This window comes from Lissotriton vulgaris, chromosome 4_1, assembly GCF_964263255.1.
Source record: "Lissotriton vulgaris chromosome 4_1, aLisVul1.2, whole genome shotgun sequence".
NCBI lineage: Eukaryota > Metazoa > Chordata > Amphibia > Caudata > Salamandridae > Lissotriton > Lissotriton vulgaris.
The window spans coordinates 365,547,892-365,619,980 of record NC_141691.1 but is presented as its reverse complement, the minus strand read 5'-3'; positions in this window follow the sequence as shown (position 1 = coordinate 365,619,980).

The window sequence follows — 72,089 nt, the reverse complement described above, 5'->3', positions numbered from 1 at the left end:
ACTTCTTCTTATTGGACTTTTGTAGTTTTTGTCTTGTTTTACTCAGATAAATACTCTCTATTCTTTTAAACATGTGTGGAGTATTTTTGTGGTGGTTTTATTGTTTTTTTCACATTGCCTTTTAAGCCTGCCTGCTCTGTGCCAAGCTACCAGAGGGTGAGCACGGGTTTATTTAAATTGCATATCTAGCATATCCTGATTGTGGTCCCTACTTAGACAGGGTGTAAATGTCTGCCTACTTGAGGCCCAATTTTTAAGACTGCTCTTTTTGTATTTCTATTTCAAGCAAAGAATACATAAATGTAGTTAGACTTGTCAGCCTTAGGGTGGTCTTTCCCCAAATGTATAACCATACTCCTCTTGTTTTTGCTCACTTCTTTTTGGTAGTTTTAGGACTCTGCACATTTTACTACTGCCAACCAGTGCTAAAGTGCGGGCACTCCGTCCCTTAAATGATGAAACTGGCTTCCACCCAATTGGCACATTTAATTCACTTTTAGTCCAAAGTAAAGCGGTACTACATGTATTGAGGGCCTGTACATTAAATGCTGCTAGTGGGCCTGCAGCAGTCATGCCACCCACTTAAGTACCCTTTAAACATGTCTCAAGCTTGAAATTGCAAGTTGTGTAGGCTGTGTTTGCAATTTTTTACTGATATTTCGACCTAGCAAAATAAACCTTTTGCTATAAGGCAGAGTGCAGTGCACTTAAATAGTTGGACATGTAGTTTTACTTTTACATGTCCTGATAGTGCATTCATTTTTCACTACTGCAAGGCCTGCCTCTCCCATAGGACAAACCTGTGTTACATTATTACGTTTAATAAGTGATAGCTTTCATTTGGGAGCAGGTAGGAATGTCGAGTTTGGTCTCTAAATAATTGTTATTTAAAACCCTCTTTAATGGAAATGTGGGATTTTGACACTTCTAAGTTGGCCTTTTTTGTCCCAACCATTTGGTCCCTGCAGCCTCTACCCTGGGTCACATGACTGGTGTATGTCAGTCAGGCTTTTGGCAGTGCGCAGTCTAGGGCCTGCCCCACTCTACCCTGTGGTGGGGGCCAGCAAAACACTAGTCCACAGATACCTACCCCATGTGCCAAGCTTTCTGTAGGTGCAGGTGTGCCGTGTGGGTAAGCCCATGCGGCAGCTCCATTGGTGTGCTGGTGTTCACGCTGCTCATATCAGTCCCTCTTAGGGCCTTGTTTCATATGCATGCTGTGTATGGTGCTTGCCCTTCCTGTTAATGCCTGTGATACTTTTTTCTTCTTCCTCTGAGTCACTTGGGACTACATATCTTAGCATTTCCTGTGGGCGGTCATCTTGGGTGTGGTACACTGTATAAACCGGGGCTCACCCGAGAGACACACTTACTATTCCTTTACCGCCACAGTACTCAGAGCTCCTGATCTGACTCTGGTCTGTAAGAACAGTTTGGGCATCATCCTTTCTTTTTTAGCAGTCCTCTCTACTGCAGTCCACAGTCCTGCTGTGCAGAAAGGCCAGCCGTGCTTTGTCGGTAAGGTGAGCACTTAGCGGCTGAGCACCTGATCAGTTTCTGGCACTGCCTGTCATTCCGCTCCTTCTTTCCTTGATGTGCATGTCACAATAACTCACGCTTTTCACTACAGCTCTAGTGTACTATTGGGGAGTGCACGTGTATATCACAAAGGTGCTCTGTGCTCCTTTGGTGTGAACTACATGACATGAAGCTCTTTGATGTGAATTACATGACGTGAAGCGCTACATACTCGGAATGGAGGGGACAAGTGAAGTTCGACAGGATCATAATACAGTTATCGCAGTGTGAGCATTTATATGTTTTGAACTCTGTGTGCAAACACTGAGAGTGCTTCATTTTCCTGGTTATTGCGTAGTGCTCAGGATTGTTTGCAGTTGATTGTCAATCCCATTGAAGAATTTGTGAGTGAGAATGAATCATTAATACAATCAACTATGCTCTGGAAATACTAATTAAGGTAGCATGCAGTTGGCCTATGGAGATATTACGATATGCTGAGCGCTGATCAGTATATGAACCAGTGTATGAATGAGAGTGAATATTAATTCATCATTAGATACACAACTGTATTTGTTGCTAATCTTTTTCCTTATAGGTCCCCTTCCCCGTGTTCCCTTCCCAAAACCTTCCCCCCCACCTAGCCACTCTAATCCTCATCAATATAATAGCATTCTAAGTTGGAGACGCCTGGAGGTGGGCAAACAAATTTGTCATGCGGAACCTAAGAAAGAGGCCACATCTGACAGAATAGTGATCCCACAAATTATGTTTCCTCCTTGTCTGCACAAGGTCTTTTGCAGTGGCCACCTTGGATGATCTTATGAAGGTCCTTACTCAAATTCAGAGGTATATAGTTGAATCCAAGTGCACTACAGCAGCGCTCACGGATAAGGTGGTTCACCTTCAACTTAAAGTAGTTGTGATAGGTAGTCCTAGTCCAATGGGAACCACTCAGCCCCAACACTCTGGCCCGTCACTTCCTCCAACCAACATCACAGTAGATGTGCCTGCCGACTCAAATCCCCTTAGTGGCTCCTAAGAGGATTTTGGGTGATCCCAGCAAAGTACCAGGTTTTCCTTACTCAGGATGATATAGTATTTACGTGTAGGACTAGTGCCTTTCCTGAAGCATAATCTAGATTTTAATATAAATGTTATACTTTTCCGGAGATGCCACTACCTAGGCGGTGCCCTTGGTTCAGCAAGTAGCACAATACTGTATGACTGGCGACAGTTTGTACCAGAATTCGAGGATGTGTTAGACAGATACAAAGTTACTTTGTCGGCTGAAAGAGAATTGTTATAGCTAAAGCAGGTATTTAAAGACTTTATAACCTACCTGTCTCATTTCAACAAGCTTGGCACTGAAACCTCTTTGTACAAACAAGGGTTGAAGGACAATTTAAAAGATTTCCTAGTGCAAATAGACCCACAACCCACCTACTGTTTGGATTTTATCAATCTCACCCTGCGACTAGACCATAGATTATAAGAAAGGAAATGCGATAGAAAGCAAACAGAATGGTTGAGTTGGTGTCCAAAAGGCCTAGAACTCAGACACCATCCTCTAACACAAACACAGAAGTCATGGAAATAGGAATGATTTGTCAAACATTATCGAAGGACGAAAAGGAAACACATGGATGGTGCTAATATTGCAGTTGTAAGGGCAATTTTGTTAAGGAATGTCCAATCAAGCCAAAAGGAAAGGCATTGATTGGCCTGCCACCCAAGAAAAGCATCAGCCATCTAGAGTCTGTGGCAGAAAACTTGAATGCCCAAGATGCAAAGAAAGGGACCTCTTGGATGCACTCTCAAACCCTTAAATAAATTACTGCACCACCAACCACATGGCACATTTTCAGTTATCAGTGCAGTACTCTCTGGTCAACAAAACTCACTTGACTGAAGTCCTTGTAAATTCAGGAGTTTCAGGTAATTTTGTGGACTTGTAAACCATCCAGAATTTACAAATACCCTGTTTGAAAAAGGGATTCCAGAGGTTGTGCAAGAAGTTGATGGCAGTGTGCTGTCAGAAGGTGCTGTAACTATGCAGGCAATTGAGATCCAAATGTAATGTTAGGACCTGGTAAAGACAAAAGAAGTAGAGCAAATCCAATTTTATGTCATCAAGGCTCCTCAAAATGGGTTCATTCTAGGGATGCCATGGTTACTTCTCCATAATCAGTACATTGATTGGCATGCACAAAAACTCCAATTTCTGTCATCACACTATCTGACTCACTGTGTACATCAGGACCCCGGAGACACCATGCCTCAGTTGCAGGTTGCAACGGTAGAAGAAAAAGAAACTGAGTTACCCCTGCAATACAGTCAGTTCACTTATATATTCGGTGAGAAGGAAGTCGAAACTCTACCCTATGACTGTCCAATTGATTTAATGGCTGGCACCAGTGTACCCAGTTGTCGGATCAATGCACTATCAGACAAAGAGAATCAGCATGTTTGTAAATACCTTGAAAAGTATCTAGCCAACAGCTTCATCCTGTCCTCATGACTCCCAGCTGTGTCTCCTCTCTTTTTCATGCTGAAGGCCAACGGGGACCTATGAATGTGTATAGATGATTGGGCACTGAACAAAATTACTCTCAAATACACTTGCCCCTTGACACTCATTCCGGTTTTGTTACATCAGGTAAAATTAGTAGTAATCTATACGAAGTTTGACCTACGAGAGGCCTACCAATTGGCCTACTTGAGAGAGGGTGACAAGTGGAAGACAGCTTTTAAGGCATGCTATGACCTGTTGTAATATCTGGTAATACCGTTTGGCCTTTGCGGTTAATCAGCAGAGTGTCCAGTCTTTTTTAACAAAGTTTTACGAAACTATTTGGACTTATTTGCCATCATTTACGTAGACAACATCCTTATCTACTCAGAAAACGTAACCCTCCAAGAAGAACATGTGAGTAAAGTACTAATGGCCTTAGGGAAACATCAGTTGTATTGCAAACTAAGCAAATGTGACACAGATATAATTCTTTATGGTGATACTAGCACCCACAGCCATGCTGAGGGCCAACATCAAAGTGCAAACAGTAGCGGATTGGCCGACACCAAAATCTTATTTATATATACAATGTTTACTCTGCTTTGCTTTTTTTTGGTCATTTCATTGTTCACTTCTCACAAACTGGAGCACCCATCACCAAGTTATTGCAAAATAAGGTCAAATTTGAATCGTCCACTTCGGCAAATATAGCTTTTGAAAAGTCAAGGCAGCTTTAATTTCCGCCCCAACCCTGGGACATCCCAATACATAAAAAATTTTTTTTAGTAGAGTTTGACATTTTTGATGCAGCCATAGGAGCTATCCTTTGACAAAGACATGACGAAACAGGACAGCTTCACCCTGTGGCCAATATGTTTCAAAAACTGAATGAAGCTGAGCAGAAATATACAATCACTGAAAAAAATTGTCCGCCATTTGCGACGCCTTCAAGGAATGGAGGCATTATCTCTTGGGTGCAAAGCATTGAGTGACGGTATACATAGATCACAGAAATCTGCAATTCATGAGCTCTGCATGTGTACTAGCTCCCCAGCAACTAAGATGGATGCTGTTCTTTGCAGAGTTTGACTTCCATGTAATTTGTAGACCTGTAACATAAAATTAGAAAGCAGATGCTCTATCAAGCCAAGATACTTTGTCCACTCACACTGTAGGAAATGAACAATCTATCATAGGTCCTTTCAGGAACCTCTGTCTCATAATTGCCGAAGACTTCTTTGACAATATTCAAGATCATTTCCAGGTAACCAAATAGTCAGAACGGCTTATAAAGTACACAAAAACTGTTCTTCAGGCCTTACCATTGCATAGGTCTTGAGTAATCCTACCCACTCCAGAGTTAAAACAAACAGCCTTCCATTGGGTACATGTTAGCCCTCTTATTGGACACCCCAGGCCCCAAAAGACTATGGAGCTACTGCAAAGATATTTTTGGTGGCCTACTTTGAAAGTTGATGTAACACACCTGATCCAAGATTGTGAGGTTTGTGCAAGATGCAAAACCAATCACTCTAAACCAAAAGGGTTGTTGCAGCCTTTACCAACCCCATCCACTCCATAGGAACAAATCACTATGGGAGGATTGCCATTGGTTGGTGGAATTGGCGTACAACAACTCGTATCATTTCTCCACAGGTATCACCCTGTTCTTTGGTCTGTAAGTGTTCCACCCAAAAACCTTACCTGTGACATTCCCAATATCCATACACACTATACCTGCAGTAAAAGACACTATCACTCATGTGCATCAAGTACAAACATGTTTACATGATCACCTAGAATCAGAAAATACAAGTCCCAATATGACAAACATCACAGCCAGGTTACTGTGTACGACCCTAGGGACAAGGTGTGGATTTCCATGAAACATGTTACGTTTAAACTCCGGAAAATCTTCCACCCCAAGTTCATAGGCCTCTCTGAGGTTATACATCAAGTGAATCCTGTTACATACAAGTTCAAGCTCTCTGACACTTTGTGCATTCATCTGTGTTTCACACATCCCTTCTCAAGTCGGCCGTAGCCCACTGTCTACAACGTCCTGCTCCCCTAATAGTGCGGGCATATGGAAATATGAAGTATGTGCATTTCTGGACAAACGTCACGGGGGCTCCTCACTGTGGTATCTAGTTTCTTGGAGGGCTATGGTCCTGAGAACGATTCCTGGGATCCAGCAAGGAAATTCTACACTCTAAGGTGGCTCTGACGCTTCCACCTACACCACACGTGGGAGGGGGGAGTACTTTCAGGATTTTCCAGTGGCAGTCTAGGATGTGCCCCAGGGGTAAGTGGAACACTGGTCAGCATATACCAGCCCCCATGTGCCAAACCTTAGGTAGGTGCAGATGTGCCAATTGGGAAAGACCATTAACTGCTCCATGGGTGCACTGATGGTCACGCTGCTCATACAGGTTCCACTGAGGGCCTTGTTTTCTATGTATGCTATGCATGCTATGCATGGTGCTTTTCTGTCCTGTTAATGCCCCTGTGATGCATTTTTCTCCTTCCTATCCCAGGGTAGTTACTTGGGGCTACATATCCCAGCATTCCTGGCAGGCAGCCATCTTGGGTGTGGCACAATGCATAAAACCGTCCTGCCCCTGGAAGACGCGCTCACTATTCCTCTGCCGCCGCAGCGCTCGGAGCTCTTCATTTGAATTTGGTCAAAAAGAAGACATTTGGGCAGCATTCTATCTTTGTTAGCTTCTGTACTGCAGTCTGCAGATATTCCTGTGCAGTAAGGTCAGCCAGGCCTTGACAGTAAGGTGAGCACCTAGAGGAAGAGCACCTACTGGAGTTCCAACTTTACTACTACTAAATGCCTTCTGTGAATACCAAAAGTAGTTAAGTTGAACCAAAAGTAGTAAGTTAAACTAAAAGTAGTAAGTGCATTCTGTGGATACCAAAAGTAGTAAGTGCCTTCTGTGAATACCAAAAGTAGTCAGTTTAGGATTTTCTCTCAGATTAGTTCTGTGAATCGGGCCCATAGTGATTTGCCCAGAATCACAGGATCCCTGAGCCTCTCTGTCAGACTCGAACCTCATTCCCCAGCTTCACACTAGGCCACTCTACCCCTTAAGCCACATCCTCTCAACAACGTTGTGGTTACTCTTTGTGTAGGGCTTCACTTTCCTCAACCAGTAACCCGATTTACCATATATGTGGACTAAATTACCTGGTAATTTTTTGAAATGTTAATCTTTAAAAATATATGTCTGCGTTTGACAGAACAGTGTGGAAGTATTTAAATACCACTTTTGGAGGTTCTAAATTGCATTAAATGTAAGAATTGTACGTGTATTGTGATCATTTCTGTCTGCTGATGAATCGAGATGCATTTTCCCTTACTTTTGATAAAACAGTTTTCTTCAACATGAAAAAAATGACTGCCTGAGAAAGACCTTCATCTGTTTCAACTGATTGCTGCTATTCCGATATTCAATTTGTTGGAAAATGAAATCTGCCGTCCATAATGGTATTTCCTCGTATTGCTGCAATGAAATCACTGCCATAAAGCCAAGCATATTTAACCTCCTGCAGACTCGAGCAGTTATTCCGGCAAAATGAAGGTCACTGTAAACCTGTACTTTCTTTCTGCTGCAGTGACTGCTAATTGATAAAGTCTTAAGTATTGCTGTAGACATTTTTATAAACAAGAAAAAGAGTCACACTTTGTAAAATCCTGTTTAAAAAACAGATGGGTCGAATGAAAACCATAGGCCTTCGCTGAGGCCCTTGATGCTTTCTTCCAGATAGTAAAACTGCAGATTTACAGTAAACAGCTTGCGAGAAATGTGCAATTCTGAGATATGTATTTATTAGTAAGCCGAAAGGGCATGTGGAGGGATGTGAAGTGGGAAATGCGTTGCAACGTAAAGTATTCATTGCCACAGATTAAAAGTAAATGATCCTTGAAGCTTCTCCTGTGTAAATCTAAAGGGCGTCATAGGTGGGGAATAATATGATTGCAGTAATTGAAGGTAGACTAATATAGAATGCATTACTCAGGTTGTTTTCTCTGAAAATAACAGATTAATATATGTCATCATGATGCTGAAGAGGTAATTACTTGTATTTTATGCGATACTGCTATGAGTATGCGAACCGTAGGAAGAGCTACGAATACTACAAATGCAGCTCCAGCTGATTCTATTTGGAGCATCTATTTATCCACCTACTCCTGCCTCTTCCTTCCAGTCCTTACTTCACGGAGCTTTATTCACGTAGTTACATTTACACCCAACTGACAAATTTCCAAAATGTAAAAAACAAATCTCGCTTGTTTGGCAATAGGCCATGAAAAAGAGAGACCACCACTAACTGTCCCTGCCTTTTGTGTATTTCAAACGAGGTAGATCCTTGTGGCCCTGTGGCCATGGCAGCTGGTGCTTGTGGGGGAAAGGGGCGGAGCCTCACCACCTATGCGAGAAAGAGGAGTAGGAGGGAGTATGTGAGCAGTTCAGCATAAGGACTGGCTGCTCCTTCAGGGTTGAGATTGTGTGTTTTTTTTATTTTTCTGCAGGGCATGCAACTGCTCCTGTGCAGGTCGATGTCCTCATTCACTCCTAAGGCACAATCTTGCATCATGAAAGGGACACGAAGTGTTATCAGTGCCATGGCTATGCTCAGCCGTAGGGGATTACAGTGTGGTCCTGGGCAATGCCAACAAAGCACCATGAGTTTTAATGATAGGAGTCAAGACAGCGAAAGTGTGAATGGGCAGTGTAGGCTGGATCCCTGGGATCCCCCCACTTTAAAAATGCTGCAAATTTTTTGTTGATTGGGTACTGTGAGGGGCTGGGAAAAATCCATCAGGCAGATGGACTCAATAACTCCACCTAAGCCCCTCATAACATCCAACCAGAAGTCAATAGAACCTCAGCAGTAAAACAGATCATAAGTATTTCCTGCTTAAGGGAGTATGTCGCAAATGCAGTGCTTTTGGAGAGTGATTTGCTCATGCAGCCAGTACCCCCATCCAGGTCTCCAGACTGTAGCATATAGATTTATATGGACAGGACACTCCACTTGTGGTTTATGAGGAATAAAGAAGTATTTAACTGCAGCTTCCATGTGGCATATTTCATTCACATGCTCCAGGGCTGGGAAACACATTACATCGGGCGACGAGGCGGGGATATATGCCCCGAAGAAAATATAGCTGCTCTCCCTGGGAACGATACTGCAAACTGCTTGTGCATCCCACGTGTGCCTAAAGTCGAAGACCTACCAAAGGCTTGTCACCCATTTTTACTGGCTCCAGATGAAGATGCACGTCGGTACACATTGCAGAACTTGCTAGACTTGCCAGGCAAGTGGCAAGATTGGAGGGAAGAGTAAGGCTCCCCTCCAACCCTTTCCGGTGGTGAGCACCCATTTTGAGCGGGTGGACATCGACATTGTGGGGCCTTTGGAACCTAAGACAGCTTTAGGCAACAAGTTTATCTTGGTCTTGGTGGACCATGCCACCAGGTACCCGGAAGCTGTCTCTCTCCGGACAAATACAGCCCCTGTGGTGGGCCGTGCATTGATGGGGATATTTTCCTGTGTGGGGTTCCCCAGAAAGGTGGTCTCCGACTGGGGTACCAACTTCAACTCAAAGTACATGAAGTCTTTGTGGGAGGAGTATGGGATAACTTACAAGTTTACCACTCCTACCATCCTCAGGGGAATGGGTTGGTTGAGAGATTACACCGAACCCTGAAAGGCATGATAATGGGACTTGCAGAGCCCATGAGATGGAAGTGGGACGTCTTCTTAGCATGCCTGTTGTTTGCCTGCAGGGAGGTGCCTCAGAAGGCCTTAGGGTTCAATCCCTTTGAGCTCCTGTATGGCCACCCTGTTACAGGACATCAAGTCTAGTGAACAAGAGTTGGGAGAATTTCCCTGGTAAGACACCCCAGGATGTGTTCAGCTATGTGCTGGCCTTCCGTAACCAGACACAGCGCTTCAGGAAACTCCTTCAGGCAAACCTGGAAGCTAGCCAGGAAGAAATGAAAAGATGGTATGACCAGAATGCCACTCTGGTAGAATTTCAACATGGGCAGAAGGCATGGGTGATGGTGGCAGTGGAGCCTTGCGCACTCCAAGACAAGTGGACTGGGCCATATCAAGTGGACTGGGCCATACGAGGTGGTGGAGCGCAAGAGCGATGTATCCTATCTGGTTGCCTTGTAGTCTCCCAGGAACCCTTTGAGGGCCCTACATGTGAACCGGATCACACCACACTTTGAGAGGTCTGATGTGACAATGCTCCTTGATACAGATGATGGAATAGAGGAGGAAAGTGCCCCTCTTCCTGACCTTCTGTAAGCCTAGGAGCAGGATGGGTCAGTGGATGTGGTAAACCTTTCTCCCACACTGACCCCAGAACAGCAGAGGGACTGTCGCAATGTGTTGGATCAGTTCACCTCCCTGTTCTCCCTGACACCAGGAGTCACCAATTGGTCGGTCCATGACATGGACACTTGGGACAGCCTACCTGTGAAGCAGTACCAAAAGCTGCTGCACCCGGTGCCACTCCAGAACTCAGGTTTTGTGTGGACTACCGTGGGCTCAATGCTGTCACCAAAACTGACATGCTCCCCATCATAGGAGCTAATGAGCTCGTGGATCTGTTGGGCGCTGCCCAGTACCTCAGGATGTTTGATTTAACATCTGGGTACTGGCAGATTGCCTTAACTGAGGGGGCCTAGGAAAGGTCAGCGTTCTCACTTCCAGGGGGCACTTCCAGTTCTGTGTAATGCCCTTTGGGTTGAAGAACGCCCCTACCACCTTCCAGAGATTTGTCAATGGGATACTGTCCGGGCTGGAGGAATTCAGCGCTGCATACCTGGATGACATTGCTGTGATCAGTTCCAGCTGTGAAGAACATTTGCAACACCTTTGCAAAGTGTTGAAGGCTCTGCAAAGGGAAGGCCTCACTATCAAGGCCAGTAAGTGCGAGCTAGGGCAGGGATCTGTAGTGTACTTTGGACACCAGGTAGGGAGTAGCCAGGTAGCACCCCTCCAAGCGAAGATTGATACCATTCTGGCTTGGGAACCCCCAAGACCCAGACAGAGGTGACAGCCTTTTTAGGCCTCACCGGGTATTACCTTCGATTTTTCAAGGGATATGGCACCATTGTTGCCCCTTGACAGAGATGACTTCAAGGAAGCAGCCCAGGAAGGTGAACTGGACCGATGCCTGCCAGACCGCGTTTGATGCCCTGAAAGCTGCCATGTGCATGGCACCTGTGCTCAAGGCGCCTGATTTTCCCAAGGAGTTTGTGGTGCAGACAGATGCTTCAGTGCATGGAGTGGGAGCAGTACTCTCACAAGTGAACAACGAGGGCTTGGACCAACCGGTAGCTTTCATTAGTAGGAGGCTACTTCCCAGGGAACAGAGGTGGAGTGCAATTGAAAGGGAAGCTTTTGCTGTGGTCAAGGGAACTGAAGTAGCTAAGGCCCAACTTGTTTGGGACTCACTTCCGGGTTCATACAGAGCACAGGCCCCTCAGATGGTTAATGCAGATGAGGGGTGAGAGCCCAAAACTGTTGATGTGGTCCATCCCCCTACAGGGAATGGACTTTACGTTGGAACACCGCCCTGGTACAGAACACGCCAATGCTGATGATCTGTCTAGGTTTTTCCGCCTTAGTGATGGAAATCCCAAGAGGGTGGGTAGTTCTCCCCACCATTCAGCTGGAGGGGACACATGTTAGACCTAGCATCCTTGGCGTGGTTTCCCTGTACTTTTTTTGCCTCTACCACCTATTTTTTTTAAACTGTGATGGAATTTGTTTTTGCTGGTTTAGATACTTTGGGCAGTTTGCCACTGCTGATTAGTGCCAAAGTGCAAGTGCTCCCTGGTTACATTATTATTGTGATTTTTTTATCCATTATAGGCATATTTTTTTTACCAGTAGGTCCCTAGTAAAGTGCACCGAGTGTGCCAGGCTGGTGATTCAAACGCTACTAGTGGGCCTGCAGCACTGATTGTGCCACCCACAAGAGTAGCCCTAAAATGGTGTCTCAGGCCTGCCACTGCGGTGCCCGTGCGCAGCTTGTTAACTGCCATGTTGTCCTGGCCACTGTACACACTTGCCAGGCCTAGCCCTTCCCTTTTCACATTGGACACCCCTATGGTAGGCCGAAGGTACCCCCCTGGGCAGGGTGCAGTGTATGTGAAAGGTAGGACATGTTCCAGTGTGAGTAACATGTCCTGATTGTGAAATACGCCCAATTTCGTTTTTTCACTATTGAAAGGCTATCTTGTCCATAGGATAACATGGGGAATGCTGTGTAACATGTTTACCTGCATATCTTCCCATAGCAGCAAAATCTGGTATCCCTGAACTCAGAATTTAATAACATATATTTTAGTGAAGATGGTTTTTAAATTCCAATTTTGGAAATAGCACTTTTAGAAAGTGGCTATTTTCTTGTTCAGCCTTTCTGTGTGCCTCTGCCTGTTTGTGGATTGACTGTCTGGTTTGTGAGTGACAGGGGCTGGGGTGGCTCCAGGAGACTGGGTGAGTCAGCACAAGGCTGAATAGACCTATCTGCATGTTGAGTGGTGGGAGGAGAGGCACCGGGATCTGAATAGGGCTGTGCCTGCCTTCCAGAAAGCTGGCTCCACCTCCTGCGGTGCATCTGATGGCCGGTGCCACACTCACAGGGGAAGAAGATGTGCACTGGCAGGGTGCACCCAGAACTGGTTTGGACTGAGTTTAGGACCCCTCACACATGAAGAACAAATACTTTTGGGTATAGAGCTGGGACCCCTGTAAAATTAGATTCGGAAAGACTTTGTGATCGAGAAGGAATCCCTGCCAAAGAAGAACAGCCAGGAAGACTGAAAAAAGTGCTGCCATTGCTGAGTGTCTGGGAGCTGACCTGCAGTTGCTGTGATTGCTGAGGAGGAGGACGAAGGGACTGTCTGCTGTGTGCTGTGTTCCCCTTGCTTGAAGAGGAGCTGTGCTGTGTGCTTTGCACCCCTCTGAAGCCTACCTATCTCAAAGGGCCTGAGAAGAGCTGGACTCCTGTTGAAAACTCAGGGATACAAAAGTTTTCATGAAAACATCCCTCAAGCTGCTCTGCGCACAGCCTGTGCACATCATAATGACTGCCTGGCCGATCTGTGACTGGCCCCTCGGATTGCCTCTGAGTTCGGTGTGCATGTCGCCACTCAGCTGGGGCCTGTCGTAAGGTCTGCTTCACCTCAAGTTTGATCTGCCCCAGGATCATACCTTCAACGTTGTGTGCAAACCAGCGCACAGCTGACGACCTACGGGGAGTCAGCTTTGCCCAGAGTGCTGTGTGTTTATTTCACCACCGCCGACCCGGGAGAGTGAGCGCTCTTCGTGTGCTGCCTGGAGGCTTTGTGTCCATTTCACTGAGCAGCCGAGTCGGAAGAAAAAGCAGCGGGCTGTTCCCCGAGGGAAGTCGACGTGCGGCGCGCCACGCACACTAGGACATCAGGCCAAGCGGAGGGAGAGCCACGCTCGATTGCGAGCCACTGCGCCAGCCAGATCCGATGAAGGTAACTCTCCAACCCACTCCGCTGCATTACCTGGAGCGGGTTGGCTTGAGTGCGAGCCACTGCACCAGCCAGATCCGATGAAGGTAACTCTCCAACCCGCTCTGCTGCATTACCTGGAGCGGGTTGAGAGTGAGTGCATGTGTGGGGGGATTGTGCTATCAGCTTTTAAAGACCACTATGGCCCGAACCAGTTCACAGGGGAGCTGTAGGATCGGAGCCCATCCTTTCCATTTTTTTGCAATCCTCGCGCTCATAAAGAACTATCCTTGACCGAGTGAACCGTGATAGTTAAAGGGACAGTGGAGCACAAACTTTACACCTTAAACATCAATTGGGGGCAGTATTGTGAGAGGCAAATGTGAAGGGAAGTGTCCCGAGATACCCATGCAGTATTTTGTGCTATGAGTGCGGTGGGGGCATTATTGAGGAGGACCTTACTTGTAGTTTTGAAATAACTTTTCACACACTAGGAGCAGAAGTCCTCCAGGCATAAGGACTCAATCAATTCCCTTATATTTGCAAGCGTCTTTAATCTTACAAGTACTTTTTATTTTTGCAAAGAGAACATTACTAAAGGGACCTTTTTCACCAAAAGAATATTCCTAAGAAAAGAACAATTGTGTTTTTGATTGTATATCGTTTTGATCTGCCTAATCTATATAAAGTGATTTATATTTTTATAAACAACTGGTGTAGTGTCCATTTGTGGTGTTTTACTATAGTACTGTGAGTGTTGGTACAAATACGTTACACTTTGCCTTGAGGAAAAGCCTATCTGCTCGTGCCAAGCTACCGAGGGGGTGAGCAGTGGTTAACAACAGTGTGGTTCTCCCCTTTGCCCTGACTAGAAGTAAGGGTACCTATTTGGACAAAGGTACTTACCTCTGCCAACTAGAGAGCCCCAGATCTAACAAAAGGTATATCTTCAACCAAGCACGCCAACATGTTGATGAAACGATGGACAAACTTGTTGAAAGACTTGAGCTACTCATTAAACATTGCAAATTATGCGATTTCACTGACGAAGAAGCCATACGCCTTAGAGTCAATGATGGCTGCCTTTCAGATTAGTTTAGAAGGCACATCTTGAGAGAAACCAATAATTTAGAAAAAAAGCTAGTGGTTGCAAGGACAGAAGAACAAGAAGACTGATAAGCTGCTGAAATTAAAGCAGGAATAGCCTATAATGAAATTGACCTTGTCTGTGAAAAGTAAGTACAAGCAAAAGCAAGATGCAGGTAAATCAAGGTCTTAAAAAATCAAATCTATGCTTCCTATGTGACCTTTAGTTTCCCCATGAAGGTGAATATCCAACGATTGGGTAGGTCTGCAAAGGATGTGGAAATTTGAATCATTTCATAACTGTGCACTGAGAGAAAAAAAACAATTGCTTTACAATGGAAAGAAAAGATGGGCACAAGAATGTTCTAGAAGCACTCTCACCACGCCCAATAAACCAAAAAACAACACATCAGCAAAACCAAAAAGCAACATCATCTGCGAAAAATAGAAACCAGGCAAGATCAATCGTACAAAGTTTCTTCAATGTCACTATTAAGTATAAGCGGAGGAGATGGGTGTGTGCTGATGATATCTACCAAAGAATTACATGCACCTGTGAGATTAGTGGCCTGTAAGGTAAATCACAGCTCAAAGACAATTTCGGAAATACTCTAGCTAACTATAGGCTGAATGCCTTCCACCCCTTAGAGGTGAAGATACTGAGTAATGTGTTGCCAAATTACTGTTTGCATTTTTTTAATCTAATGTCATTCTTGATTATGCATAGGGTTCCCGGTTTTCCGTTTAAACTGATTTTTACATATAAATACAGACGGAAAACAACTTTTCCTTTGTCTGTATTTATATGTAAAAACTGCAAAATACTAGCAAATGTTGCCGCTCTGCCGTCTCGAATACTGAGTTATCCCCCCACGCCCCCTTCCTGCTGCTGGAAATTCCTTCCCCGGCACACACACAGCCGCATCCGAGTACTTCACAGGTATTTTGAAAGACCATTTACTTGTTAAAGAGGCTAAATTGTTCTTTCACCCCGTGACATAACCTCCGCCAGCGCCCCTGACACCTCCTGTCTCAGGTCCCATACAGTTGCTCAGCTCTGCCCACAGATGCCTTTAGGGGTATTTTAATGTCAGATAGCGTTTTGTTTCCATTCAGAATATTTAGTCTGTATAAAAAAATAGAAATATGACATTATATTTCTACTGAGGAAAGAGGGAAATGAAATGCTTAGCACTCATGCATTTGGACTCATGGATTTGTCAATGTCACGTAAAATAAACGTACATTTGTCTTTCTTTGTTGGAATGAAAGCCCTTTTTTATACTGAAAAACCTCCTCCTATAAGATGCCTTGCGTGGCCTCCATATGTGCATACATACTGTTATTAAATGTGAAATGGCAGCTGCGGAGTCCAGGGTGTGGAGCAGGGGTGCGGAGGTGAAACGGAGGCCACAGAGCACAGACCAAGCCACACTCTCAAAATTTACCTGACCTCTCCTCCATGCCAAGGCGAAGCAGACGTGATTAGAAGGATGGCTGGCAGCAGATATCCCAGGAGGCAAGTGTGATCATTCGGAAATACAGAGGAAGGGGGCTAGAGGGAGCAGGGTTGTAATGAGCTGTTTGATTCAGGTGCTAAGCACCTGAAAAATAAAACTCGAAATAGGCCCTGTTATATGTTAAATATTAAAAATGCTCGAGTTAGCTTGTTTCTGTGAAATTGGATGGGCAACCATTTTTTGGAGCAAATTAGGAAATATCTGTCTTCACTTAATAGCAAATCGGAATTAATAACAGGGCCTCATTAGGCTCACCATTTGCAGTCTGCATTCAGTCTCAGTCAATCTTTCTCTTGCAAAGTTGAACCTATTCTGTGTGTAAGAATAGAAAACAATTTAATTTGTTACCCTGAATTACTTTATGTTAAGAAAGGCATGTCCATCCATCCTATCCTTGATGTAGACAGAGACGGAATTACTGTTAATGACTCACCTCCAAAACATTATGTGAACAGAAAATGTGATTCAAATACAGTCAAGCAAATGCATTTTTATCAAGATGAATGGATGGTTGGATGTTCTGGTGATTCACCAGTGGTGAAAGGATACATAAATGGATGGGTGGGCAAAGAGTTACAGGAGAGTAAGTCCGAAAGAATGAGTGGATGTATACATGAATGGATGAATGCTCCATATGATGAACAAATGAATCAATGATTTTCCTGTGAATGGATACATAGATGGATAGAAGGGTGGATGCCTGAATGGGAAAGTCTAGAAGGATGTATGTATGTATGTATGCATGAACAGATGTATGCAGTCAGTAGATGATGGAAACATGGATGAATTACTGGGGGAATGACTTAGTGAATGATGCTTGCGTTGAACTCCCTTATGTCGCCCGGACTCGTGCGCTACACACAAATTAATCCCCAACTCCTGTGCCTCACCACTTTGAAATGTCACCAGCCGCCACTGAATGATAGGTTATTTCCAGTAAGGACTTTCATGACAAGCCAATTTTCACATAGAAATGAACAAGACAGCTGTGTGAGGCACACACAAAGCTCTGCCCTTGAAAGCCACTTGAGAGCATTCAAATCCGATTGCAGGGGTGTGACGGAGCAGTGACGCAGTCTGAAAGATCCCTGCTGGAGCAAGGAAGGCAGAAGGGTCATTTTCAAACACGGAGCAATAAGTCACAGGTTCATGCTGCTCGCAGGTCACCAATAGCTTGTGTAGGGCTGCCACATAGTCTTTTGTGTAGAGCCTCTGTTGCCGGTGGCGCATTACTTCAGACAAAATGTCAAGGTGGTTTTAATGGCTTTTGCCAAGGTGAGCATTTGTACACTTAATAAACTGTAAACGAGTTATGCGGCGGTAAAACTGGGAAGCAGAATTGAGGTCCTGGGGTTATAGCACAGGTGTGCATATTCTGGGAGGTAGAGGCACAGTTCTGTATTTATGGATGTGCCACCGTCTTCCTCCAGCTGTCAGTGCAGATTATTAGACTCCTATTTGTGCCATATTATAAAATGGGAGTGTGACAACTCTGGCTGATTTTATTTCGAACAACTGCTGAGCCCTTTGTTTTATTGCACAGGTGTGCTACTCTGGGAGACGTGGACACTGTTCAGGATTTACAAGCCTGTCACTTTCTTTTTCCCGTTGTTTATACAAATTATTCCACTCTATCCGGCTCACATCCTAAAATGGGGATATTAAAAAAATGGATACTCTGACTGACTTTATTCTTAACAGCCATCAGAGGGACAGCCTCATCGGGTTGCTTTACGCTTTCAGACACAGACCACCCAACTGGGTTATATCTCCTGCATAAGTGGCTACGGCCACTCTCATGTCCAAAGCCATCCTATCCAAGACTGACTCATCCACTGAATATCGAGCAGCAGGTATTAGTTTACCAAAGGATGATCTTCAGGGATGGAATATTTAGAAACCACAGATCTCCCTCTTAATCCCAACCTCCCCTTGCCAAGTCAATGTACACACGATGGTATTAATATTGCTTTGTTTTCTCAACACGTCATTCTACACATATTTTGACCCATTCACTATGCTAAAGTGTTTTTATAGCAGAACTGAGAAGCACAGGTACTCTCCTTTTCATATTACTCAGTTCTGGACCATTTGAAGCACTACTAAAGCCACAACAAATCGCTAGTTTAAGTGAGTGCATGTGTGCATTATCAATTTAAATAAATGTGGAAAAATACTAGCTGTAGCGTTGTCTTTTGCATGTGGCAAAAATAAACGTGGATAAATGCAGAAAAAATGCCCCAAAAATAAATATGGATAAGTACAGACGGAAATGGCAAAAAAATAAATACCATAAAACCGGGAGCCCTAATTATGCACCAGCAAATTTTTGGCCTGGTCATAGTTTGAGATGGCCATGCTGGCAGTGCTCGATGATCTTCGCTTAAATGTCTGATTTTACAGTGCCACTGCTCGTAATTTTTTTGATCTGTCATTGTCTTTTAACATTGTCAGCTATTCTCTTCTAATTGAACAGCTGAGGTGGACTTGACATGAAGTCATAGTTTTTCAATGGTTTATTTCTTTTGTTACTCAAATATCCCAAAATATTATGCTGAGATCTTCCACATTACCTAGTCACAAGATCTCTATGGAAGTGCCCCAAGGATGAGCCCTTTCAACAAACCTATTCAACCTGTGTGTCAAGCCACTGGCAGTACCTATTGAATATTACGGCCTCTTTCATGTTGAAGACACCCTCTTTGTCTTTACAAAAACATGCAAGATTTTTTACCCTGCAAATTTGTCTATCTGCAGTATGTTCGCAGATGGGCTCTCACTGAGTCAAAATAAATGCAAACAAGACTAAAGATTGGACCATAGACCAGAAACCTTCTCTTTTTGCAATCGAGCCTTGTTTCACAGGACTTAGGTTGCCTACCTTCTTAGCTGACAGTAAAAAGCCTCCGAGTGAAACTTGAGCATAAACTCCATATGGATGCTCTGGTAGCAGATGCCAAATTATCAGGCATATTTTTCTCCTGAATAAATTGGGCCCTATCCAGGCTTTCCTTAATATAGGAAGTAGTAACCCTGCTGTAACTCCCCTCACTGTAACCCCTCTCACTTGATCAAGTCTGAACTACTGTAATAGCCTGTACATTTGAATTAAGTTATTCCTTTCGGACAGCCTTCAATCAATTCAATACCAAGCAGCTATACCAAGCAATTATGCCAAGCAACTAGCTTGTTTAGCAGCACCTATTCTTATGCTGTTACACTGTTTTTTTTATCCAAGACAGTATCTCCTTCTAAGTATTTTGTTTGATGCACAAATGTAGTCACAGTTAGATCATTTTTTTTCGGAGAGATTTGTTAACTATTGTCCAAGTAGAGTGCATGACTCATTTCTGTCATCTATCTGCACAGGAAGTGACAACACTGGATTGCCGACCATTCATCTGAACAGGAAGTGCCATCACTGGATTACCCATCACTGATCTGCACAGTAAGTGACACATCACTAAATCCCCTCAAAAACATATTTAAAAGAAGCCAAGCATGAGGAGAAATTCCCATCATCCTTCCACACAGGAAGCAACATCACTGGATTTCCCATCATCAATCTGCACAGGAAGAAAAATCACTCCTCTCCTCCCTCACCTCTCAGGACCAACTTAATGACTGCCACAGCATGGACACACAGCTTAAGCATGTAGTGGGTGTGCCGTTGGCATGCCAATGGCACATAAACAACAAACATGTCTGAGCCTGTCCCAGTCTCCCTTGCCCACTGCCAGAAACCCTGATCCTCCACCCTCCCGCTACTATCGTACTGTGACCGTCTGTGTTCTCAACCCTAGCCCCTGCTCCACATGCTGCTGCCTTACCTTGCCACACCACATAACACCGAAAGAGCTTTCTACTGCACTTCCTGCAAGTTTTCATGGTGTTATCCACTCCCAACACTCACGGCACAAACAATTTAACTTTCCCTCTAACTCACACAGCCCTTCAAAAACCCATACAACACTCCACATTTTCATGCATGCTCTTTAACACCTGCTCATGCTGGAGGGATCTGGGACCTGCTGCACGATAGTTTCCTAACAGAAACATGGCCGAACCCTGCATTGGCACCTGACATCAATACAGCCATCTCCAAGATTTCTAAGCAATATAGACTTCACAAACGTGGAGGGAGAATTGCCATTATCTACAAGAACACCATCAGCTGCACAACATCCATGAACATTTCTTTCTCCAACATGAAAAACGTGTCATTCAAGCTCCACTTCACAGCCAACTTCATTCTAAGTGGAATTCTCATCCACAGACCACCAGGACTGCGCACCAACTTCACCAACACCATCATGGACTTCCTCGCACCACTCACTCTCACTGTTAGCAATTACATCCTACGCAGGGACCTTAACTACCACATGGATAATTACACCTGCCATAACAAAAGAGCACTCATTGAAGACCTTGAAAGCATGGGCCTCACCAAACCAGGAAACAGATTTACCCACAACACCGAACACCGCCTGGGCCCCATTTTCACCAATTTCAGCAACATCTGATGAGTGCACACCAGTCTCATAGAGAGACTGTGCCCTTGTCAAGCTCAGCATCCCTGTCCATGCTCAATGCATAGGCACCACCACAAGATGCTACCCACTGTCACTGGAATACAACACTGACAAGGCCTAGAACACTGCTCTCAAGATCCACCTATCCGAACCCAGCAACAGCCTCCACCAAACCATCAAACTTTTCAATAATTGGATTACCTCCTGTGCCGACATTTAGCCCCTCTCAACACAGTAATATAAGAAGATCCAGACACCAGGCCAGTAGATACAAGGAGGAACTCAGATTGAAAAAACACCACTGCAAACAACTGGAACGTAAATGGAGAATGGGCCAAGACAATGCAAACAGGATCACGTCCAAATCTACCCCATGACGCAACCACAAAATGATCTGGACCATCAAAGCACTGCTTGGGCAGACTGCATCAATGTCAGCACCAACAGAAGCAAAGAAATCTTTGTCATTGTGAAAGATTTCACCTTACCATCGACTGCCTCCAACTTAACCACCCCATGCAGGAACTCTGCAAAAATCTTTCTCAATTCTTCAGCAAAAATCACCTCCGCAGCAACTTTAGCCCACAACCAAACCTGACAGACTTCGCCAAATGCTACCCGATCTTTTACAAAGAATTAATTGTAACCACATGGCCCATCACTCCAGAAGAAACCGCTGCCACCATAAAGTCCATCTTCCCAAGGGCCCTGTTGGAAAATGGGCCTCTCTGAATGGTCACCCCAAACTGTTCGCCTTCCCTTTCCTCTTTTTGACCTTCTTTTTGTGAGCTTTAAGACTCTGGACACTTTAGCACTGCTGAGCAGTAATAAAGTGCAGGTGCACTCTCCTCTAAAACATGTTAAATTGGTTTACACCTGTTTAGCATATTGCAGTTACTTGTAAGTCCATTGTAAAGTGGTATACTTTATATCCCAGGACTGTAAATTAAATGCTATTAGTGGGCTCACAGTTCTGATTGTGCCACCCACAGAAGTAGTCTTTCAAACGTGTCTCAGGCCTGCCATTGCAGGACCTGTATGTGCAATTTACTGCCACTTCCACTTAGTACTCAAAACCCTTTGACAGCCTTAAACGTCCCTTTTATTACACTTATGTCACCCCTAAGGTAGGCACAAATGAGTACAATTCAAACTCCTCACTCACACGTTGAAGGCACCACCTAAAATTGGCCCAGCATACCGCAACAATTGCATCTGCTTTCACAAATCTTCCATACACCTCGTCTGGATTCCTACAAATCCCACGCATAAGGAAAAACAGATACGGAAGTTGAGTCTTCTCCTACATCGACCGTAAAGCAAGGAACGACCTGCTGCTACACATAAAAGCCATCTCTTGGCTTTTGAATTCCATTAGAGGCTAGAGGTCTGGCTTTTCAAGTAGCTGCACTGGGCCCTAGGTGTGCCTAGACTCACATCTGTTCAGTTCTCAGATATCCTCCTTGGTGATAGTGTGCTCTACAAATCTGTATAAAATAACAACATAACAAACAGCAGGTAATTTATGTATAATATGGTAAAATATTCATCTGCCTTTATGAAAATATAAAGGCGTCAAAACAGTACAGGGTCCCACAGTTACACCTATCACGTTCACCAAGCACAGTTGTTTTGCCCTGCATTTTACTCTGAAACATTTTGAGATTGATATTTGAAATTCTACTCATTGTGCACTCCTCATATTTGATGCAAACTATGCCCACGTTATAATGCTTTTTTTTATTAGTACTAGAATGTATGGATTTACATCTGTTTAAATGAATGCAATGCACCCTGTTGCTTAGATCATACAGTAAATGCACCTTATCGTAAACCATTCTTTAGATAAACAGAGTTCAGAGATAAAGATTATACAAGGCTGTAGGCACTTTTTGAGTTATTAATACATTTTGAGTTGCCTGTTCAGGGTATTTTGCAAGTTATTTCAGTCTATCAAATACAGTATCTTGTCGTTCCTTTAAATATTTGACTCAACTCCTGCAAACGTTGCACAGGAAAAATAGAAGTTAAATTTCAGCACATTTTGATCGACATAAATAGGGCCTCTTGTACTAAAAATGAATTCGGTAAAATGGTCGCAAATGCCTCTCTGAACGCAGAAAATGGAGATACAGAAGGAAAATGGCGGAGAACGCAAGCTTTGGCGAAAGAAAGATGTAAGAAGAAAGAAAAAAAGAAAAGACAGGAGTGAAATGAAGAAAGTACTAGAAAAAGAACAAAGAAACAGAGTGAGACAGGAAGAAAGAAAAGAAGAAAGGGGATGGGAAAAATAAAGGAAAGAGAGAAAGAAAAAGAAGGATGGGAGACATAACGGATAATAGGAAAGAAAGAGAAAGAATTACATTTTCATAAGAAGGTGGGATGCAAAGGTCTGAACCGTCAGCTTCACAGTCTTCACTGAAGCATGCTTCCTTAGAAGAGTATCGCCTTTCTATTCTCAAACCAATTTACAGGCAATTTCCATGTGTGAACAACTCAGACGTAGCCTGCAACCTAGTAGTAGCTGAGGATTAACCTGCTGGAGATCTGTGTACTAAAGCTTTCCTAGTGAAGTAACCTGAAGGATTCTTGGGCTCTGAATAGGAATTCCATAGGGAAATATACTCCACCCGATCATTATTGGCCACGTGTTCTGAAGTCAGTTTTTCTGGTGCAGGAACCCCAGACCCAATTCAATTTTAAAGCTTTTATTCGATTTGTAAACAAATCATACAAGCGAAACATAAAATCAATTCATTACATTAAAAAAGTTATTATAAGATACAAAATTTGTACAGGGGAATCCGAAATATTTCATATGGGAATAAGACACATACTGACAAGCGATTAAACATTGGATCAAAATTGAAAATATAAAGATGACCAAAAGGTACAGAAATTAAATTCGTACAGACAGGAAAAAAATGTATTGTCACAAAATGCTTATCCTGGCAGCTCTACGTTAAATAACAAACCCCTGCCTAAATCATGGGAAATTGTAAATTTTTTTTAGTTTTAAAATTGGAGTACAGACAGGACGGTATAGAAATATAGCAACACTAAGCGTTTCCTGGCAGCTGTACCATGATAAATATGAAAAATCAAAAAGGGGGAAACAAGTACAGACAGGATTGAGGGTAGGTTATCACACAAAGTGCTCATCCTGGCAGCTGTACATTTTAAGAAAGTACAGACAGGAATGTAGAAATCATAGCAGTACAATACTTTTCCTGGCAGCTGTACATTTCAAAATGAAAGTGGCAACAAAAAAACAGATGTCCGCATTTTCTAGGGCCGATAGTAACACAAGGGCATTCTTAAAAGACTGTATATTATATTTAATAGATATAGGTTTTAAATACCTTAATCTTAAAAAGTGATAGAATTTGCAGAAAAGTAAGAAATGGCAGCAACTCTGACGTGAAACGTTGTCACAAGGGCAGGGGGTTTCAGATTTCAGTTTCTGTACTGGGAACGCAACTAGATGGTGAACAATACCCAACCTGACACGGGTTAAAACATATTGATGAGATGGACGGCAGACATATGAAAGATAGGCTTAGAACCCCAATGGTAAGTTAAGTTCTCTATAGAACTTCACAGTAGCTAACTTACCATATACCTCATCTCGCCCTTTCTTTTTGTACATTAGAAATGTTTGTTTGATCTCTTTTTTAGGGATTTCTACCACCAGTTCGGGGTCGTGAAGAACATCGATATCAAACAAAGTTTTGTACCAAAAATGTATATATTTCAGCCAAAGAATACGTGAGGAAAAGTCCAGGCCTATACAATCAAGAATGATTTCTTGAGTGAATCGAGTTTCTGGCTTAGCCCAAATAGAACACCACAATAAGAGTGGACGGACGGCTGCTAAGTCCGAGATAAACTCGACCCCAACCTCGTCATGGATTAGCTGAATGGAAGCGGAATGGGGGGCACATAGCACTCTTCTTAAGAACTTATTTTCTTCTTTTTGGAGAGAGATGCCATCTATGTGGCCCCACACCCCTGCCCCATACAATGCCGAGGGAACACAGCGAATATTATAGATATTAATCATGTCTCGAATGCTTCTTGAACCCAGCTTGGAAGCAAATCGAAAAACGCTGTTAGTGGAACGAGTCATTTTCAACCTGGCATTATCAAGCTCTGGTTTCCATGACCCATCGTTAGCATAGGTAATTCCTAGGTAACAGAATGTTTTAACCTGTGACATTTTATCGCTGTCTAGATAAAAGTTGGACTTCATTTATTGGCTGACTCACCGCACAACATAACATAGGTCTTGGATTTATTTACACAGAGTCTCCTGTTTTGTATAAACAACATAAAACTGTCGATAAGACGCTGTAAGCCTATCTGAGTGCGGGATAAAAGAACCGCGTCGTCCGCGTAAAGTAAGATTGAGACAGAATTGCCTCCAATCTGCGGAGCGTCTGCCGATATAGTAGCCAGGGTGCGATCAACACAGTTAATGAAAAGGGAAAATAGGAGGGGAGCTAGTATGCATCCTTGACGGATGCCCCTAGATACCTTAAAGAATGGTGTACATTCACCTAGGGTGCCATATCGTACTTTGCAAGAAAGTTTCTGGTAGAGCCTTGCCAGAAAATGTACTATTTCTTTCGGTGCTCCTAACTCCAATAAAACCTGCCAAAGAATACTGTGATCAACTAAATCAAATGCGCTGCTCAGATCAGCAAAACATAAAAATAAGTTGCCCTTTTTGGCCACTGTATATTTATTAATTAAAAGATCCAAATTCACGCATTGCTCCAGGGTGCCCATCCCCTTCCTGAAGCCATATTGCACTTTAGTTAAAATGTTCATATCTTCTGCCCAGGTTTCTAGTCTTTTGAGCAGAATTCTACTCATAACCTTTACTGAGGCGTCCAATAAAGAAATTGGTCGGTAATTGGAGGCCTCAGATTTGCTGCCTTTTTTAAATAAGGGGACAATAACCGATTGGCCCCAAGAGGGAGGAAAGTTGCCTTCCGCTGCACAGTTGAAGGTCCTAACCAAAATGGGTGCCCACAGATTAGGTTCTGATTTTAATAAATCTATAGGCACCCCGTCGGGTCCCGGGGCTTTCCCCCCCTTGCTATTAGCAAGGCCTTCTAATCCCTCTTGCAGTGTAATCTCTAAAGGTATAGGTGTCCATATTGGCAAATCAGCAAGAGGTAGGGTTAGTGGTACCCTTTCTGGGTTAAAGATATTAGTGAAGTGAGAGATCCAGTCCTCACAGGCAACATACAAAGTGATTTCTGGGATACCTTCTGTATTTAGAAAAGGGCTGTTGACTATTTCCCAGTAGAGTTTACTATTTTTTGCCTCAACTGCATCATTCAATTTATCCCAAGCATCTATCTGTAAGACCTTTTTCCTGTTAGAGATGGCCAGTTTGTAGTTAACCCTTGTTTGTTTAATTCTGTTGCCATCTCGGGGTTAGAGCCCTAAAGCCCGCTTCATTTCCCGTAAGGCTACAGTACAGGGTTTATCAAACCATCCCAATTTTACCAGTTTGCTAGCTGATGGTTTCTTAGTGAAAATACCCTCGATGATGGTGTTGATATTAATGAATTGTAACATCAGAAGATTGGGGTTAATTACGTCTTTAAGGCAGTAACTAATCTCGATTTTGCAGCTGACTATCACATCCCTTTGTTTGGCCGTGGAGTTAACCCCCGTCCATTTGATCCTCGGGCCATTGGGTCTGCAGGACACAATATCGGTGGTACAGGTTTCTCCAGCATTTTGTATAACGCCCCTTAAAGGAAGGGTGACACAAATGCTGTTGTGGTCGCTAAGACTTTTCTCTCTCACATACAAGTTTGAATAGTCACCATTGCTTGAAAACAGAATGTGATCGATGAAAGTCCCAGCCTCCCTCCCTGTAAAAGTGGGGCAAATGACATTCTGCTTATTTTTATTGCAATTTAGCAAGGATAAATCTAGTTTGGATAGCAGTTTATTTAAAGTGGAGCCGTAATGGCAATGTGGAAAATGAGGAAAATCCTCACTCCTGCCCACACTCCCGTTGAAATTATCCGGCTCCACCCCAAAGCCACATGGGTTACCCTTAGATAGCAGGCATGGCTGCAAATTAAAGTCCCCGGCCCATAGGATGTCCGACTGCTTGTTTGAAATGCCCATAGCCTTAGCGATTTCTTTTTCCAAAGGGTACAGGATATTCCCTCTAGAGGCATCAAAGATGTTATTATAAAAATTAACGAGGACCAGATCCTTTCCCTTAGCACATGCAATCCTTAATACCTGGCAATGAGCTCCCACATTTGAACTACTTCTGACTTTGTGGGTTTCCAATCTATTAGAAAGGAGAATCAGGAGACCCCCCTTTGCCCTGCCTGAGTTGGATTTGGTGGCATTAAGGCAATAAGAAGAATAACCTTCTACATTGATATCCTCCTGACTCCAGGTCTCCTGGAGGAGGACTATATCAAACCCTTCTCCTATAAATCTGGACCAAAAAGGGGTGTTTAATTTCCCTGCAATACCAGCAATATTCCAGGAGATCAAAATAAGGTCGTCTGGCTTAGTTGCCTGAGCTGGTATCCTTAAGGGTCCAATTACTGGCATACAGGTGGGGGATTGAATGTTAGGAGGATGATGACTGAAAGTAGGGGGTTGGGTCGGAGAACTTTCAGATGCGGGAACCATCTGCAAGACCATATGACCACTAGAAGACACGGGGGCCACTGTAAGCGCAGAATTTGGGCCAGCAGGGTCAGATCGCGCAACCACACCAGATACCAACCGCCTGTTGACAGGTTGAATAGCTGGTGGTAGGACATGAAGTCAGTCAACCATCTCCAGGCAGTCAAATCTGTTGGTTGTTTGAATACCCTGCCACCCGCCATCTGCAGAGCGGTTATTATTGGGATACCAGGGGCGGGGTACCCAGTCCCTACCTCTATTTTGTTGAATTTGCCATGGGTCGCCTTAGTCCCATTGGTGTTCTTGGGTCATGGCCCAATTTGGCGGAGGAATAGGGTAATGGTAGTTAAAAGTAGGGGGGTAGAAAAAGGAGAGTCGGTGGGTATCGATTCCCCCTTTCTTCTCTAAATCAGGCCATGAACAAATGTGGTTCACAGTGGAGGCATCCTCACATGTAACGATGACACAATCCCCTTGGATACTCTTGGGGATCTTCCCCACCCAGGATACCCTACGTACCGAGGATATTCTACAGGTGGTTGGGGGCTTCAAAGGCCTGTTAATGCTAAGCCACTGCAGAATTTTATTCCGGAGGGACCAGTGGGGTTCATCGGTTCCCTCTGGGAGTTCCGGTACTCCTGTTAAAATTACAGTAAAAGGAGATACCTCGGGAGCCAGGTGGAATGGGCGTCTAGGTCTGGGCCCCTTTTTGCCTGCATGGGAATTAGCTTTGGGGGCCTTATTTTTGCTGGTAGTTTGCTGTAAAGGCTCGTTGGTCAGAGTGCGGTTGGCGTCAGTGGAAGTAGCTTGTGGGGTCTGGACAGCAAGAATTTGCTGACTGGATGACGGTGTCTGGGATACTAATTTGTCTTTAGGCTTCGGTTTTGAACAATTTACGCAGGTAATAGAAACAGACGATCTTGAGATTGTAGGATCCTTTGTTTTGGATTGGATATTGAACATAACCGTATTAACAGATGGTTTGTCTATGTTTGTGTTAGCTAAAGGAACCCCCGGACAGGACACCACAGATGAAACCCCCCCAGGTTTAGCTGTTCCTGCCCTAGACTGATTGGAAGATTTATCAATGAGTATGGCAAGCTGTTTCTCAATGGCCATGATACTCCGTTCCAGGGGCAGGAGTTGGTGTTTAAGTAAGTCCCTGAATCTTTCAAACAACTGGGCATAGTCATAGTCAGACGGACAAGATACACCCCCCTGAACATTACCCTTAGAATGACAATTTAAATTAGGCAAAACAGATGGTACAGAATTAGTACAGGTAGAAATGTTTGTGGCTGGAGCAGTAGTAGTCCCTTTCTTTTTCTTGGTTTTAGAATGTTGGTTAGCCTTTTTCCCTTTATTTGAAGGTATTAACTGCTTGGGTATAGCACCTTCTCTCACCCCCATGGAACGAACACCTTGAGACTGGTCTTCAACTACGATCCGCTCCAGGTCCGGGGTGATCTCAAGGTTCTCGGTAGAGTCCAGCCCTAGTGACAGATTTGTGGCTGATAGATCTACAGCATTAGGAATGGAGTGGACTTGTGTTATAACATTTCCAGGTTGGGGAAGGCTGGGAATAGATGTAACAGCTGGGAGCGGGGTTAAAGCCGAAGCTATGAGACCCAAGGAGGATCTCTTAGCAAACGCGAGGTCCTGAGATACCCTGCGCTCTAAAAGGGAAATGTTTAGGTTGATAGCCTCAGTGGTAGATGATATGAATTTATCAATAGGACCTATGAACTGCGCAGTTCTAAGAGCAGTCTTACTCCTGGATCCCCTTGTTACAGACATAATGACGGCGTGCAGGCACCAGCAGCGAGGATCAGAATCCGATACACAAAAGGGAATAGTACCTTTAACTGAAGAGATGGTCGCCTGACGATATCAAACCAAGGGAGGGGGCCCAGCCCAGCCTGGTTCAGTCTGGAACGGGCTGAAACGGGCCCGCCCTTGGCCCGGGCTTCGCCCGGCGTCCCGCGAGACGGGGGTCACACGCTATTTCAGCGCCTCCGGGCGCGCAGATGACGCGGCGTGCGCCGCACTGGGTGTTGGGAAATGTAGTTTTCCGCCTTCTACCGCGCTCCCCATGGCTAACAGACTCCAAGCTGGCAGAGGAGTCGGGCTGCGGGGGGCGGGAGGCTCAACTGCTGATTCCTGGACTTCACAAGGATAGAGGCAGGCGTCAAGGTGCGCTGCAGCAAGGGCTTCGCTAGTGCAAAGGTTCCCCAGACCCAATTTTATATAAACTGGGAATTCTGGTTAGTGCAATTGCTCGATGCTTCACCCGCAACAGAAGCTGAGAGCCTTGGAGCCCGGCCTTCTCCGACCTTTTGTCTGGCAATGGAGAGCATGCAATGCTCCTCCATGACAGAGCTAATCTTTCCCTTCTCTCTCCTGCTCCTCCTACCCAGTGGCGGCTGACATGGCTAGTGGGTGGTGGGGGCAGCAGGAATAGGGGTGCGCCGGACACAATATATATTTTATTTTAAATGCACTTACCTTGCTGTCGGGTCCCACGTCTATGCTCCTGCTCTCCTCCGTCCCTGACGGAAGCACAGCCAGGCGCCCCTGACCTATCACAATGCTGCAATGCTGCAGTGTGATTGGTAAGCCGCCCTTGCCCCTACCTTCTTCATTCCAGCCCTCCCTACACAGATGCCCAAACACACATTTATCACCCACTAAGAGCAGGTGGTAAATCAGTGTGTTGAACTCTTCAGAACAGGGAAAACCATGCAGAATACCACATGGGTCTTCCATGTATGCACATGTGTTCCCCAGTCTGAGTGATTTATCTTGTGATTGCACACTTAGGGCCCTGGAGTGGATTATTGCACATTCATAAATGAATTCCATGTACATGGTAGTAACATTCTACTATGCAGTCGAGTAGAGAACGACACGATTTTCAAAGACTTGGTTATTTTGCAATTCTACAGAAGTCAAGCAGAAGCTATAACCCACCTCCAGAAGCGACAGTGTAGTAAGGAAGCCTGGGGTAGTTATCCAACAATAGTGACAAATGCTAGAGAACATATGTATTTGAGATACTCATTGTTGTAGGTTTGATTTTCAGGGATTAGCAATTTTATATAGAAGTATAGTGAGGTGATCCCAGGGCGCCCATGTCAGGTATAACCATTCACAATCTCAATTACGCTTAGCACTCTCAACGACAAATGACTTAGGCAAACTCTTTGTCTATCGACTACATCCAGCAGACTTCACTGGCAAGTAAAATGCCGAGGCAGAGTAGTGTAGTCCCGTGTCTCTGCTTTCTCTCTAATCCCATTGCCTTCTCTCCACTTCAACCGCTGGCACTCATATCCCTGTGAATGTGGGAGATGGAAAAAGCATTCTCCCTTTAGATCCTTCATACAAGGTCGTGAAATCTGACAGAGTTTAGTATTATTAAACCATTTGAGCTCTCTTGAGTGACCTCCAATTTCTGATCTTGCCATATCAGATTTTGGAGAACTTTGAAAGCCTGCAGTAAGTATCATTTTAATTTATCAAAATGAAAGAAAATTGTATATATTCTCCCTCCTATAGGTTGACAAAGGGTCTTGTTTGAAAGGAACCAGATAACTCTTTCAGATAGGTTTACGAGATCAAGAAAAAAAGTGGGCATGCTTCGTCTCCCAAAAAAGACCTGAGATTGGATATATCCATACAGTTAGTTTTCTATCCACATCCTTAAATGTGTGTAATGTGAAAGCTCCTTTCTCAGCTGTGATCTTTTAGCTATTGATTTTGGCTACTGTCACAGGCAAAAAGTTCTGATCTTCTCTATGTACAATACTTCTTTTTCCCATTAAAGTAAGCTTTCGCAGCATTTTGCAATGTTTTATTTTCTTTCAAGTTTAGGTGCGTTTGTTTGGGAGTGTTTAATGACAACTGGTCTAGTTTACTGATAGACTCTGGTAGTGTGGATTCCACCATGAAGACACTTGAAATGAGGCAAGTTCAGAGAAGCCAATAGCCATGGCAGTGCAGCAGAGTTCACAGTTCTTGGTCGAAATCCCCATTGACGTTTTGGTATAGATACATCTACTGGGATTGATTCCCTAAACTATTTGTGTAAATTCTCGATTCACAGCATCATGAGTTGGTTTTGTTCAATAAATGGATTTTCCGACACTTAAAACCTCTGTGAGAGTGGTGAGGGGGTGGTTCCTGGGCGCTGACACCTGCAAATGTTTGAATATGACCAGAAAATTGAAGATTGTGGATATTCATGAACCTGTCTCATTTTTCCCAGGGGCCACACAGTTTGGTTTGTGATGTGCCAGAGGGCTGCATTGATGACAGCATGGTGGTGGTCTTGGGTGGGGCAGCGGTAAAGTGGTTATAGTCCTGAATCGCACAACGTGAAACCAGCAAACCGGGGATTAATCCCACCTAACCCACTTTACCAAATTGTGTGATCCTAGGCAATTATTTTAGTTCACTTACCCTCCTTTTTTCATTATCACATATATGAGGACCACGAAAATGCATGACTTCAGTATGTGCCCTGTACAAAACCTTCTCCTGTGTTTTATTTGATAAGCAATAATGTTGTTCATGCTTGATAGGAAACCAGACCATGCTAAGAGTGCACACAACAACTGACTTGCCTCTTAGTACACTATTGGCAAAGTTGTCAGTGTGTGAGGGAAGAATGAAGGTTTCTATATTTATATGTGAAACCTATCACTTTAAAAAACATACTTCTCAATTCACTAATATAATCCGATGTATTAATGTGAAATGATTTTGCATATTTATGAAATACACTTTTTGAATTTTGAAGACACCCTGTCATATTTTTACACTTTTGCTGCAAGATGGCTTTGATAATGGTGTTCCTAAATTTAAGCGGAGCAAGACAACCTAGTTGCTGCCTTTCTTTCACGTTTTAAATTGACCTTTAAATAAAGACTTGCCTGTGTATTTAAATATTTATTTTTATTTTAGTGCGGACTCGAGTACACAGTTGCCAGTGCTGCTGTTGATGAGGGGCTGCATGTAAAGGTCAGGAGGGCTGCATGCTCCCCTGACCTGCTACTTTGAGTATCACTGGTATAGCAGAAGTGTTGTCTTTCCTTCATAGAGGTCATGCAAATGCAATCAGTGAAAATGTAATTGATGGTGACACCTTCGCAGATAGAGAGGTAGACTCGCTACATTTCTTCAAGTATATGCATCGGATTGCTCCTTAAAAACTAGCAATGTTGCAGATTTTTAGCACTACTTTAGACATTCTTTCATAATACCAAGAAAGTGGGAAATATGCAGCACACTAAGGTGTATCCGTATTTGGGTATATTTCCAATTCCTTAAGGGGCTCTTTGGGGTGAGCCGATTGCAAACAGCACCTGCCACACAAATGATTGTCAACTTCCCATCATAATACCCTGTATGCATGGACATATGTATGAATATGGTATTTTATAGTATGAACCTAACCCAAAGGCTGTGGAGTGCTGTATATGGTCAAAGACTAGCATAAAGTCAACCAGTAATAGGAGAGGAAGCTGTGTTGTGGATGGTGACTGCATCATCATGATGCAGTGTTCTTTAAAGAGGTGACTATGCAACTCTTTCCTAAATTGGAGGGGAAACAGCCATTACAACGTGGCCATTACCAAACAATGCATGTACAACGCAGCACTTACAAAGTGTTTACTGTCACCACGCACAGGCTTTACCACACCTATTTACGAGTATGCCTTACCACACACGTCTTTACAACACATTACGTTGTAAAGGTGTGAACGGTAAAGGCATAAGCATGGTAAAGGTAATCAGCATCTTTACCTCATTCAGCTAAAACGAAAACTGGAGATGAAGAGACCCTCTGCAGCTGAAAGAAATCAGCGAAAGGATCAATGTCATTCTTCGGAGCCGCCACTGGCTTTGTTTTTCCCCTTCCATTTAAAAAAGAAAAAGTCCTGCGCATCGGGATCAATCAAGTGGAACTGGTACGGCCTTGTCCCCCCTTTTCCTGCCATAGGTAAGCGGGGGGGGGGGGGAGGGGGGGCTCAAGGCACACGACCGGGAGTAGGTTCTAGGGTTTAGGTCTCGGGTGGGGAGGGGGGGGGGGGGGGGGGGGTTAGGGCTGGTCTTTCTCCGGTTCTGGCTTTAGGACACAGGGTTGGGGGTGAGTTTTCTTTCAGGCTGGGGGCAGGGGGAGTTGTGCCAGGGACCGGTTTTAGAGCTTAGGGCAGAGTTTGGAGTTGGGAGTAGGTTTCTGGATACTGGCCAGGTGTGAGATTGGGTTTAGGGAGTGGAGGGAGCAAGGTTTCTCGCTAAGAGCTGGGAAGGGGGTTTGTAGGGCTGGGGCTCGGCCCGGGTTGTGGCGAGGGACTGGTTTTAGGGCTCAGGACTGGGGTGGGTTTATTATTGGGGCTGTAGTTGTGCCAGGGGCCACTTTTAAGGCTCAGGGCTAGGAGTGAGGTGGCTTTACATATGCCTTTAGCAGTCATGCCCTTAAAATGAGATTCGTTATAAAAGCATGCATGGTAAAGGCATAATTGTTGTAACATCCTGCGTGGTAAAGGTAATGCATGGTAATGGTACCTGTATTGTAACCACCGTGTTGTAAAGGCGTGCGTGGTAATCGCATGCGTGGTTCCATCATCCAACCGAATTGGTGCAGCGTCATATGATTCTGTATGCTAGTGATTATCTGATAAGGTGACTTTTCTGCAGCGATTAAGACACTGAGACAGAACTGCACTTGATAACTTACATTGAAAGCAAGACGAACGTTTACACATTGAAAACAATTTATTTGACAAACACATGGGATTCAGTAATCTGACAGCCATATATTAAAAGGTGGACATGCCAACGAAAACTGGCATTTTAATGTTTATAGCACCTTGCAGACTACAACTTGGATACGAGAACTAAACTGCCATGCTTCTGATAATTATACTGACACAAGATTGACATTTCTTACTTTTACTTACAAAAAGCATGGCATAGTGTTTCTTGTATACTAGTACTTATATATATCGAATGACATGATACATTATATAACGATGGTTCCAAAACATACACTGTTGTGTTTCAGGAGAGTGTTTCAAGCTTTCATATATCTAAAGAAGTCAGTAGTATTTAAATCTGTCAAATAGCATATTGTGCTTCCTTTGGAGACTATATTGCTTCGTGCCGTCGTTCAAACAATATAACATGCCCCACTGAACACAGATAAAAGCTGTACTCTTTTCTAAAACGTTAAATGCACAATATGTGATAACCTTTTCCATTTTGCGATCACCTCGACGAATAACTTGACAATTAACAATTGTTGCATATTTTCCAAGGTAGTAGGCACTGTCTGTCCCCACTGCGTCTCTGTCATGCCTTTTCTCCGGGCTGTGAGATGAGCAAATCTGTGTCACGAATCGCATCACTCATGAGCAGAGCAGAGCGATAATTGTTCCTTGGTAATAACGCCTCTCGCACAGACAGTTCAAACATTCAAAGTAATAGCACTGAGTGTTTCAGGGATTTATTGTAAAATGTCACTTGTTCTAATAGAACAGAGGAAATTACCACATGCTCTTGGCGCGCGCACGAAGGGGAAATGGCTTTTGTAACGCATTAGCAAACCCACACCAGAAGAACAGACACGCAGTTTCTGAAGAATTGTAGCAGTTTTTGCAACATTAAAAATGATGCCACTAATGAGCAGAACAGCTCGTTTTATTGTGCAGTATTTGACGTAAAAGATTAAGCTTTCATATACTTAATGTCCCAAGTTTAAAGCGAAAAAAGCAATAGTGTTTTAAGTAGGAATTCAAAAGGCAGGTTCACCACTAAGATCCGTGTAGAATTGGCGTTCTACTATTTGTTTGATTTTGAATTGTAATTTCATACTCATTCCAGAAACGCAATTCCCATGATAAGAAACACCATGGGGCATATGTACAAGGAGTTAATGCCGCTGTAGTGACAGTTTTCTGTCGCTACGGCAGCTTTTTTCTTATCACCGTATGTACTGGCGATATTGTCCATTTTTCCTATTGCCACCACTGTTAGCGATAGACAACGAAACCGAGATGCAAGGTAGGCGTTCTCGTGCAAAAACCGCTGCTATCCCCAATTTCGCGATATTTACAATCATCGCCAGGCTTGGAGAAATTTAAAAAAAACAGCCGCTAAGGCCCGTTAGCAGCAGGTTTCTAAGACCAGAAAAAAGGTGGTCTTAAAATGGAGATAACAAAAAGGGGGAGTAGCCCAGAACCACATTTGACAACCCACTGATGCCTTGGAGGGACTGCTCATGCAGCTTGGGGCACCAAGAAGACCACAACACCCACTGCCACCACCCCCGCCACCAGGTCCACCACGGAGGCAGCACCAAAGAAGACAACAGGGCTATCATCAACACATCACCCTGATAGACGTAACACCAGAGGGTGTGATAGCCCACCACAATCTGAAAAGGTCCTCCATACTCCGCATATTGACACAGATAGTCTGTGGCCGTCCGAGGTCGGCAGAGGCCGGGCCAGGCCCCTTCCCTTTTAATTTGTATTTTATTATATTGTATTCCTCGAGTTTCCCCTGTGCCTAGCTCGTGGTATTGATTTGATAGAAGGCTGTTATACAGGTCTCACCCGACACCATGGTTCTCCGTTCAGGGAAGGGGAGGAATGTGACAGCCACTACCTCAGGTGGGTTAGTTACCGGAACTATTGATCAATTTGTAACCTGTGCTACTGCCATGCTAGACAAAGAAATTGCCCTGACGGAAAAACGTTTCTCCTTGATTTAGTCACAGGGAAGCGCTCGTCATTGGGCGCTATAGGGACTGCTGTTTCTCCTAATCCATCTTCTTCTGATTTAACTGCAGCCCAGCGCCCTGAATCAGGTCCCTCATTGACAGTGCCGGGCATTGTAGATCCAGTAGAGGATGCCCTAAATTCCACCACAATTAGTGGACTTTCTGGGTCGCCTTATCTACTTAATACTTCCCCTCCCAGCCCTATAATATTAAGTCCCCCTGCAACTAACCCTAACCCTATGGTAGTAGATAACAACAATCCTGGGTCTAAAATAAATAACAAAAACGGCAAAAGGAAAAGAAAGGGTGATTCCCGGAAGGGGAATGCGCCTGAAAATCCTAAAATTATTTCTAAAGCCACCCCCCCTGTGTTGGCCCCTGATCCTATATCTGCTAGTTTACCCATAGGGCCCACCCCAAACAATATCCCGAGCACAGACTTTAGTACTAATGATGTATTCCTGGGACAAATGGAATTTTTATTGAAATCCCTAATGCTTCCTTTATTAGAACGAACCAGGCTGATAAATACTAAACTAGATCAACTGGAAGTTCTAGTGAAAGCCAACTCCACTTCACTGGACAAGCTGATGACTCATACAAAGCCCACTAAGGTATTAACGAAATCTGGCCAGTCCCAGAACACTAATAATAAAGTACCTATAACCTTGCCTGCCACACAAGATCATCCTGCAAAAGAATCTTTAGTTGCTGCAGTTCCCGGGCCCAGTGGGGATACAGTCACTGGGCCTCCAATGGCAGACAAAGTTTATTCCACGATCATAGGTGACAAATATAAAGGACAGGTGCTTGTAGATAATAATTCAAAGGGTAGGCTACTAACTCCAGATTTACCACCAGAAGCTAACCCCTTAGTGGTCATATTAGCGGGAGTCCCTGAGTTGAGAGAACATACAAAGGGGCCTTTTTCTGCTTTGAAAAACAAGGTAACCAGCTGGCTCAACTTAAATAGGCCACTGCCCCCCCCATAGCTCGAGCGAGATTGTTATGGTGAGGAGAACGCCATGGATAGGTGGAACGTCAAAAAATATTGATGGGGATTGCATAGTGGTTACATTCAGAGACCCTAGTACTGTTTCTTATATCTGTGCTTGGCCTAACCAGGTACTGGATACTACTATCCAGTCTTTACCACTAGCCTATTTGTATCCCCCACCTAAGTGGGTAGCCAAGGGGATGCAAAATGAATGGATGAGAGTGGAAAGGCGGGATGGATACAGGAGGAATTGGAGTAGACCGATCCCTATGTATATCTCGGATCACTCCCTTAATTTTAATCATTTTAGCTGTCTCGAAGCTGTGGACAGACTGCAATCTTCTAATAATGAACTAGGAACCTTTAAGGTCAAGGAGGGTGCTGTAGAAATATCTGTTGCTTCCCCAAAGCCGCTCGGCCATGTACTACCTAACAACATAGAGGACAGTGGCCCCATCGGAGATAAAGATGGAGAATTGTACAAGCATGTTGCCCAGGATTCCACTGATAGTATAGGCCTATCATACACACAAGTATGTAGTAGTAATTTAGCAAATATAAAGGCTACAGATGCTATATACCGGGATAGGGGTGGTATCCCTGAGGCAGGGATTGAAAAATCAAATGATATTATAAAAGAAAATGTAAGCCAAGGGTATAATTTAGCAAGCTGGAATATTGAGGGATGGGATGGAACAGTAAACTGGGAGTTCTTGGGTGGAGAGAAATAGTGGACTCATATGACATCCTGTGTCTACAAGAGACATGGAGCGTAGACGATATTAGTTATGATGGTTATGTTGCATATAATCTACCATCCCAGGGATCGAACATTGGCAGAGCTAAAGGGGATCTACTTATTCTGCTTTCCGTAAAATTGCCTGTACAGGTCATAAGATAAATGAAGATCGGATATCATGCCCAACTGTTATGGTTGAGACATAGGAAAGGTCATAATGTTTTATTTATTAACTTTTATAATAACCTGACCGACCCTGCGCGATCGACCGCGGTTAGCGAGGTCGACAAGGCCCTGGATGGGATTGTTCGGGCTAATCATGTTAACTTTGAACTCGTCTGGGGCGGAGATTTTAACATTCCGTTGTGCCCTTTTTCTTTAACCAAGGTATGCGGGATATATGATGACAGAGGAGAAGGGTATGTTCATTTTAAACATAGCACCTATGGTGAATCGTTGAACTCTGCCCTCGCTAAGTTCGACCTGGTCATATTACAACACGCTGGAGACGGTGATGGAAATCCGGTCCCTACCTTTACAGGGAGGAACTCAGCCTCAGTTATTGATCACTTGTTGATCTCAGCTGATATTAGTAAATATTGTGACCCTCCGGTTATATTGGATTTTGCGATCAGTGACCATAACTGTGTCACAGTAATGTTGTTAGTGTGGGGCAATAAAGTAACACCAGTTAAAACTGCTCTTACCAATATTGTCCCTTGCAGACCAAACGGCCACAGAATAAAATTGAAGGGTGAAAACTCCGATAGGCTGTTGGTTAATATTGAGGCGGCTTGTTTGCCCGATCTGTGCTCCTGCTTGGATGAAAGCACAGATTCACGTGACATATTAACCTCATGCGCGCTATATGAATTCAGCACCTATGCTGAGATTTTAAAAAACCCATGTTTCATGACGAGCTGGGCTCGTCATCAGCGTGCGAGGAGGCTACACCATGACGAGCCCAGCTCGTCATCAGTGTGGAAGGGGTTAACCAGTTTTATTAGGATTAACAACATAGTTGATACTACCTTGACCTCTACCAAGCGTACTAATGGCAAACCAAGGATAGGTTGATTTGATTCTTTGTGCACTTAGTCCTTGCAGAAGCTCAAGAAGGCTCTATCTAGTAGGCCCAGAGATAGGTCAAGCATTATAACACTCAGGGCCGAGTTCAAGGGTCAACTAAAACGTCAGAAGTTGTTATTACAGGAGGAAGCATGGACCAATTTGTCTAAAGCCGCTGAATTATCGGACAGCAAACTATTCTGGGATACGGTCAATTGCCCTTTCCTTAAAGGTGACGAAACACCTATCCTCACTGCTCTTGTCAGTGAGGATTGTTGGGTCGCTCACTTTGCTAGCATTTTTAACCCACAGAGGGTGGTAGACTCATCTCGGGTAGAGGCTGATCCATTGCCAATTCTCCCCCTAAGTATCACAGTTTCGGAGGTGGAACTTGCCATTAGGACCAGTAAAGGAGTGAAGGCCCCTGGCCCCGATGGGGTCCCCATAGACCTATATAAGGCAGATTTATTCTTGTGGGGTCCAGTATTGACTAGGGTATTTAATGCAGCAGTCCTGGAGGGCACACAGCCCACTTGGGGTGAATCCATAATTATACCGATATACAAAAAGGGGGATAGGTCGGATGCTAAAAATTACCGCCCTATCTCCCTTTTAGATTCATCATTTAAAACCATGAGCCGGGTACTACTAATCAGATTAGAAGAGTGGGCCGAGGGTAGCGGTATCCTTGCACAGTGCCAATTTGGATTCCGTAAGGGTCTAGGTACCGTGGAACAATGTATTAATTTAGACCTTCTCATTGGGAAGTATACCCGCGCTAAGAAGGGCTCGCTTTTTCTCTGCTTCGCTGACCTGAGCAGCGCGTTTGACCTTGTCGATCACGCGCTGCTGTGGTCAACCTTATTAGATCAAGGTGCCCCAGCAGAGATTGTCTATTTCCTGGCTAGATTGTACTCTAAATTCTCTGCATGTATCAGATATGGTCATGGGTGGGAATGCACTGATTGTATAAATGTCAAGTTAGTTATACGACAAGGTTGTGTCCTTGCGCCCCTCCTATTTTCCCTTTTTATTAACTCAATTGACTCTGAGCTCAAACAAGTTAACTCAGATGCACCGTTAGTTGATGGCCAGGCTGTTCCCATCTTACTTTATGCTGATGACTCTGTCCTCCTATCCAGAACCCCTAGAGGTTTACAAAAATTGATGGATACATTTGCGGGTTTCATCAAGGGAAAAAAATGAAAAATTCCAAAACTTTCATTATGCCATGTGGAAAGAAAATGAAGAAGCTGAAATCTTTTCATATAGAGGGACAAAAAATATAAGTTGTAAACAAATTTTGTTACTTGGGCATAACTTTTTGTAGTAATGGTTTGTGGTCTGAGGAGATGTCAAATGTAAAAGCCAAGATGTCCAAAAGTGCCTACGGTGTATTTAAATTTGCAAATAAACTTGTCGACCGGCACATATATGACATGCTACACATCTATCGTTGTAGCTGCATTGCTATTGCGCTTTATGGATCTGGTGTCTGGGGGCATTGTCACCATAAAGATTTGCAAATAGAAGAAAATAGCTTCCTAAAAAGATTGTTATGCCTGCCCAAGTCTGCTTCCACAATAATAATTCACCAGGAACTGGGTCTAGAGTTTCTATTAGATCTAATCTGTCTAAATCCACTGTTGGTATGGAGAGCAATATGGCATAAAAAGGAAACTAGCTTTACAAGGAGTATCATTATTGATTGTCTCCGCCTAGATAAATGCACACTGATCCCATGGATTAACTATGTTGTAACAACTGCAAGAGATTTATTTAATGTCAATCTCCTTTAGGATCAAGAGAGTTTCTCTGATATTTCCAAGAAAGAACTCAAGTGCTCCTATCTACATAAGAAAGCCCTAGTACGCAGAGATACCACAATGCTGCTAACTATCCCCCAGTACTATTACTCAAACCAAGATTCATCTGGCTTCTCAAAATATCTAAAGGTTGTCACCAGACCATCCCATCGTTTTGTCCTTATTAGATTAAGATTTGGAATTGTCCACCATTTGGTGGCATTCCCCGTAATGAAAAACTATCCTTCTACACCATGTCCCTGTGATGGGGTCACCAAACAGAGTACTGTACATTTTTTATTGTTGTGTGACCTTTATAAACATCTTCGTGTTGTTTATTTAAAACCCTTATTCATAAAATGGACAGTTACTACGGTTAACTCGGCTATGAGAATATTGTTTTCCTTAGATGACCCTGATATTTGATTTTATACAGCCATGTTTATCTTGAAATCCGTGACCGCAAGGAAAAGCATGATATTTTAATTATTCCTTATTATGTATCTTTGAGCTGCACCTAATCTGTAACTTTTCTAGTTTTAATGAATTTTTCTGTGTATGCATATATGATTGTTTTTTTGATAATCGAATAAAGCTTTTGAAACAAAAGAAACAAAGACACAGATAGACACCCAGGCTGCAGGCACCATCACAGCGTTGCAACAGCATCCTTCTGCAGACGAAGCTCCTAGCAGTGCTGCACATGTTGGCCTCAGATACCTTCCAACCAACCACTGCCAGAGTTGGGGGAGTCTCACAGTCATCCTTTTCAAGATTCCTCCCAAACGTCTTGGATGACATCATCAGCCTACGCTTCCCCAACACTGCTCAAGAACAGCTTGACACCAAACAAGGTTTCTATGCCATTGCTGGCTTCCCCCATGTGTTGGGGTAATTGACTGCACCCATGTCCTACTTGTGCCTCCTGCGGACACTGCACACATCTACCAGAACAGTGGAGGCAGGATAACTGGCCATGGGTGATGTACAGTGTGGCTTCATGTCAGTTGGACTTCCTTCTGGGGTTGAGTGCGACAATGGCGGATGGGTCGTAGAGGGAGACGTAATGAGATCAAGAGTCCCTGGCTCAAGTTGTGTCTTGGTCATAGACGGATTCAGACATGCTTGAATTTTGTGTGCCGCAGTTGCACCAGAGGTGCTAATGAGCAACTGCTGCAATTACATAGGGTAATTTTCATTGATGCTGGACAATTGTCTGAAGCAGAACATGGAAATGCTAATTTACCTAAGGAGGACAAATCACACACACACACACACAAATAGGAACACTGCAAACACAGCATGCACATACACTAATGGACACATTTCCATATTTCATGTTACAGGTGATCAAGGATATGCACTATCTCCATGGCTGATTACACACCTCAGAGCAACAAACACCCAGGCACAGAGACATTACAATGTTGCACTTGGACGCACAAGGTCCATTTGGAATGAAAACATTTGGTGTACTCAAGTCATGGTTTAGGTGCCTCAACATCTCAGGCTGCTGTACAGCCTTGAATTATCGTGCCATGTTGTGCGCTGCACAACATATGTGTCTGCACCAATGCACCACTGATAGAAGTACCAGATCAACTGAATAATCCGGAGGATGACAAAGAAGAAGAAGCTGATGCTGCACACACCCCAGCCATGGGTGCAGGAACAGCACGAAGGGACAGAATCAGCCATAATTTTTTCACATGGCCACATGAAAATATGTCAACGCTTTCTTTGTTTTGACTGTGCAAAATGCACATGAGCATAGTTCTTCAAATAAAACATCACTATACAAAAACCTTGTGTGCTTGTTCATACCTGTGCATGAGGACATACATGTGACAAGTGAAAGTTTAACAATGTGTGTTTATTATTGTTGAATTGTATTGTGGGTGGGTATTTTTTGAGGGGTCCGAGATAAAACTCAGGGTGTGTTTTGGGCTCCGAGATTAAATTTAGGGTGTGTTTTGGGGTCCAAGATGCAATTTAGGGTGTGTTTTGGGGTCAGAGATGAAATTACAGCAAATACAGTTCATCTGAGATAAAACTTGCAGGTAGCTCCAGATATTTTGCAGCATTAACGCTAACGCTGCAATTTTTCATAACCGCAATAGGAAAATATAACTAAATACATGTGAAAACACAAAATATTATCTCAAAATCCATTTTGCGTGCAGAAATTAATTGCAAACCCCAACAACGGGTCGCAAACACACAGGAAGTGATGTCAGCATGCATCCTGTTGTCTCGAGGAGTACTGTGAACTTTCACTTTCACTTTTGAGCACACTTCTTGTGATTGTGGAGAGTGTTTGAGGTGTTCGGTGTTTTGTGCTGCTGAATTTGGTTTTGAGAGTGTGTTTGTGTCCTGTGAAGTGTTCCTCATGTCCCTGTGAAGTCTTGTTTAGTTGTCCTTACTTTTTTTTTGTGTTTAGTACTACATTTTGTCAGGTATTTTGAATTAATAATCGTTGTTGTGGTCTATATTGCGGTTTTAATTTTTTAGGAGTGAGTTTAGGTGTGTGCTCGGAGATGGTGGGTGTGGCTAGGGAGCGCTGTATGTCGGAGGGGGCATTGAAGGGGCTTCCTCTGGCTGGTGAAGCACCATCTGCACTTGATGATAGAAAGTGGGGGTCGGATCCTACAGGGCTATGCAGTACGTGTGAGGAAGGTGAGGTGGGAGAATGTGAGGAGCCAAATGCTGCGGGTGTACAGTGTGGACAAGACTGTCCAACAGTGGAAACATCGGTGGCAGGATCGTGTTGTCCATGAGGGTGACCTGTTGGACTATCTTGGAGTCCATATTGGTCAACAAGGTGGTAAGTACAGGAATCAAGGAAAGTAAGTCTGCCCCATGTATTTAGATTAAAGGCTCTTGCTGAGTCCAAAAATATATTTCAATAAACACAACTTTGAGCTCACTGTCAATCAGGGCCACTCACAGTGATTCGGACACAAGGTACAAAAACATATCATTTTATTTTATTTTTATATGCATTTTTCTCAAATGATACACACAAGCATAATTGTACATAAATAACAATAATTCAATTACATGGAATTAAATAAAACGCCCCAGATCTCCCATTCATTATTCATTCTTCATCACAGACACATTCTACTACACTCTCATCACACATTCCAACATTCATATTCTATTCGTACATTCCAAAGTACTTCAGTACATATCGTACACTAATACACTGAAGTTGTCCTGCAACATCCACTCAGCGACTAGCTGGGGAGGAAAGCGATTGTAATAGCAGGGCAGAAATGAACCACACCAAAGGGCGTTTCAGTGCTAGGCCCGATCTGCGGCCGCACCTTCATCAGGGCATGTATACGATGGGAAACCGGCAGGGGCGGCAAGAAATCGGAACAGCGGCCACTCTGTGATAGACAGAAAAAAATGACTTTAAGGAATCATCTATAACTAAAGATTTATGACAAGGTAATTTTAAAACGAAAAACATTCTGTGCATAATTACATTTAACACGATTGCATGGAGGAGGATTTCTTATATTCAATATAATTTCTTGAAAAAAGCATAATTAATATATTTTTATGCAGTGAGCTCAAAGAGTGTACAGTAGAAAAAGGACAATTTTTTTTACAATGTAATTAGATATCTAAAAGGCCCGATGGGCTCATAAGCACAGGAATCCCTAGAAAAAAGATACTCCAACCATTCATTCATACATCCATCGGGTCAAAGAAAAGAAATGAAACATGGATAACAAACAAAAGAGGAAATAGATTCTTCATCACTTTTAAAAAGGAAAATGAAGGTGGTAAGTACAACCTCAAAACAGTTGAATGAACACTTTTGTTACTAATTAGAAGTGCTGTCTGTAATACAATGGGGTATATGTACAGGTATTTTGTGGGTTGAGGCGCCCTACATCATGCCTTACGGCCTAACTTTCCCACTGTAAAGGCACAACGCTGCACCATGGGTTCAAGCATATGGTGCAGGATTGCGTTCCCTCCAGAGCTGGTGCAAAAACAGTTGCAGTATAGTGCTAACCCAGGCACCCTTGTACCATAGTGCAAGTGCATCTGCCTGCAAGTAAAACATTGTTCATGTACATAAAGTGTGACCTTACATGACATAAACAATCCAATGCATTATGATCATGTGTAGGAAGGTGTCCCTCCATGTCCCTCCATCCACAATATTATCTCTGAAAGGGATGTTATGGTGCCAACAGTGGCTTGTGCATATGCCCCTGACAGGGTCATGGGGGTTTGGAACTAACAGTCACATGCCATGCACTGTCATGTCAGTGTTGTCAGCATGTTGTAACTGATAATTGATTCTACATTGCGTTGTACATGTTATTCTCAAACTTCACTATCTTTTCTCAGAGTGTAGGCTCCCATGTTCCACTGACCCAGTGTTACTGTGTTCAATGTAGAGAATTTACGTAGTCTTCATGAATCACATTTGCTCATTGCTCTTATTTGACGGACAACATGTCGCCAGAGGAGGCCCATGCATTCAGGGTCAGGAAGGACCGGTATCTCCACATCCCCAAGGTAGCAAAGGGATACCGAAACATGTCAAGGAGATATTTGAGCAGACCGAGCAGCTGGTATGTAAAAATTGGTGCCCAATGTAGGCCAAGGACACAGCCAGAGTGTGACACAGGTCAGACCGGGAACTTCTCGTGACAGGCCTGGGACCAAACATGGGCAGGGTTCTGCACATCCCTCTGGGAGTGCACAGGGACAGGCTGTAATCTCAGTCTCCGCAACTCAATCTGGTGCCCCCTCAGAGAGCCAAGGACAAGCTACAATGGCAGCAGGAGGATCTGATCATGTGGTCCAGTTTACCATGTGGGATTGCCGTGCTATAATGGACTTTAATGTCAGGTTGGCACGTCTAGAACATGAGATGGCTGAGCAGACCACACACATGCAGGACTTAAAGGCTGCCCTGGGTCTCCCATATTGAACTGGCCAATGGAGACCCATCCCCCTTTCCTACGTTCCCTGCATGTAATTTATACTTAGTAGTTAGTGATTGGTTAATGTTTTAATTGTTAGGTAGTGTAGTTGTAGTGTAGTGATAGGTAGTGTTAGATATCAGCCTAGTATCATTTTTATTATCATGTAGTATTTGTGCATAAGTTTCATTTTCCTTTGGGTGGGGGGTTGATGTCTTTGTTCTGCAGAAAAATATATAACAAATATATATATATATATATTTGTGCATGATATATGTGTAGTTAATTTATGTTTCGATAAGATGTATTTGTCCTATGTTCTGATGTGCATTAAGGGTGGGAGAGGGGGTTGATGGCTCAGATATGTTGTTGTGTGTTTAGTATTAGGAGAGTTAGATAGTTTAGGTTATTATTCACTTTGTCAAAGTTAGTGTAGATTAGGTTAGTTGTAGAAGTGGTTAGTGTCAGTTTAGGATAGTTTATTTTCATAACTTATAATAAATTCATACTGTTTTGGAGATTTGTTGGCACTTATGTCTGAAGTGGTTTGGTGGTGTTTTGCTTTTTACCTTGTTTCCCACTCATTCACTTATTCAATCTCAGGACAATCATTTAAATGTGTATATGTGGTCATGACATGTTACCTAGCTGGACGGATGGTGTCAGGATCCATTTGATTTGAGCACAGTGAACTTGCACTTTGATGGCAAAATGAGGATGCACTGTGAATGCGACAGATGATGTTCACAAGTGAGCATGCCCTCAACATTGTCAGCACACATGCACCATTGTGCAAGGGTGTCTGAGTTGATTTCCAGACTGTTTATGTGCATGAAGGGGGACCTTACTGTACATACATATTCTTGCTCACAACTCAGACAGACGTACACAGGGGTCCATGTGTGCTCAGCCGCGGCCGGTAGTGGGAGTACCAGCCGGGCGGTGACGTGGGGAGGGGAAGTGGGAGGGGCAGAGTGGGGGGTAGTAATGCATGGATTACGGACTTTAGCAGGTAAGTAAACATATAAATAAATAAAACGAATTTCGTTGCACGCACTGCATAGCATTTGGCAATGCAGTGCACGCAACAAAATTTGTATTATTTATTTATATGTTTAATTACCTGTTAAACTCTGTAATACATACATTACTACCCCCCACCCTGCCCCTCCCCCTTCCCCTTCCCACGTCACCGCCCAGCCGGTACTCCCACTTCCGGCCACGGCTTTCTGTGCTGACATCGGTGTGGGCATGCTCACTTGTGCACATCATCTGTCACATTCACAGTGCATCCTCATTTAGTCGTCAAAGAGATGCAGCCCTGTGCAGACGATTGTACGTGTGTGGTGTTGAGGCAAAGGGGACATTTTGCCAGCTGCTGCATCTCAAGGCTATGTACCACTTAGCTCTTTCCTATTGCCCTTATATTTTGATCTGATATGGATCTTTGGCTATGTTTCGAATTACTTTTCTATGCATGTTTCCAAGTGTATGACCCCACTAATATGTGTTTTGCAAAGTATTTGTTGACTAGTGTTATATTCTACACCCAGGGACAAGAGTATCTATGACAAGATCTGCAGTCATTGTGGGTGTGCACTGGTAGATATTTAATTGTGCATGAGTGACATTGGTCCCATACAGCCCCGTATCCCCAGTCCCTGGTTGTTACTCACCATGTTGCTGATGTTGCTGGTCGTGTTCATCAGTGTCCTGTCCCTGGACTCCAACCACCGACTCCTCACAGATGACTGCAGACACCTGTTCCTCCAAAGCATAAAGCACTTCCTGTGGCGCTGGACTCTCACCTCCGGTCTGTATTGCTGCATTGCGATTGGCCGCCAGTTTCTCCTTGGTCTTGCGCTGGGTATCATGCAAGCACATCTTGGAGTCGTTCACTGTCCTCCTCACCTCTCTGACAGCATTCACATTGGCTGTGATAGACTGCTATATTACATTCTTTGCCCCCATTGACATGGTGGAGCTGACGAACAGCAGCTGTTGTTTATCGGTCACCTCTGCAATCAGGACCTAGTTATCCTGCTGGTGGAACCTGGTTTTCCTCTTCCTCTTCTCCTTGTCCTTCTCCTGGCTCTCTGGCGGGTCCTCCTGGCTGTTTGTAGGGGTTGATATCACTTGCAATATTGGGTCCAGCTTCATCTATGGTTTTTTTTTTTTAGTTTGTTATACTTTGCGGGCGTGAAAAAAAGTGGCGTCACGCTAATTTCCGTGCAGTTTCAGGCCGCTGGCTGGCCTGCTGCCACTTTTTTCACGTTAGCGGCAAGATTTTTATCGCCCTGGTGATTTTTTTAACGCTGACATTTCCCGCTTAGAACTGAAACTATCACCACGTAGCGTTGACTTGTACATAACTCGCTAATGTGGCGATAGTTTGCAGCAATGCTCAGCGATAATATTTTTGCCTCTAACTAACGTTAGCAATATTTTACGCTGGTTCTTGTTCATATGTCCCTATTTGTCCCAGGAGAGAACCTGCTATACTATAGTAATTGATCTCTGCCTGGGGCCAAACGTCTGTTGAGAAAAACCCAGGGGCATATTTACAAAGAGTTAACGCTGCTGCAGCGCCACTTCTTTGACACTGCATTGATTTTTGTGCCATATTTAGAAAGTGACACTAGAGCAACTTAATGTCACTTTTACACTGCTAGAGCCTATTTTCTTCATCTGCAGTTCTGCTAGCGGCATTTTCTAAAAATGATATGCAAGTTAGGCATTCCCTTGGAAACAACTCTCGCAAAACTGACACTGCTATGTATACAAGGATTTTCAGAAATGCAGCTATTTTTTGAAAACTACAGCTAAGTCCCATTAGCGGCAGTTTTTTTACTGCTAAGAAAGCAGGTCTTAAAAATGATGCTATTACACTGGTAGAAAAGCAGAACAGACCCAAAGCAATTGACAGTTCGGGTTTGACTGTTCCCTTGAGGCAAAGGGTCAAGACTGATTTGCATATGTGTGGGTTCAAACTGGAATGGCATAGTGAGCAAAAAAAGATGGATTTAGGCCCAGATCTCTGTACTTGGGTGAATATATTGTTCTTCATTCTGTCCATCAATTGTTCTTTTTGCATTTGTCACCACCACAGAGGCAGCGCAGAAGAAGGGAGCAGACAGACCACCAGAGGATAACCCTCATTGACCGCCGGGAGGAGGAGACGATGGCCCATGAAATGCTTAGGAGAGAGTTCATTATCTGCCTCCTGCACCAGATTGTACCAAAGCTGCAGCCAACATCGCAGTGCTGCACCAATATCACTCTGTAGGGCAAGCTACTGGCTGTACTCCACATGCTGGCATCAGGAAATTTTCAACCCACCACAGGAAGAGTGGCAGGAGTATCTCAGGCATCCTTCTGCAGGTTCCCTGCCACCGTCCTGGATGGCATCATAAACCTCACACGCCAGTGCTCCTACTTCCCCAACACAGTGCAGCAACTACAGGAGAAAAAGCAAGGCTTTTATTCTGTTACAGGATTCCCCACTTGTTGGGGGCAATGGACTGCACACATGTGCAACTTGTGCCTCCAGTGGCAATATCACATTTCTAGCCTAACAAGAAGCACACCAATTCTCAAGTTCAAGTTCAAGTTCATTTTTATTGTTTGATTAATTAAAATCATTACAATTCCCCCCTGAAACAGATAAAAAGAATTACATGGGCAATAGCGTTACCATTCTGTATAAAAATACACACAACTTTTTTTTAAAAAAAGGTACGTCTCAATAAAATGCAAGTGTAAGAATTTTTGCTTTAGCAACTTTTTTGTTTTTTGTTTTTGAAACTCAGAACAGCATGTTTAATAGAGTGTAAACCCCTTTAGGGAGGATGATAATGTCACGTTTTTATTTGGGTTCTCCGTAGCTTGCCGTAAAAGTCTACTAACTATTTTCATGTATTTAACTCCTCGGCAAGCCAGGAAGTTCGACGTGCCCTCTAACCATCGTATCACCGCTTACCTGCTGCAGCGAATGTTCAGATCGTTAAAAATTAATTTCAAATGCTGTCTCCTTCGGTCTAGGACGGCTGGAAAGGCACATAAAGGCGGATTAAGGTTTCTTTTTTGAAGCCACATAGTCGACAGGACTCTGATTTGAGGGGCTTTTTTCACGTTCCACGTCGCACAACGTTTGGCGATAGCTTGATGATAGGGCAGGGCATACTTAGCCATTATATCCACCTACTATTGGATAAAATGTCTAAGTCGGACTAAAAGCAGGAATAAGGAAAGTAACGATAACCGAGGTTAGCGCTACTTTTCTTCTCGCTATGCTGTTTAGCGTGCAGCTTGTTAATTGGAGAAATGTTGTTTAGTGACCATCTGGGCCTTTTCATTAACCCCTTCCATGCTCATGACAGTTCCTGGCCGTCATGAGTCACGGTGGGTGTGGGCGCACGATGGCTGGGGGCCGTCCGAGCCACGCCGACAATTGGAATGTCCAGCACCGCAGCAGATTTCATGCCGCAGCCAATGAGTTAATGTCCTTGCCAAGTTCCCGGGCAGTGCACATGGCTCATTCATCTTCTGGCATTCCCCCATCAATGAGCGTTTCCAGAATGGGACCTCCGAGAATGGCCTAATGGTTGGTAAGTACTTCTTAAGCACATGACAGACCACATGTCAGTCAATTATGTAGGAATATGTTGACATATCAGTCAGGTTGAACGAGACAGTGCATACATAGTTGGTGTGGGCATGCATACTTGCACCATACAACATGGCCGGTGGGCAGCACGCTCCTACAAGTCACACATGTCAACAATGCCTACTCCAGTGATCCATTGTTTTTCAGAATGGTGGATTCACTGGAGGTCCACGACATGAACAGTGTCATCTCTGATCCCCACATTACGGTACCACCAATGAATCCACCATTCTTAAAACCAACTGATCACTGTTTTTGTATATAAAGAATATATATATTATTTCTTGCACACATCACCTTCACAACTGTAGCACGTATTAGATCACGAAGAAGGCCACAATACTGACCAAGTCATTGGCCTAAACATGTACTGAAACTGATCAATGCCACTGAGGAAATCAAAACGTTGATAGATGTAGGAGGGACAGCAGCCGTGGTCCTCCTCGATGATGTGCTTTGTACTGGCAGGACAGACTACATAACTCCGACTGCATATCAAATCACACATGCTGCATTTGCATGGCCTCATAGAGGTGTTTTTGAGGCAAGAGCCACCGGAGCTGTCTTTACATGTGACTCACAAGAAGCTCGCACATCTAATTACGCAGATATCTGCCTACATCCCAGGGCCAACTTCTCCAGATTGGAGGTTGTCTGCAAGGGCAGTCAACCTCCAATCTGGGGGACTGGGTTCGAGTCTCGGCAACGACGCGCAACATCCTGTGATTCTGGGCAAATTACTTAATCCCCCTCTGCCTAACAAAAAAATAAATGCGTCCTGATGTAACGCAACTGGTGCTCGTGTAAAGCTCTCTGATACCCGATACCTTCAGGTCAAGTTCACGCTATATAAAACTCTGTAAAAAAAAAGCTATATGTAAGGTAATACACAGTTGTTTACCTACAACCCTGAGGCAGGCAGTGATAAACAGGCAGTTTAGAAACATTAGAAACAAAAATAATCAACTCAATGCCCCACTCCCTCCTCCATGCACCCTGCTCTTCTGCACACAACCGAGACAACCATTAAAATACATGTCCGGGACCCATAGTTAGGCAACAAGCAACATTGGTACCAGTGAGAAAATCCTAGGTCACTTCCTTAATGAGGGATTAAGTATAGAAGCCGTAGATAATTCAGGCAGGTTAATTCTCTAAATTCTGAACAAAAAGGATCCGGATAAAGGGAGCCCAAATATCTGGATAGGAGATAGCTCTGTCATCGATGGAAAGGGACAAGCGTTCCATCCCAATGATGAACCAGAGCTTGTGTAACCATGTAACATTATCAGGAGTTTTCTCAGTTCCCCAAAGTGAAAGTATTACCTTTTGCCCTGTGCCTAATTCCAGAGCCAATGGTCTGCCGCAGTTAGAACGTAAAAGAAAACAGGGGGTTAGGCAGCCCTGAAATAGTGTATGCTGGAAATCTGGGAATATAAGTGTCAAATGGTATGTCTATATCTTTTAAGACCTGGTGCCAAAATCAGGAAAGCTAAGGACAGTTCCATAGGAAATGGAGGAGAGGGCCTGTGTGTCCGCAACTCTCCCAGCATTCCTTAGAGCCCCCCAGATTCCAACTATACATTCATGCTGGTATGAAATATCAATTGGAGACCACCTTATAGGCTGACTCGATACTGACCATATTGTGTGCAGTGAGATGTGCTCCATACTTCGGAGGGAAATGAGATAAATTGATCTATGAACTTTGGCATGGAACCTTATCTAGACAGAAGAATATAACGTTCAGTAATAAGATGTTTATTGTCAACTTAAGAAGCAGTCATTTCTTGAAAGAGATCAGAGAAAAGGATGCCCCTGTCTTATATCCAGATGATGTCACACTATGTCACAACTGCAAGTAAGAGTTATAGTCCACCGGGAGTGGAGAATAGCCTGACCTAAATTGTTTGAAGGGGATAATCCCATTACGATGAAAAAGGGAGCCCATTCATTTGCAACCCCCGTCTAGCCAACGTTTAAACACTTCTGAGTTTTGTTCCAGAGGAAAGTCATGGTTTTTGAGAATTGGTGTCATTGAGGAGGGAAATGTTGTTAAACCAGAACGAAGGACTACGGAGTCCCACACTTTCAGCATCAAGTTTGTCTCTGGTGAGGAATACAATCCCATGCTCAATGCCTGTGGGGAAGCCACACTTCCCTCCAGATTTTGGAGCCAGCAACCACCATAAAGAACAAATCTTTTTCTGTTTTGTTGTACCTTGGAGTGCCACTTGTGTAGCAGTAGTGAGAGAGTACCAGGGTACAGTGAAATAAATCGTGTAAGGCGATGGCTTTGGGGTTGCGTGACTGTGGAGGGTTGGCCGGAGGCAAAAGAGGATGGTGGCTGCCCACAGGAGGCTGGGTACAAGGCCTTACATCTAATCCCCTCCTGCACATGGTCAAAAGATATGCTCAGTGATGAAGTTGTGTGAATCTGATAAAAAAGAAACCAGAAATTCACTGACAAAAATGAAGATCAAAGTGACACTATAGTTGGGTTTGGAAATATGATCTTACTTTACAAAATAACCCATAGAAATTCACATGAAAAAAAACAAAGATTAAAGTGACTTTATAGTTAGGTATGATAAAAATATCTTACTTTATATCAATAAAAGCCCTACAAATTCACTGAAAAAACAAAGGTTAAAGTGATGTTAGGCCTTAGCTAGGACACACAGGATGGAATCACTAGCAGTAAGGATGGCACGCCTCTGGATGTCGTCACCTGCATGCATTATTATCAATGACAAAAAGCAATCATGATGGTCATAGTGGAAAAAGTGCAGTACAATTTTTAAGGATGCTACTATACATTTTTACCAAGACTCGTCCGCTATTATCCTCCTAAAGAGATATTCACTTTATCTACACACCAGCTTTCTATACTCTAGAGCATGGGTACTCACAAACTTTCTCTCGGGGCCAAATTTACAGTGTGGTTTGTGTCCGAGGGCCGCACCGGTGGGGGGGGGTCAGTGGGGGAGGGTGCGGGCTAGATCAACAAAAAAACTATGACCATGAGGTTGATCACAGGTCCCTGCCGCGGATGCCTTCGTCCACTGAGCCACCAGACCCGGCATACACACATCTCTCTCCCTCTCTCCCTCCCTCACTCCCTCTCTCGCTCTCTCTCTCTCCCTCCCTCTCTCCCTGTCTCGCTCCCTCTCTCTCCCTCCCCCTCACTCCCTCCCTCGCTCCCTCTCTCCCTCGCTGCCTCTCTCTCTGTCTCTCTCTCTCCCTCCCCCCCTCTCTCTCTCTCTCTCTCTCTCTTCCCTCGCTCTCTCTCTCTCCCTCTCCCTCTCTCTCCCCTCTCTCTTTCACTCCCTCTCTCTCACTCCCTCTCTCTCACTCCCTCTCTCTCACTCCCTCCCTCTCTCACTCACTACCTCTCTCTCTCACTCCCTCCCTCTCTCACTCCTCTCTCTCTCACACTCCTCTCTCTCTCACACTCTCACTACCACTCTCTCTCCCTCTCTCACTCCCTCTCTCACTCTCCCTCACTCCCTCTCTCCTCACTCCCTCTCTCCCTCACTCCCTCTCTCCCTCACTCCCTCTCTTTCTCTCTCCCCCCTCCCTCTCTCTCCCTCTCTCCCTCGCTCCCTCTCTCCCTCCCCCTATCCCTCTCTCTCCCTCTCTCACTCCCTCTCTCACTCCCCCTCTCCCTCCCTCTCTCTCTCCCTCCCTCTCGCTCGCTCTCCCGCTCCCTCTCCCCCTCCCTCACTCCCCCTCCCTCAGTCCCTCGCTCCCTCTCTCCCTCGCTCCCTCTCTTCCTCGCTCCCTCTGTCTCCCTCCCTCTGTCTGTCTGTCTCTCTCTGTCTCCTTCCCTCTATCTGTCTCTCTCTCACTCCCTCCCTCACTCCCCCCTCTTCGCTCCCTCTCTCACTCACTCCCCCCTCTCTCACTCCCTCCCTCTCTCACACACCCCTCTCCCACTCTCCTCCCATCTCACTCCCCCCTCACTTCCCTCTCCCCTCCCCGTCTCCCTCCCTCTCTCACTCCCCGTCTCACTCCCCGTCTCCCTCTCTCCCTCGCTCTCCCCCTCCCTCTCTCCCTCATTCCCTCTCTCTACCTCCCTCTGTCACCCTCTGTCATCTCACCCTGCCTGTGTGTCAGCCCGGGCTGAGACAGCTTCCAGGCACACACACACACACAGCTTCACCCAAGTACTTTTCAGGTCATTAAAGGCCATTGGCATGCTAATGAGGCTTTGTTGTATTTCACCTCATCTTAGGCCCCTGCAGCTCCACTCGGGCTATGCGAGAATCGCCCGGCCCCCACAGAGCAGCAGAGACTCTCAGAGTCGCGCTGCAGCAGACACTCTTTAAAAAAATAATAATAATACATCGGTACGATGTTTGCAAGGTCTGCGGGCCGCCAAGGAAGGCTTGCCGGGCCGCCCCCGCCCCACGGGCTGTACTATGAGTACCCATGCTCTAGAGGCATCAAGCATCGCTAAAGCAACCCATTTAGACTTGTATTCAATTAGAGGGGGTCCAGTGCCAATTATACTGTATGGATGAGGCTCTAGGCTGGGCCTTTAACGTGAGGGGAGGTGTTTCTCTCTTCAGCTTCAGCCTCATTAAAAGACGCAGAAGGTGCAGGAACAGTGAAAGGTGTGTCATTCAATGTAGGAGAAACAGTGCTAAACCTGTTGCTGATATAATTGCTTCTGAAAGGAAGAGAGTTCTCTTACAGCTTTGAGAATTCGTCTCATTATCATCTACACCTGAGAAAAGAAATGTAATAGAAATGAAGGGGCCTATCAGCAAGGGCCGGCGACAATTATCGCTCAGCGCTCTTAGCGCGAGAATAATTATCGCCAGCTAACGCTGGATTGTATCGCTGAGACAGCGTGCTATCAGCAACGCCTATCTCAAAAGCAATACAATTCCAAGCGCAAACTGCCAAAAGTGCGATTATCGCTGGATATCTAGCGATAATCACAAAACGTTTGGCGATAGCTTGATGATAGGGCAGGGCATACTAAGCCATTATATCCACCTTCTATTGGATAAAATGGCTAAGTCGTACTGAAAGCAGGAATAAGGAAAGTAGCGGTAACCGAGGTTAGCGCTACTTTTCTCATCGCTATGCTGTTTAGCATGCAGCTTGTTAATTGGAGAAATGTCGTTTAGCAACATTTCTCACATTATTTAGGTGTGGAACGCCCACTTTAATCTCATTAAATATGCAAAGGGAGGCTTAGGGAAAAAGGGTGCTAACATGCGATTATGCATGTTAGCACCCTCTTGTTAATAGGGCGATAGCTTCATCTCTGCTTTTTTGGCTTTTAAAGGCAGAAAGGCGTAGATAACACCCTTGTTAATATGCCCGAAGTACTTCTGGTTGCTTTGGTGTGATACTTACAAAGATTGACACTCTGCACACCTAAATGCGAATCTAGTACTCTATACTGTGTGCAATTCTTCCTATTTGTAACCTTGGTGCTGTCTCTTAAACTGACTGGCTCGCGTCAGTGAAACAACTAATAACACAAACAGAGACTGTTTGAGAGCGACGCACTGTGCACAGGCCCCCGCGGGGTGCTCTATAAACCACAATTATACATGATACCACATGTCAATGTTTCAAAACAATGTATGTAAAAGTTCATTCTGCCAGAGTATTGTTCATATTCCTCTGCATCAAAAAAGTATAAGCAAATCAAATGAAGAACATCATTGTTTTAATGGCAATTTTCTTTTCCTGTGCTTCGTTCTTCCTTCTTTTAGTACATTACTTCATGTACATCTGTTCATCTTTTTTCAGTTAATCCCAATGCATTTCGGTATGACAATACCTTCATCAGGGGAGTACTGTAATCAAAATCAACACAATAACAATAATCAAAACTTGGGATTAGGGAGCCAAAGACTCCACCTCATGTGCATGTCAGTTCTAGTGCAAGTTTGTCATAACGAGTCCCAGCTTAGCCTACACCTTAGTGCCTGAGGGCTTAGTATAAAAACCACTGCGTGACACACTATGCCCATATCCAAGTGGATAATATGATGAACGCATACATGACTTGATGAGACACACGACTGATAACTGCGCAGCAAAAAGTATAGTTTTCCTAAGATTATAAGTAAAAAGCTCGTGACTATCTGTGATCACCATTCCTGAAAACTCTAAAAACTCCACAGTATCAAGATGCCGCCTACCTATGCTGGTGGGCGTCTTCCCGTATGGATAAGCTTCGGTCCAACCTGGCCGCTCGTGTTCTTGACTGTGAAAGACACAGTGCCGTTATTACCCCGCTAACGTGTCCAATTGTCTCCCCGTGTTAGACCCGCACCAGTGCCTCCCCTTACCTTGCTACTTTGAATCTAACTCTTCTCTCGTCGTCTTGCTTTAAGGTCGCTAGCTCTCCTACGTCCTTATGAGCTGCCGTCTATTTCCGCGTTAACACTGAAAACGGACTCTATTAGCTCAGCAATTTAGCGGGCGCCATCTTAAGCTAGTTAAGAATCCACTTGTACATGTGTACATACATCTGGGCAAAAGAAAGCTATTGGGCAATTTTCAGAATGTGTGCAAAAAATGGGGGTAAAGTAATACGAATAACTCCACTAAGTAAGTCCTTTTTGTGACAAAGTTGCTGTACATGCTATCAAAGATTATATCAGTTATTACAAGCATGGCATATACTTATTACAGAAAACACGCAAATTCAATTTTATCGTTGAGCCCACATGGTTCAAGCGTATTCAAACTGCGAATCCAGTATGTCTCTCTTTGTGATAATTGGCGATTGGTGTCAGCATGTACCTCCTGATCTATACTCTCTAACACAGTGAACCGCAATTGTGGAATTGTATGTTCTCGCTCTTTCCAATGCATAGCTAAGTTGGACTTCGGATTGCAAATTCTTATCATGCTTTTATGCTCCATTATGCGGACCTTTACTTTTATAGTGGTTTTCCCCACATATACCAGCCCACAAGGGCATTTGATGGCATAGACTGCCATACTGGTATTACAATCTGACGTGTGTCTCAACTGTATGTGCTTGCCTGTCTGTGGGTGTGTGAAAACATCCCCTACCATTGCATTGCTACAATGGCCACAATTGTGGCACTTCACCATGCCTCTGTGTCGGACATTGCCTGTGCTAGTCTGAGTTTGTTTTAATATCTCTTTTAGATTCTTGGATCTGGTGTGGGCAAACAATGGTTTGCCAAGAAACACTTCTCTAAAATCGGTCTCTTGTTCAATCACTTCCCATCTTTTCAAGATGCTTTTCTTGATGAATCTACTCGATGTGGAGTGCTTGATTACAAATACCTCCCTCCGGAGTGGTTGTTTAACAGTTTTTACCAGCAGTTCTTGTCTGTCTTTCTGACTGACTTTGAATTTTGCCCGTTGAAGTACCTCTTCGGGATACCCTCTCTCTTTGTATGCCTGAGTCATAATCTCCATCTCATGAATACCTTGTTCCTCTTGTGAACAAATTCTATGGGCACGTAAGAACTGTGAAAAAGGTAAGTGATTCTTTAAAGACAAGGTGTGGAAACTGCTATAGTGTAATGCACTATTGCGGTCTGTGGATTTTTTATATAATCTTGTGTGTAGACCATCTCCCTTGTTTTCTATAAGTATATCCAAATAGTTGATGACTTTTTCATCAATGGAATATGTGATCTTGATTTGGTCATGACAGCGATTCAACTCAGTCAACAGATTCTCTAAAACTTCATGTGTACCATCCCACACCATTAAGATGTCGTCAATGTACCTGACGTAAAGCTTAATATGTTGTGACCATTGGGCGTTCTGCAAAATGTTCTCATTCTCATACTTTGCCATGAATATATTAGCAAAAGTCGACGCCCCAGTAAAACCCATGCTCGTTCCTGTCTTCTGGAGGTAAAAACTATCTTGCCATTTGAAATATCCATGGTACAAACAGAAATGTAACAACTCTAAGAGAAAAACATTGATACCTTCATCATAATCATGTTGTAATAACATCCATTCCACTGCCTCTATACCCTCCTGATGGGGGATGGAGGTGTATAAAGCTGATATGTCCACAGTACAGCAATGTTTTCTTCTGGTGTTATGATGATTTCACTAATCCTTTGTAAACAGTCTGTGGTGTCTTGTATGTACGTGCTCTATTGCTGTACTAATGGTTGTAGGTAGTGATCTAAAAACTTACCTAAGGGTTCATGAAGAGACCCACATCCCGCCACAATTGGCCTGAATGGGGGGTCTACTGGGTTCTTGTGCATTTTGGGCACCATGTATATATGAGGTCTCTTAGGATAATGAACAGTCAAGAATCTACAGGTTTGCTCATCTATCCAACCCATCTCCTGTGCTCTTTCAAGAATGGTTTTCAAAATAGTTTGAAAACGGACCGTGGGGTCAGTATCCAATTTGATGTAAGTGTCTTCATCGGTGACATGCTGATTGACCTTTGCCTGATAATAGGAGTGGTTGAGCACAACTAGTGCTCCTCCTTTATCTGCTGGTACGATCTTTAACCTATCATTCTGCGCCAGTTTTGCCAAGGTTTGATTTTCTAATTTAGTCAAGTTATTTTGTCTGCTTTTGGTGGTTGAAACCTGTTCTATGTATTTTCTCACCAAAGTTTCAAATAAATCCAAAGTCTTGTGGGAAAATGGAGCCATAAAGGTGCTCTTAGGTCTAAAGCCCTGTGGTTCTTCTGGTATGGCGGGTCTAACGCGTGGAGACAATTGGACACGTTAGCGGGGTAATAACGGCACTGCGTCTTTCACAGTCAAGAACACGAGCGGCCAGGTTGGACCGAAGCTTATCCATACGGGAAGACGCCCACCAGCATAGGTAGGCGGCATCTTGATACTGTGGAGTTTTTAGAGTTTTCAGGAATGGTGATCACAGATAGTCACAAGCTTTTTACTTATAATCTTAGGAAAACAATACTTTTTGCTGCCCAGTTATCAGTCATGTGTCTCATCAAGTCAGGTATGCGTTCATCATATTATCCACTTGGATATGGGCATAGTGTGTCACGCGGTGGTTTTAATACTAAGCCCTCAGGCACTAAGGTGTAGGCTAAGCTGGGACTTGTTATGACAAACTTGCACTAGAACTGACACGCACATGAGGTGGAGTCTTTGGCTCCCTAATCCCAAGTTTTGATTATTGTTATTGTGTTGATTTTGATTACAGTACTCCCCTGATGAAGGTATTGTCATACCGAAATGCATTGGGATTAACTGAAAAAAGATGAACAGATGTACATGAAGTAATGTACTAAAAGAAGGAAGAACAAAGCACAGGAAAAGAAAATTGCCATTAAAACAATGATGTTCTTCATTTGATTTGCTTATTCTTATTTGATGCTGAGGAATATGGACAATACTCTGGCAGAATGAACTTTTACATACATTGTTTTGAAACATTGACATGTGGTATCATGTATAATTGTTTGTGTTATTAGTTGCTTTGGTGTGATGCCATGAAGGACAAGACTATTTTCAAGATGGCTCCTCTAAGCCGCTATTCCCTTGGTCCTACAATCCCCACATACAGATGTAATGATAGGAGGTGACATTAATACTATCAAGGACAAAGCTGCAGATACTTCAGCTCTGAGGACAGGCCATTTTGAAAGATATTAAGGAGAGGGACACACCTAGCAGAATAGGGCTACACATTTTATTCAGCAGTGCATCATACATGTGCTAGACTTAATTTCTCCATTGCTTGATCCCACATTTTAGAATGTGTGACCAATGGAGTTAGAGCTATATCAGATATTGCGCTGATATCTCTTCTTTTTAAATTTGACATGTTCTAGGTCGAGAGGTTAAATGAGGTGCTGCTACGTAATAAAAATAATGTTGAGCAATCTCTGATGCTTTGGAATTTTTTATCAAAGAAAATGACAGAGAGGATTATTTCAAAGATTTTATGAGGGGGCAAATTATCTCTCTAGCTACCAGAAATATTAGGGACAGATTGGAGAAGTGAACTACTATCAAGGTACAGGCTAGGGAATTGGAAGAGGTGGAAAAAAGTATGGGTGTGAGAGGTATTTGTCATCAATTAGCAGGGGCCCATGTGCAGTTAAACAGCTTGAGGCAATTAGAGCTCAATAGACATGCCTACGGTAAAAACAATCTTCTTATGGGGTATGGTGAATAAGACAGGAAAGCTTCTTGGAATTAAGTTGAGGGCTAATATTCAGCAAGCAAGGGTTTGATTATCTTTAAAAGAGAGATACCCCTCACAGACGAAGGGAAAGGGTTAGGGTTCATAGAAACAAAATCAATCTCCCCACCATGTATAACCACACCTAAATGTATCTACTTAAGGTACTTAATTCAGTCCTAATCAACTAAAATAATGTTATGAACTGTATACTACCACAATACTGTTTTCTTCTGTAAATATCCCTCTATTCCTTACCAACTCATAACATCATTCATAAAAACCCATCACACTTCATTAAAACATGATCAATACAAAATATTTTGAAGGGCTAAGTCTTAAGTCCTTTTCTGGTTCCAGCAGTGAAGATGAGGTCTATAGTGAAGTAGGAGGTCGTTCTAGGACTTCACAGCGAGGTAGAAGAAGGAGTGTCCTCCACTGTTGCTGTAGCAAATGCAGAGGTTGTGGGCAAGGCAGACGGAGATGGAACTCAGGTGTCTGGAGGTAAGGTGGAAGTTCAGTTGGTGGTTGATGTGCACTGGCCCACTGGTTTTGGAGGGCTTTGAAGATGTGGATCAGCATCTTGAACTGGTGTCACTTCTGAATGGGGAGCCAGGGGAGCTTCTTGAGGTGGATGATTGATTGACTACTACAACCTCCTACATCTCTTCCTTTCAAACTTACAGAGATGGCATAATGCTGGCCTCTTTAGGAACGGGTGCAAAGTTCCAGGTGAAATAACAGCTCTGCCGAGATTTTTGTTTCTAGAGCAAGCACTCCCACTGAGAGTAGTTTTAATTGAAATCCAAAGTACACTGAATCATTTTGTATGGGGGCAGTAAAAATGCATGGCTCCCCAAGAGCACAATGCTTTCCCCAGTTAGAGAAAGGACATTGGGTGTCCCTCATAAGGCAAATTACTATCATGCAACCCAGATAAGGTATACAGTTGAATTAGGAAGAGAAGCACTTACAAAAGTGGTGTTTCATAGATCTGGTAATTGGGGGTGACCATATCTGGAAGGTTCTTTGATTACCTAAAAAATATTATTGATAGGGGCTTACTCCTCACCCAGGATAAGGTTGATGTCCTCAACTTGGGATACAGTGATGCTTAAGAAGGAGCTATCCATATCCCTTCCCACCCTCTTCCTTTATTGGGAATCCTGATTTCTCCCCTTCTATGGACTGGTGCAAATGCCTATCATGGCAGCCAGCTAATTATTAAAAAGTTGCAAGATTGATAGAACAACTAAAATCAAACCATGACCTTCCAGAACCTGAAAGATTAATAATTTATAAATAAAGTATTGGTTGGCACATAAGCCAGTGCAGATGTTGGCCTCTAAACCTATGACCAACTTTAAACGATGGTAATTTCTTAAATCTAATGACATACATGTGATATTGGACATTTATAAGGCCCTTAACACTGATAATAACCAAGCAAGAAAAGCAGAAAAGATACAATGTGAGACCAGGATGATATGGGCACTCTGATCTAATGTATTGGAGGAGGTACAGGCTAGACCCCAGCGGAGCACTGTTAGCAAGAAAATGAGATAGATGCTCACAACAAATTGACATTTTGTTATTATACCTTTATCAGATTACATAAATTGAACACTATCAGGAGTGATCTTTTCTGGAGAAATTATGGTAATACTGGTGTAGCATCCTCACCAGCTGGGGATCTTGTAAATTAATATACCACACATGGAGCTTGGTCTTACACATTGCTATTCATCTGCGTGTGACTCTGAACTCAACATAAACATGAACTCCATTCACCACACCCGAACACTTACGTTACAGTTCTACGGAGTCCATCAGAAACCAATAGGGTCCCATCATTGCTAATTCACAAGACACTACTTCTCTCCCTTTGTTACATAAATAATAACATTTTTTTACAGATATATACATGACAACTCCTCTGTAAATCATTTTGGAGCTCTGACCAAACATCCAGATTGTGTCCTCTGAGGCGGTGAAGAGAAGTGCCCATGACTGTCCCTGGTGATATAGGGACAGTTGGAGTAAGGGGGCTCCCTACGGTCTCAGTCAAACCCGTCTGCCCTTCTAGTTGGTGAAGACTGATGTGCCCCGCTTTCTTTTCCTTAAGCGCTACGAGGCCTCCGGGTAGTTAGGCGCTATAGAAATATTATTCATTTATTCATTCATCTCTGTCATCAGGAATTGGCAAATGATGAGCCAGATACATGAAGCTTGAAGAATCTTCCGAAATGGACTTTCTAGGAAGGACTTTCTAGGAAGGTAGGAAGGTGAGCAGTCACCATGTGTTGTTTACCAACTTCCATGCATTGGATAAGTCCCGGCCGTTCGACGTCACGGTGGGCTTGTGCGTCAGACGGCCGGGGACCGTCCGATTTGGCACGCATGGAATACACCCACACCGTGGCAAAATGTGCGCCATAGCGAAGCGGTTACTAGTTACAACTTTGAATCGTTTAGCATTCAAGTAAACATCAGATTTTAGTTTTCTCTGTTGTCACACAAATACTCTAACTCCTTCATTGACGGTAGGGTTTTTGGCACATTGACACTTTACGGCATATACTTCCATCTTTTGCTTCTGTTCATCCAATGTGGTAACTTGGTCATTGAATGCGGTGTTGACCAGTCAGCTCAAAGAGCAGCATGGAGAGTTGGCTTTAGATCAAACTTCTCCAATTTAGCACGCTGGACAGTGTTTTTAAGTGTGCTCATTAAGCGTCACACAGCATCATTTGCTTGTGGCCAAAGAAGTGTGCTTTTCTGATGTTTCACATTGGGATGATTAAGATAGTCTCTGAATTCTCTACTGTTGAAAGGTGGGCCATTGTATGACTTTAAAATTGAAGGAACACCTCATATTGCAAAAATGGCATCTAACTTTGCGATTACTTTTTTTTGAGTAATCAATGCATGCTCTTCTACAAATGGAAAACGGAAGTGTTCACCGATATTCACTATCAGGTGATGTCCACTGTAAGGAGGACCAAAGAAATCAACAGTGATTCTCACTTACATGTGTTTTTGGAAATCCGACATGTTCACGGTATGTTGAGTGAGAGATAAATAATTGCAAAAATGACAGGCCTTACACTCTCTTTCAACTCTCTCATGAGGAAACCAAACTCAGCCTCAGGGAACTCACTTAATGCAAACATTTCCACAATGTCCTTCATGGGCCACTTATTGTTGCAGACTGGTATGACAGCTCTCGAACCTCATAAGACAATAACTTCTTGCATAGTGGACAGTACATCTTTCACATTCTTAAACTTCTGCTATTCTCTGTCACGACTGAGAGGTCGAATATACTATTTACAGCATTGATATGCACTGCCTTTCGCTCTTTTTCACTCTGGATAGACATATGGATGGATGTCATAGCCTTTTACAATTGTTCGCTCTGGATAGACATATGGACAAGGCCCGGAATCAAACTTAATAATGATATTTTAATGGATTGTTTGTCCCTTGACTACTCATATTATATTCCATGGCTCAAATACATCAGGGACTCATTCAGAGTTTAGGTAGGGGTAATTTATTTATTACCCCAGATGGAATATTTAAGTCCAGTCACAGGCAGAGGTTTATGACCAGTGAAGAGAATACCTTAGTCAAGCCTTGTGCCCATCAAAGCATATTATGTTGAAAACAGTGCCATCCACAGAGCTGTACCTCTTTTTTGTTAAAAGCAGGTATGCTCGGTTTTTGGTAATTAGATTCTGGGTGGACCTATAGCCCTTTCCGCTGGTTTATCCAGGTGGCAGGAATAGGGGCCGCAAACTCACACTCTGCAGTTGCGACAATAGTTCTCTGCTGGATACCTTGCATTTCACTATGTTTTGCAACTTGTATGCAATGCTTTGGAAGGTGTATATTATTCCTATTCTTAAAATGGCAAACCTCCCCCAAGTTCGACCGGCCCTCATGTATCTGCAGTTGCTCTCGGAAGACATTATTTTTAATGTACTCAGTTTACTAAAAACCACTGTATGGTTGAGAAATATTTGTGATTACGTATTCCGTGAGATCTGAAGTGGTTATCTTTTCTTATTATGTACTGTATTTTCTGGTGTCTGTATACTCTGAATTGTTTTTATGCTTTTTATATTTAATGTACACTTTTGTATGTATTTATTCATTTTTGGATTTTAGCTGATGTTTTATTTTATGGTGTGTTACTTTTATGGTTGTTTTCTTCTAAAGAGTAAAGTTTTCTTTTATTGATTGATTGATGTGTAATGGTGTCTTTTAATATCAACATGTCACTATCTTTGTTCATTGCATAAATGATTCGTTCCAATAAAATTCCAGCAGGTGTACTGGACTTTATGATGAAGTTAACATGAGATTGTGCCGCTTTGGAAGGGGTACTATGACATTGTATTGGCACTCGTGAAAAGTGGTCAGCAGGTTTTGATCTTTCCCTGATCGGTGCAAAATAGTGTAGTCATAGTCGTGTAGTCACATACCTCAATGTTCAATTCTAGGAGGCATGTTGGATTTTGGGTTGCCAAAGATGGTAAGCAAAGCTTGTATATCTGTTACAAGAGTGAACGATTTCCATATAAGAATACATTGAAATGTACAGAAGCCCACATCACTGCTAATCTCTTTCTCAGGTTGTGAATAGGCACATTTAGTTTGTGACAAACTTCTGCTTCCATATACCACAATATGCATTCAGGCATTTGGGTGTACACTGTGTTGGGCAAGGATGGAGCCCATCCCGACCAGGCCTGCGTCATCAATAACCTCTTAATAAAGCTTTGGATCAAAGTATGCCATTTCAGTGGTGTTCTCAAATGCATGCTTGATTTTCCTAAAACTTTGTTCATATTCATATGGCTTGTAAAATGAAGCATTTCTTTTTGTTAAGTGTCTTAAGGGAACACTTTCTGTGGTGAGGTTATATATGTATCTGGAACAGTAACTGCCCATGCCAAGGAATGAACGTAACATGGTAGCATCTTATGGTGGATTGGTGACAAACATTGCCTGCACTTTAGCTGGATCCGGCTTCATAGCTCCATCAGAAAAGATATGGCCAAAGAATTTGAGTTTTGTTTTGTGGAACTCATATTTTTTAGCATTTAAATTTAAACCTGTATCAGCAAGTAAATTACACACTTGTGTAAGAGATTTATTCTATTTGTGTAGCACTGAAAACCAATTTGTCATAACTGTAATTGAAAGCATTCATGACACTTTGTATGATATGTTGAATGACATCTTGAAAACGTTCTGCAGCTGATGAAGTAATCATTTATATCTGAATAAATCAATATGGGTAGAAAAGGTGGTAATGTACTTGGAATGTTCTTTGAATTCCAATTACTGATATCCTGTTTTCAGATCAAGGCGAGAGAAGACTTTGGCACCATTTTGCTGAGTGATCATGTTGTCAATGTGCAGGCCAGGATGTCATTCTTTTTCAATTGCCTCGTTAGCTTGATGCTTATCATCACAGATACATGCAGCTCCTTGACTGTCCTTTTTGGGCACCACCACTATAGGCACAATCTCTGTACCTGGTTGTCACTGCCTTTAGATTTGTATGATTTATAGCTCACTCTAGTATAGTGGAGCAGTATCTCTTTCACGGACTTACTAGCAGGTTTTTGGCAAATGATGACTAAACTTCTCAGTGATGCTCTCACTAGCTTCAAAAGCTTCACTCTGGCTGGAGTGGCTTTGACCCCACTTACGCCAAACGTCGATCTTCATTTTGACTGAGGCACATGTGGCTCACATGTGCAGTTTTCTGGACCATGGCAAATTCTCTGGGGCGAGCACTGTTGATCTTCGGGTTACATACCCCCTATCTCATCACCAGTTGTGGCGTCCTCCCCAGCCTGAGCTTTGGGACATGAAGACCCCCACACATGGAGCTTGGTATTAAACAATTTTATTCCTCTGTGTGTAACTGCAAACTCATTATTCTAAACATGAACTCCATTCACCACTCCTGAACACTTACGCCACAGTTCTACGGAGTCTATCAGAAACCAAAAAGTTCCTGTCATCGCTAACTCACAAGACACTTCACCTGGGTCCCTCCTTCATTTGCTCTGGCAATGCCCTACACATAAGAGAAATTTGAAGGAAATCCTTGAGAATATTGATCAAATGTATTGGAAGAAAATGATCAGGCTCCTAGCATATAGTATTCTCTGCGTGGCAGGCCAGTGTTCATACATTTTGACATCGCAAAGAGGGCTACAGATCTCATTAATATTGTGTTAAGCTGACCAGGTGGTCTTGGCTTTTGGGGTAGTGACGAAACACAAACACACAACATGGATATATCAAGTGTTGGAAAGGCCTGCTATGGAAAAGAGATTGCTAGGACTAATCGGTAAGAATGACCAATTTGAAAAAATGTAAAAGTCCTGTTTGTCCATGTTGTCTATGGATTTTAAAGAAAGAACTTTTCCTAAATATCAAAGAATTTTATATATATCATTATTATGCCCAAGGCATGAGATTTAATAATGGGACTCAGTCCATGTTTCACAATGTATAGTCTTTGATGTACGGAAGCCTAAATCATGGATAGATAGTACTGGCATAGCCATAAATAAAAGCATCATGAAATCGGGAAAGAGCGGCGGTGGGAGGGTTGGGAGTTGTTAAAATAGTTCCTGCTGCTTTACTTTTGATGGAAAAAAACAACACAGGGTCATGGCTCTGACCCAGTAAGGCTAAGCCCAATGAAACACCATAACAACACAACTGCCAATACTGGATTTTGCTTTCTAATATTTAAACTAACCTTTATGAGTGAAGCATAGGCTGAGTCTCGATCCCCACTTCAATCGTCTCTTCTGGCCCAAATCGAGCGACTGCTTGATACTGCGCTCTCTCCACTGGTTGCTAAAATAAATGATTTGGGAGATAGACTGTGCAGGATTGAAAAAACGGTATCACAGTCATACCCACCGACTAGAAGCACTGTTACTCCCATACGCTCTTCCCCCACTAATACCCACAAAAGGCCTACGGACAATGCTCCCAGGATTTTACAAACATGTGATTCCCCTGTTACACCACCGACTCAAAGTGATCACAATATCACCCGTATTCACGAGCATGTCCCACAAAGAGCTCCTGTGATCGCACTAGATAGAAGACATTGCATCGATTTACCCCCCGTAGCAGCCCCATATGTCACCATTCTCTCTGGGGTCCCTGCTCTCAGACCAGGAAAACGTGAACTGCATCGGGACCTTCTGAACAAAGCCATTTTTTGGCTCCAAAACAATAGACCATTACCTTCCCTGCTAGACGGTGGGATACAGAGCGTCAGAAGGGTGGGGTGGCTTGGTCATCTGCCCAAAAATGTTCCGGGGGACTTGATTCTGGTTAGGTTTAAGGACAGGAACACTGCCCCCTACTTGCGATCTATCCAGCCAAAACTTGGTGATGGCTCCATTCGTATTTGGGACCTCGTTGACTTTTACCCTGGTCCTCGAGCACCGAATCACAATAACAGCGGGTGAAAAAGGGGGATTCTGTGTATTGGGGTTTTTATTTATAACTGCTTATATGCTAAACTATTTTTAGTTGGGTCTTATCTCTTTTTCTTTTAACCAGGCAATGTTATGTTGAGTTATTTTTTACTTGTATGTATTTTATTGTGTTGCTTTTATGGCCAAACGCCGAATAAAGCTTATTTGAACTGAACTGAGTGAAGCATACCGGTCCGGTTTTTTGAATTTCCGTCACTTTATTTTTTAAATCATTTTTTTAGAAATGAACTCAAGATAGCACTCATTTATTTTGTGCATGTACAAACAAATATGAGACAATACATTTCAATACAACATAATTTAAATGTACATTACATTTACAAATTGTCAACACATCCACCATACACACAGCTACGCAACCATACCTCACTCATACATACCAATAAACAACATAAAACATTATTTTGAGCCTAATGTCAACAAGTGGGTTAAACGTCCATATTGATGGTGGTATATTTAATTATTTCGTCAAAAGCAGTCTTATTTAGGGACAACTTCCTGGGAACAGTCCTTATAATCTACACCATCTCCCTATTTATCTACAAATCTGTTTGACAATAGGCATCAAAAACCGGGTCGACGTGTTTCGAACCCCCAATTGCGGGGTTCTCCTCAGGACCAACAATCTACAAAACATACAGCAAACAACTGATTTACTACCAAACATCTTCCATATATTTCACTAAAGATGCTGATGCCACCAGTTCCCATTCCGCTGCCATACCTTTATTGTACTGCGACACAATCACTAATTAACGATGACACTGGTCACAACAGACACTCTAGACATAAGGGAGACATAACACAAATCCTAATCAGGGTTACTTTTAAATTTTGCAATTATTCTAAAAATCTGTAACCTTTCAAATCCACTCACCTATTTAGGTGTGTTGGTGAAGTAACTAAAACAGGGAGGGAGGAGCACATTAGTCCAGTATGTACTTTGCCTTAAAAAGGCTTTTTGAAGCAGAGAGATTGAGCATTTACGTGGCTTACCTATATCAAGCACGTTTTAGATGGATCGTGCGTTTGCAATTATAGGCACCTCAAGATTCAATCTGTAAAAGAAGCAGCCCGTTAGGGTTTGAACACTGCACTGGAAGGGGGCGCGTTGATTTGTAAGAAACAATCAAGCTTACCGGGTGCCGGGGCTTTACAAGTCGATCCCCAGGGGTTAGATGTTTTTCATGCGGCAACAACGTTCGGCAAGAAAGACTCACAAAAAGGAGCAAACCGGCGTGTCCTCAAAAATGCACATTGATGAGAGAGTTTTGAATAGCGGCCGCTTACCTCGAACTCGTCCCGCTATGCGTCAAACATTGGCGCCGTGGGTACTCTGAGCCGCATTTCAGTCTTAGTTGTACCGATTGGACGGTACATTCCGGTCACGTGATTTCAATGGTAAACATGAAGTTTTTAAAGGGGCCAGAATTTTCAGTCCTGCTTTAATGATTTAATACTGACTCTCAATCATGCATTGTAAATAGTAATTGTGGAACTCTGATGAGCCTGGATTAAGGAATCGCCGCATTTCATCCCGTACTCCAAATTACCATATATTTCTATTTTTGCCATTATGATACAAAAGGTAGAATGTTTTATAACATTATTGTAGCCGCCCTTCATACAAGGGTGGTGAAGTCCTTCCGTCTACTACTATTGCAGATTGGTAAAGTCAAACCACACTGTATTTCAGGGATTTTAAAAGGAGGGGAACAGTCTCGTACAGCGTAATTGGGGTGCAGGGCTCATGGGTTGCCTCTGAAAATTTCTGAAATTTCATTTAGCCCTCGGCACCACCACTATAGGCGCAATCTCTGTACCTGGTTGTCACTGCCTTTAGATTTGTATGATTTATAGCTCACTCTAGTATAGTGGAGCAGTATCTCTTTCACGGACTTACTAGCAGGTTTTTGGCAAATGATGACTAAACTTCTCAGTGATGCTATCATTAGCTTCAAAAGCTTCACTCTGGCTGGAGTGGCTTTGAATCCACTTACGCCAAACATCGATCTTCATTTCGACTGAGGCACATGTGGCTCACATGTGCAGTTTTCTGGACCATGGCAAATTCTCTGGGGCGAGCACTGTTGATCTTCGGGTTACATACCCCCTATCTCATCACCAGTTGTGGCGTCCTCCCCAGCCTGAGCTTTGGGACATGAAGACACCACACATGGAGCTTGGTATTAAACAATTTTCTTCCTCTGTGTGTAACTGCAAACTCATTATTCTAAACATGAACTCCATTCACCACTCCTGAACACTTACGCCACAGTTCTACGGAGTCTATCAGAAACCAAAAAGTTCCTGTCATCGCTAACTCACAAGACACTTCACCTGGGTCCCTCCTTCATTTGCTCTGGCAATGCCCTACACATAAGAGAAATTGGAAGGAAATCCTTGAGAATATTGATCAAATGTATTGGAAGAAAATGATCAGGCTCCTAGCATATAGTATTCTCTGAGTGGCAGGCCAGTGTTCATACATTTTGACATCGCAAAGAGGGCTACAGATCTCATTAATATTGTGTGAAGCTGACCGGGTGGTCTTGGCTTTTGGGGTAGTGACGAAACACAAACACACAACATGGATATATCGAGTGTTGGAAAGGCCTGCTATGGAAAAGAGATTGCTAGGACTAATGGGTAAGAATGACCACTTTGAAAAAATTTAGAAGTCCTGTTTGTCCATGTTGTCTATGGATTTTAAAGAAAGAACTTTTCCCAAATATCAAAGAATTTTATATGTATCATTATTATGCCCAAGGCATGAGATTTAATAATGGGACTCAGTCCATGTTTCACAATGTATAGTCTTTGATGTACCGAAGCATAAATCATGGATAGCTAGTACTGGCATAACCATAAATAAAAGCATCATGAAATCGGGAAAGAGCGGCGGTGGGAGGGTTGGGGGTTGCTAAAATAGTTCCTGCTGCTTTACTTTTGATGACACCAAAAATGGCTATTTCTTCATGAAGTCGGATAATGGCACTTTTTGTTTTCTAATTAATGTTTTTACTATTTAGCTTTCGCACATAGGAAGGTCCTGTCAGTCTAGTGAAGTAGGCGTGTATGTCTGTAATCCCTTAAAACCTAATAAACACAGTTAATTCTAAACAGATAATCTCAGATCCGTAGAGAAACAATTTTACCAATAATAGTTCAAAACTGGTTTAGTTAATTGGCCGCCTTAACAAGAAGTACATTTATGCAGGGCAGGCATAACTGCCACTGCCATTGTTTTCATCCTATCTGTATGGGCAGACCACATGATTTATTCTGTAAACTGCGTGCCTCAGTAAACACATTTGTCCCACTTTAGTTTCACATCCAACAAAATGTCCATTGTCTTTTTCTGTATAAAAAAATGTTGGTTTAAATAGGAGGATTTAAACTTGTGCACCAATTTCAAATGCAAAAGGACCAAACGTCTGCGAATAAAAAGGGATGAACATGAAAACTTGAGAGATCAGAATTGAATAAATTATTAATAGCGAAAGTGAGCAGTATTGCGAATGGTCAGTCATAGTACTACATATATTTGGCAAACACCCATTTTCGTTACTCGAACCGATTCTCGCTTTACATCATTTAGATTGCAAAAAAAACTTTGTAGTATTTTTAGCTTAGTTTGTATATAGAAGGATGAAATCTATAGAGTGAAAAGTGGCGTTGAAGACCATAACGCATAAAAAAGGAATCAGCTTTACATACACATGGTTTGTCACTTCTCATAAGATATAACACATGTCCTGGAGAAATTGGCCTGCAAGTCAGCTTGCTCGTCCAGAATCAATTTCTTGTTCTCCACCAAAGAAGTCAATGGGTTCAAAGCAAGTTTTGAAAAAAAAGTGAGCATTAAATCTATCATGGAGATTAATCAGTTGCATAAGAGATATTTCTTCCCCCTTTTCAAAAAAGGGTTTAGGGTCACAACATTCAAAGCGGAGAGAATTATGCCGCATGCTGCAACCGTCTAGAACAAGCATTGGC